The sequence below is a fragment of the Triticum urartu genome, chromosome 5 (genome assembly GCF_003073215.2).
Source record: "Triticum urartu cultivar G1812 chromosome 5, Tu2.1, whole genome shotgun sequence".
Classification (NCBI taxonomy): Eukaryota; Viridiplantae; Streptophyta; class Magnoliopsida; order Poales; family Poaceae; genus Triticum; species Triticum urartu.
The window spans coordinates 577,848,106-577,920,194 of record NC_053026.1 but is presented as its reverse complement, the minus strand read 5'-3'; the positions used below and the strand labels follow the sequence as shown (position 1 = coordinate 577,920,194).

The 72,089-nt window shown below is 45.1% G+C and overlaps 3 protein-coding genes across 3 annotated transcripts; 2 read left to right on the top strand and 1 right to left on the bottom strand.

The window, feature by feature from the left end:
• Nucleotides 1–38,146: 38,146 nt before the first annotated feature.
• Nucleotides 38,147–45,950, top strand: LOC125510896 (probable aldehyde oxidase 2). The gene is made up of 8 exons (XM_048676184.1): nt 38,147–38,410; nt 40,891–42,561; nt 42,699–42,961; nt 43,093–43,302; nt 43,457–43,675; nt 43,893–44,954; nt 45,039–45,137; nt 45,229–45,950. Exons 1-8 carry the CDS (start codon nt 38,248–38,250, stop codon nt 45,646–45,648), a joined length of 4,107 nt encoding a protein of 1,368 aa, XP_048532141.1. The 5' UTR covers nt 38,147–38,247; the 3' UTR covers nt 45,649–45,950.
• Nucleotides 45,951–47,837: 1,887 nt separating this feature from the next.
• LOC125507432 (cell number regulator 2-like) lies at nt 47,838–48,682 on the bottom strand. The gene is made up of 3 exons (XM_048672010.1): nt 48,583–48,682; nt 48,263–48,475; nt 47,838–48,141 (listed from the first exon to the last, which is right to left on the bottom strand). Exons 1-3 carry the CDS (start codon nt 48,680–48,682, stop codon nt 48,071–48,073), a joined length of 384 nt encoding a protein of 127 aa, XP_048527967.1. The 3' UTR covers nt 47,838–48,070.
• Nucleotides 48,683–53,544: 4,862 nt separating this feature from the next.
• LOC125506092 (L10-interacting MYB domain-containing protein-like) lies at nt 53,545–55,343 on the top strand. Its single transcript, XM_048670966.1, has 3 exons — nt 53,545–53,801; nt 54,140–54,455; nt 54,542–55,343. Exons 2-3 carry the CDS (start codon nt 54,153–54,155, stop codon nt 55,100–55,102), a joined length of 864 nt encoding a protein of 287 aa, XP_048526923.1. The 5' UTR covers nt 53,545–53,801; nt 54,140–54,152; the 3' UTR covers nt 55,103–55,343.
• The last annotated feature ends 16,746 nt before the right edge of the window (nt 55,344–72,089 follow it).

The window sequence follows — 72,089 nt, the reverse complement described above, 5'->3', positions numbered from 1 at the left end:
GATGATGTTGGATATCCTTGCTATCTACCAACGGGAACTATTTCCAAATACTTCTTGTCTTATGACAATTGGTACTCACTTATGTGCGGTGGAAATTATTGATCATCTTTACATTGGCCTTTACTTTTATTTGCCTTATCTCTTGCCTAGGATTGTGTCATCTCCCATTGTATTCCATACCACTTCTGGATATTGTTATTTCCTTGAGCTTGTCTAGTGTTTGTATAGATATAGTGAAAGTGGTGATCCCATCTTGTGCATTTTGTGTTCAAATGCAAATTCTCTCTAATGCACAATGCTTGGGGGAGCTATCCTATTTTTCTTAGAACGCTAACCTTGTGATCCTTATCAAGTGTGTGTTGGTGGAATGCAAATCGTTTCTTTTTGGTACTTTGTGCCATCATGAAACTTTGTAGAGCACTTGGTTTGTTTGGAAACATTCTCTTGTTTGGGAGTTTAACATCTTTCTTTTTGCGTGTATCAATGGATATCTCATTCCTAGATGTATCTTTTATGGATATCCTCCAAGTGATGATTTATTCATTTGGTATCTTTTCTTCACTTGCTATTTCTTTGTCATTTGGTATCGGTTCTTGAAAATCTTGAGCATGCATATTAACTTCATGTAGTTTCCTTGGCATGCTTTCTTTCTTTGACCCTATATATAGGGGAAACTCCACCAAGTCTCAAATTGGATGAGATGTGCATGAAATTCATTTTCATATCTATATGCACATATTTATGTGGAGTTTGTCCTATGTATTGTTGGTTCTCTAACTCCTTGGTCCCAATGAGTTTGGGTACCATTTTGTTTGTGTTTTTGGTCTAGGAACAATTGGAGATGCATTGGATGCTCGGCTCACTCACAAGGAAGGTGGTGTCACCATGTGCTTATTGGAGTCAAGCGAGGATGATCAATGAACTACTATCTACCTTTAATTGGTATCTACTACTTCCTTCCATTGGTACCTCGGTAACAAGTATCATTATCTACTCCATGCACACATTTCTTGCATCAACCTTGTGTAGGTTGCATCATGGCATGTAATTCATTCTTTCTTGTGATACTTGTTTCCTTTCTCAAAGCATCCCAACGATGATCTCTTGTTGCTAGTTGTGATGTCTTTGATGGATGTGTGGTTGGACTTCATTTATATACAATAAGACCATATCTAGTCATGTGCTATGCTTTCAAGCAAATATCTTATTGGTATACTTATGACTTCCTTGTGGATATCTTGTTCTCTACTTTGTGTAATTATTTCATGTGTACATCCTTCTTTGTGGATTGATATTCATCTACCTAGAATCTTATACACTTGAGAGAAGTTGCATTTCTAGTTGATATCCCTTTCTTTCACGTCCACCGTTTCTTTCTCTTGTTATTTCTTTGGTGGCTCCGTGAAAGTGTGTGCCTTGAGTGCGGGTCATATCTCGTTGCATCTTGATGCACTCTTGTGGGGTGAAGATCTTTTTCCTCATGCTTGTCTTGACGAGGCTCTGGTATCCCTCGTCTTGATGAGGCTTTCACTTTCTATCTTCACCATGTATTCTCACAAGCTTGGTTGTAATTTTGCTTTTTAGTAAGCTTGTGTATCCATTTTTGCTTCGTGTGTGGGGGAAGGACATGTCATGCACCTTGTATCTCCACTATTCAAGACTATGTTGATGCTTAATGCTCACCCTTACATTAGTCTTCTCAAGTGCTTTTCCATGACTCACACACATCATTTTGGTCGAGCCTACTCTTAAGTTGCCTCTTTTATATGTTGCTCAACCATTTGTTTGTTGCAAGTGCTAGGCTTTGTTTCCTACATGCTCACTTGCACTTGTTGTGAGTTTCTATTGATTTTCGGGGAGTGATGATCCTATTTTGTGCACTTGGTATCCTAATGCAAATATTCTAAGGAGTGCACAAATCATGGGGAGCTTCACTAATGTCTTTAGAACACTCCGTTGCTCTCTTGCACTTGTCGTGAGGTTCTATTGATCTTGGGGGAGTGACGATCCTATTTTGTGCTCGTTGTATCCAATTACAAAACTAAATTGTACACAAATCATGGGGAGCTTCTCTAGTTTCTCTAGAACACTCCTTTGCTCATATCATAATATCTTTTATTCATGTGGTACATAGGATCATTGGTCTAGTTGGTTCAATTGGTATCTTTTGATAGCTTGCTTCAATTGGTATCTTTTGGTTGCTTGATTACTTGTTTCTCTCTTTGTTATGTTTTTGTGGCATATCATTCTTTTGCAATCTTTGGGCCTCAATATAGTTTGTCTTCCTCCAAGTATTTACCGTTGGATATGTGCATTGCATTCCACTCTCTTGTTGAGAAATACACAATTTATGGAGGAACACAATTTATTTGCCTTCTAAGATTTTCTCCCATCTTGGCAATCGATGCCAATAGGGGAGAAGTTTCAGAGAGTTTTGTGGAGATGTTTTCAGAGTTTTTTTCTTGCTTTAGTTTTGTTCCAAGCTTTTGCATCTCATACTCATGCATTGCTTTGGTTTTGTTCCTAAGTATCTGCATCTCATACTCATGCATCATTGGTTGTTGCATTGCATGGTGATGCATAATTCCTTATATAAACTCTCTTGAAAGTGATTATCATCAATTACCAAAATGGGGGAGATTGAAAGGACATGCGGTGCCCCCATATGTGGTTTTGGTAATTGATGACATTCTCTATGGACTAATGGTTGCATTGAGTTATATTTGAAGGATTTGTCCATAGGCACTTCTTGAAGTCCATGTGTTGGTTTCAAGGAGTTTATGTGTTGACCAAGGTGCTATTAAGGAATTATCCAAAGATTGGTCATGTGAGAGTTGATCTTATTTCAAGCATGTCTTGAAGAAGAAGATTGTGTGACCATTCATGCTTACCTTCAAGGCATCATCCAAATGAAGAGAGTTGGAAAGGTTCAAGGTTGATCAAGACTAAGTCAAGAGTGAATCAAGTTGATCAAATCACAAAGCGTAGAAGATGCACCGAGAGGGATCAAGTGATCCCATGGTATGGTAAGCATTGACCATTGCGCTTTGTGTACTAACCCATAGTCTTCGTGAGAGTTCTTTGTGGGGTTAGGTTCCGGTGTGCACGTTCAAGTGATGCATCACGAAGAGATCAAGTTCTTGAAGATCTCCGTCCATTGTGGTGACAATGGACTTGTGAAGATGTGCCAAAAAGTGTCTCACCCATAATGGAGTATGGGGGAGCAATCTAATAGTCTTCATCGAGCCAACGCAATCAAGAAAGGTGGTCCTACTTGAGAAAGTCAAGATCGTCTACATCTAGCTCAAGTGGGCTTTGTGCAAGGCAAAGGTTTGGACTTGATAGGTTCTCTATTTTACCGGTCTCATGGTGGTAGTTTGGAGACCGGGTTATAGGATCGTTTGACGTACTATCAAGGGGGGCTCTCAAGTGAGTAGCTTGATCGTATCGTTCGTAGAGAGCTCAAACCATTGCATGCTTGCATCATCTTTCTTGGTTCTTGTTTGGTTTTCTCCTTGTGGGATTTGGAGCTTATGGTCATCTTCTTGACAAGCTCGATTTCATCGAAAATGGAGTTCACATGCTTTTTCTATTGCGTTTTCGGTTTTGGAGGTTTTACCAGTCTTATTCGAGGAAGGGTTCTCACCATTTTCTTATGGGCCTTTTCTAATTTTCTTCTTATTGTTTTTTCTATCAAGATTGTGTTAGCCCTTGTCTCTAGCTTTCCAACAAACTTGGTTTCGTTGAATTCGGAGTCCGTTTGCAGAAGTTGTGTCAGTTTTGGTGTCCTTATAAAAGGTGCAGCGGTACTACCGCTCGTGGGAGCGGTACTACCGCTTGGAGGGGATGTAATTTTTGACTATCGCTCTTGGGAGCGGTACTACCGCGACAACTTCCATGGCTACTTCCGCTCCGGACCAAAAACTCGTCACAAGTCCAGCGGTGGTACGCTCGGATGTATTTTTTTAGTACCGCTCGCAGGCAGTAGTACCGCTACCTGATACGTCTTCAACGTATCTATAATTTTTTTTATTGTTCCATGCTATTATATTATCTGTTTTGGATGTTAATGGGCTTATTTATACACTTTTATATTATTTTTGGGACTAACCTACTAACCCAAGGCCCAGTGCAAATTGCTGTTTTTTTTGCCTATTTCAGTGTTTCACAGAAAAGGAATATCAAACGGAATGCAAACGGGATGAAACCTTCGGGAGAGTTATTTTTGGAACAAACGTGATCCAGGGGATTTGGAGTAGACGTCAAGAAAGAAACGAGGTGGCCACGAGGCAGGGAGGCGCGCCTGCCCCCTGGGCGGGCCCCCCATCCTCATGGGCCCCTCGCAGCTCCACCGACCCACTTCTTCCTCCTATATATATCCATATACCTCAAAAACATCCAAGGGCACCACGGAACCCTATTTCCACCACCGCAACCTTCTGTACCCAAGAGATCCCATCTTGGGGCCTTTTCCGGAGCTCCGCCGGAGGGGGAATCGATCACGGAGGGCTTCTAGATCAACACCATGGCCTCTCCAATGATGTGTGAGTAGTTTACCATAGACCTTTGGATCCATAGTTATTAGCTAGATGGCTTGTTCTCTCTCTTTGGATCTCAATACAATGTTCTCCTTGATCTTCTTGGAGATCTATTTGATGTAACTCTTTTTGCAGTGTGTTTGTCGAGATCCGATGAATTGTGGGTTTATGATCAAGTTTTCTATGAACAATATTTGATTCTTCTCTGAAATCTTTTATGTATGATTGGTTATCTTTGCAAGTCTCTTCGAATTATCAGTTTGGTTTGGCCTATTAGATTGATCTTTCTTGCAATGGGAGAAGTGCTTAGCTTTGGGTTCAATCTTGCGGTGTCCTTTCCCAGTGACAGCAGGGGCAGCAAGGCACGTATTGTATTGTTGCCATCGATGATAAAAAGATGGGGTTTATATCATATTGCTTGAGTTTATCCATCTACATCATGTCATCTTGCCTAATGCGTTACTCTGTTCTTATGAACTTAATACTCTAGATGCATACTGGATAGCGGTCGCGGTGTGGAGTAGTATTAGTAGATGCAGAATTGTTTCGGTCTACTTGTCGCGGACGTGATGCCTATATACATGATCATGCCTAGATATTCTCATAATTATGCACTTTTCTATCAATTGCTCGACAGTAATTTGTTCACCCACTGTAATACTTATGCTATCTTGAGAGAAGCCACTAGTGAAACCTATGGCCCCCGGGTCTATCTTTTATCATATAAGTTTCCCATCTATTTTATTTTGCAATCTTTACTTTCAATCTATATCATAAAAATACCAAAAATATTTATCTTATTATTATTATCTCTATGAGATCTCACTCTCGTAAGTGACCATGAAGGGATTGACAACCCCTTTATCGCATTGGTTGCGAGGTTCTTATTTGTTTGTGTAGGTACGAGGGACTTGCGTGTAGTCTCCTACTGGATTGATACCTTGGTTCTCAAAAACTAAGGGAAATATTTACGCTACTTTGCTGCATCACCCTTTCCTCTTCAAGGGAAAACCAACGCAGTGCTCAAGAGGTAGCACTATCCTTTGAGGTAGTACCTCTACCCCTAGCGGTAGTACCATGAGGACGAGCGGTAGTACTGCTCTGTGCATGCTGTGAGCATAACGGTTGGTTTTTCCCATCTATAAAAGGGGGTCTTCTTCCCCAATGAACTATATCCTTTGAGCTCGTGTTCTTCCTCCGTTGTTGACCTTCTTCGAGCTTGCTAACTCTCAATCCCTCCATGGATTCTTGCTAGTTTTTGAGGGAAAAGAGAGAGGAGATCTAGATCCACTTTTCCACCAGTCACTTTCTCCTCTATGTGAGGGGAACTCCTTGGATCTAGATCTTGGAGTTCTTGGTGTTCTCCTTCTTGTTCTTCCTCTCATTTTTCTTCCTAGCATTATTTGCTTCGGTCGGATTTGAGAGAGAAGGACTTGGGCACTCCGTGTGCCCTTGCCATTGCATTTGGTTCATCGGTTTGAGTTCTCCACATGATACGTGGAAGTTACAAGTTGAGAAGCTTATTACTTTTGGGTGCTTGGTACCCTTGAGCTTGTTCCTCTTGGGTGCTTGGGCGCCCTAGACGGTTGGTGGTGTTCGGAGCTCAATCATTGTGGTGTAAAGCTTCGGGCAAGCGTCGGGGTCTTCAATTAGGTTGTGGAGATCGCCTCGAGAAATTTGACGGGTACCGGTGACCGCCCCCAAGGGTTGCCAAAGTGTACGGGTTCGGTCACCACCCCCAAGGGTCGCCATTTGTACGGGTTCGATGACCGCCGTCAAGGGTCCCTTAGTGAAAACACGACATCTTGCATTGTGTGAGGGCGTGAGGAGATTACGGTGGCCCTAGTGGCTTCTTGGGGGAGCATTGTGTCTCCACACCGCTCCAAACGGAGATTAGCATCCGCAAGGGTGTGAACTTCGGGATACATCGTCGTCTCCGCGTGCCTCGGTTATCTCTTACCCGAGATCTTTACTTATGCATTTTACTTTGTGATAGTCATATTGTTCCTTGTCATATATCTTGCTTCACATAGTTGTTTATCTTGCTTAGCATAAGTTGCTGGTGCACATAGATGAGTCTAGTCGTTTTAGGTTTTGTGCTTGACAAATTAATCACTAGGTTTATTCCGCATTTATTCAAGCCTAAACCATGATTATTTTAAAGCGCCTATTCACTTCCCCCTCCCCTCTAGACGACATCCTTGATCCTTCATCAGTGCAGTCGCCATTGCAATCCGAGCCCCCACATCGGTCAGCACCCACGTCGGTCAACAATGGTGAGGCGCCGCCACGCAAGGCTGCGAGCGAAAGAGAGGGTCGCGAGCGTCCAATGTTTTTAGGATTCTCCACTTTTGCATTGGACGAGATCCCAGTACATGCCCAATAAGCTAGTAGGTCCAATTAAATCCCAGATGCCAAAAAAACCACCAGAGTAGTGGCTCGAGAAGGTTAGCACTCGTCACAAAGCCTGTATGCATGATGTAAGTGCGATTAAGAGCAATCGGACGGTCAAGAAAGACTAAAAGTGATGATCCGACGAATATAAATGCTAATAGCCTGAGAGGCCTTGAAAAATGTTTATTTATAATGTATCTAAATGAGCACAATTAGACGAAATCACTAATCGAGGAGTACTTTTTCTAAAGGTCACTCCCACCTCCTCAGTTGAGACAAGTGATGCACTACAAATGCGTCACTTCTCGCAAACTGGGAGTTTTTCCTTTTTTTTCATAGATCTATCTATTCGAAATGTTTTAATCTTAAACTATGCGTACAATCTCAAAGCGGTTTCATCGTCGGATTCCTCGCGTCGAGATCTTCAAAACTACATCCTATGTTGATAGGTTTTGACGAACTTGTTTTTACAAAAAAAAATGAACGAAAAAACCAAAATCAACAACACATTTTTTTCGAAGAGGCACGGCAGTGCCTCTCAAGGAAGCAGATTTGTGTCTCCCGTGAAGCAAAATCGTACCTCTCGTGGAATGAAAAAAAATGTTACTTTTTCGTTTCCGAGAGGTCCGGCCGTGCCTCCTACGGACGCAAAATCGCCCCTCTCGTGGAAACAAAACCGTGCCTCTCATGGAATTTTTTTTCTGTTTTTGAGAGACACGGCCGTGCCTCTCGCGAAAGCAAATTCATGCCTCGCGGAAGGAAAAAACGTGTTTTTTCTGTTTCCGAGAGGCATGGCCGCGCCTCTTATGAAAGCAAAACCATGCCTCTCGCAAAAGCAAATCCGTGCCTCTCGCGAAAGAAAAAAAACGCATTTCTTTTTCCTTTTCTGGTCGTGCCTCTCGCGAAAATGAAATCATATCTCTCATGGAAGAAAAAAGAAAAGAAAAGGCATTTTTCACGAAAAAATAAAAAAAATCCAAAAGCTATGAAAGACCGGTGAAAAACCGAAAAGCCAATAAAACAATCAAAATATCAAAAATGTGTGCGGAAAAACTAAAAAAACAAAGGAAGCGCCGAGAGCGCGTCAAGTGACGTGCTCTTAGCCCACCCCAGATGACCCTTGAGGAGGCTGCGAACGAGCATTTCTCAATTAGTTGAGGAGAGAAAAATAGCGAGCAAAGGCGAACACGCTCTGTGCTGAGCCAACTCGGAGGGTGTTTGTTTCTAGGGACTTATTGGTTTAAGGACTTAAAAAGTCCCTATAAGTCTCATCTAAACCAAACAGGAGAGACTTATAGAAACTTAAAGTGGGTATTTAGCATTTATGAAATAAGACTCTTAAAGAGAGTCTTATAGGGATTTATAGTTGTAATATGATCTTATAGGGACTTATAAGTCTCAGGAACCAAACAGGTAGAGACTTCTTAGGGACTTGAGACTTATAAGTTGGGGCTAAAAAAAGTCCTATAACTTATGAACCAAACAGGACCTCAATCTCAGGTAACGAGCTCGATTTGGGTTTCCCTTAATAGAAATCGGAGGGGGCAAGCCCCTCTTTGATAAACAAAAAACAAATCTAACGACCACCGTGGGAGCTAAACGTGGCCGCCCATGTTCCGGGTCACACTCATAAAAAGGAAAGGGTAATTTTCACTTAGAAAAATAAAAAATAAGTAAGATAGAAAAAAATGGTCCTCAGAAATTTTTGAAAAATATTTACTGTATTAAATTTGAAAATGTGAACTGTTTGTTGAAAACATTGTCGTGTATTTAAAAAATGGTTGTTTAGTATGTTTGTCAATTATTTAAAATATGTTCGTTGCATAAAAAAAATATCCACCATGTATTAGAAAATTGTCGACGCGTATTTTGAAAATGTTGATCACATGTTTAAAATGATCTCTAAAAAATGTTCATTATATATTGTAAAATATATTAGTCACATATATATGATTTAAAAAGTTCAGGAACATAAATATATAATGTGCAGGGAAAACTAAAACACAAAAAATAAAAAAAGGGCAGAAACCATGAAGAAGAAGAAGAAACTAATAAACCAAAGATAAAACAGGAAAGCAAAAAATGTAAAAAAATAGAAACAAAAAGTAGAACAGCAAAATTAAAAAATAGATACCCTACAGTTTTTTGCATGGTAATATGTGTTTTATTTATACGATAAGGGTCATAGCAAGCCACCGACATACCGACCTGCAAAACTGAACAAATAGCAGAATGCTAGGCTTTGCACAATGGAAAAACATCCAGGAAGTAAAATTACAAACAACACCGAAGAAACCTTTGAGCTTGACCAACGCCCGTCACCTGCCTCTCGCACTATCACAACAACCACCAAAGGAAGAAAATGGATCGCCTCTAGACCGAGCTCGACAAGGCTCCATTGCTGATATGCAGCTTTGTGAGCCTTTAAGATGGCTCGTCAAAGGAGAAACCGTTACCATTGAACGAATCAGACAGGAGCAACAGTCCGGACACACCATCGAACTCCAGATCATGCATCCCACATGGCTAAGACGTCGGAGGAGAAAACTATATCTTCCATCCACGTACCACGAACCCAGCACACGACCTGCCATTTTTCAGATGCCATCGATGCAGACCACAATCCAAATCCTCTCCAGGACTACCAGTTGCAGCTCAAGAGCACTGGTTAGGTGCATCAATACCCCACCAGCGGCTATATCTCAATTAATCCTCAGTTTTTGTCACTTCTTGGTTTTTTTTTACTATTTTTACATTTTTTTTCAAATATATGTTGACAAATTTTAGTACACGTTGTATATATTTTTCTGTACACGCCGAACATTGTTTTCATACATGTTGAATATTTCTTTAATAAATGATGGGTATCTTTTTTCAAATATATGCTTGAATATATAGTTCTTGTTAAAATTTTCAAAATACAGGTTGACATTTTTTCAATTGTACAAAGCATTTTACAAAATAACGCAAGCTCTTTTACAGTGTATAACAAACTTAAGTCACTAAAGTAATTTTGAAACACGTGATTTTTTTCAAAAATGGCACAAATATTTTCTAATGTTTTGAAACAAATGTGAAACTACACAAAGATATTTTGTAGTGTGCAAATATTTTTATAAAAATGTCGTGTATAATTTTTGAAATGAGTGAACTTTTTTTTAAATGTCACGAACATTTTTTGACTGGTACAAAGCATTTTTACAATTTACACGGATAGGTTTTTTACGTTGTATAAAAAATATTTTAAATGTCACGAGATGCTCCAATAATTAGCTCCCGTAATTTCAAAATTGTTCTTGTATCTTATAGAAAAATGTTCATGCTATTTAGAACAATGTTCACACATTTATAAAAAATTGTCCACCAAAAACATTTAACATGTGTTTTTTAAGGAAAAGATTTAACATGTGTTTAAAAGTTGTTCATGCCACTCAGAAAATGTGCATCCATTTAGATGAATTTTCGCACATTTTTAAAAACTTGTTCATGGTATTTCTGAAAAATGCTCAGTCTGGTGTTTAAAAAATTTTCATGCCATTTCGAACAATGTTGACACATTTGAAAAAATGTTCATGAATGTTTTTGAAAAATGTTGAGCATGGGTTTTAAAAAGTTTGTACCATTCATCGGATTATCTATTGAGGAACTCATACACAACTTTAGAATCATCTTATTGAACATTTATGGGTGTTTCATATGGGTACTTAGAACAGGTGTCCATATAAATTTACTCTAAAATTTAACTATTATATATCGCGCCTTAATGTTTGGATTGTAATATATTTTTATGATTATTGTTGCACTTGAAATAATTATTGTTGCACCAAGTTATTTATCTTTGATTATTTTCAGTATTTGCACTACAAAAAAAGGATGAGGGGCATAGGGGGTAAGGGTGTGTGTGCGTGTGTTTATATGGTTGAGTGTATGTGTGTTTGTTTGAGCGTCTATGTCTGTACTGTGTTCATAAAGAAAGATGAGGGTAGAGATTGGGTGATCACTATTGGACGGTCGATGCGGGGTCGGTTACCGTGGACAAGTCCGGACGTGTCACAGAGATTTGCAGATGAAAATTTGGTGACACAAGATTGAAGATGTCTAGCCACGCAACCTTGCCCTCCTTGACAGCTCGCATGTTCCGGCGGTGCCCGATGCCTCCTTTTGGCGTCGTACATGGATCCCCTTCCTACATACGTAGTTCCAGCCTATGCCTGACTTCCTGTTCTTCGATTCGTGCTCTGACGGCTTGGGATTGTTCGAATTTTGGCCAAGGTGAAATCCCTGCATCCTATACTGGCAGCGACGACACCTGCGGTTGCCGTCCACTTCTTGGAGGCACTCATGGTCATTATTCCTGCCCTCTTCGAACATCAGGGGAAACTCTAAGTCCGATTTTTCGAATCAGACGATGACAGCGCCTTGGTGTCGTTCTCCTTTGTGAAGGTATTGTTTTGTTTGCTCGCGGTGTGCTCGTTGCTGGATTTGGAGATGTCGATCTTCTAGTTGCTGGTTGGACTGCTTCTCTGGTCGACGAGTTTAGCTGTATTTTTTACGTTTGGGTCAAGCATCTTATGTCTCTTTGCTTCAAACCTCGAGTTCATGTCTCATGTGTCTGTGCCATGTGTTGTACCCTTATACTCATTCTAATTTCTTTTACCAATATATATAGGTTGCAGTTGTTGTGCGCAAACATAGAGTCGCATAGGCAGCCTCCATATTTTTCTTTCCTTTTTCCTGTTTTCTTTTATTGCATCAACTTAAAAATCCACTCTCAAATTTGAGAGATTGAACGCTAATTTGACTCTTAGGTAGTCGAAGGAGGTTGTATGAAGAACAGAAACGGATCGCTACTTTGCTGGGCCGCTCTCTTTTCGCGGTATCGATCTTGCTCCTTGCCTCCATTTTGTACTCCATCTCAGCTCGGCAGCCGGAGCCTCGGTCGGGGAGGGGGATCGAGGTCGATCGGGCTCCGGGGATAGCGCCTGCGCCTCGTCCGCGCGCCTGCCTCGTGGACCAACACCATGTTGGCACGTACACTAGTAGCTCGCGCGCCGTGGATCTGGTCACGGCACGAGCCGACGAGCCCGCCGGAAATCCGCCGCCCGCCTTCAGCGACCTTTCAGGCTCATCGGCATGGCCACTTGAATGCGCTTGCGTCGTTTGAATAAAGATAAACGCCCATGTCGTCTCATGTCATGGCCACCGCTTCCAGGCCAGGGCCGCATTTCGTCGTACATCACGATCGGAGAGAACTCTAGCTAGTCTCCACTCTCACTGTCACTGAATGGTCGAGAGACTTGAGCCCGTCACGCATGACGCCAGAGCCCAGTAGATTGATAGATACGATCTTCTCGGCGCCGAACGGAACCAGAAACGAACGTGTCACGTTGACCCCGGAGTGCCGGTCGTCGGTTGATACCGATCCATCGGGCAAGCTCTTCGCACTGTGCAACATCACTTGAGTTGAAGTTTCAGCGGCGGTACCTTGGTACACACACACACACATCTGGTGTGTCACTGTGTACCAAACAAACTCTCACGTAGTAGGAGTAGTACGTACGTGTGGTCGATCTGCACTGGTTTTGTTTTCGCCGCGCTGCGTCTAACAGCTCGACACATCACCCCGGTCCAAGTTTTCAACGATGCATGGTACCGTGTGCCCCACCCATGGCGTGCTCGGGATATTCGCGTCTCGTGTTTGGCTCCGCGCGCCGGGCGAGATCATGTGGCAGCGCTGCCGGTGTCGCATCGCACCACGCGAATGGTCTGCGCGGTGCTACGTGCTCGCTTGCCACGAACCCAAACGCAGCGGCCTCAACTCTCGTGCGTGCGTGCTGTTCGCAAACAAAAAGAACAGAAAAAAGGAAAAAAAATTCGCTCGTGTGTGCTCCATGCCCCCTCCTGGAGCACGCACGCACGAGGATATTTTCGGGACGTCCGCAGACGTTGATCATATCTCAAATCAGGGCCGGCTAAAAGCAGCTACAGTCGGACTTGACAAATCGGGGCGTTTGCGGACATTGATCGAACACTTCTTAAAAAATGTAATCCATATCCAGAAGCTTAATTATTATATCTCAAATCCATATAAACTCATGCAACTAAGTTAACACACGCGCATCCTCGGGCTACTTCATCACACCACACTAAACATGCCATCAACAAACCAACCTATGGTTGGATGGTTAGAGAAAGTGTGGTATTCCCAGCCCACTAGGGTTCAAGTCCGGGTGCTCGCTTTTATTCCTGAATTATTTCAGGATTTTCGGCAATACGCATTCAGTGAAAAGAGACGTTCCCGTCAATGACGAGGTGTACCGGGTGCTCGCTTTTATTCCTGAATTATTTCAGGATTTTCGGCAATACGCATTCAGTGAAAAGAGACGTTCCCGTCAATGACGACGCATCATCGGGCTACTTCATCACACCACACTAAACATGCCATCAGCAAACCAACCTATGGTTGGATGGTTAGAGAAAGTGTGGTATTCCCAGCCCACTAGGGTTCAAGTCCGGGTGCTCGCTTTTATTCCTGAATTATTTCAGGATTTTCGGCAATACGCATTCAGTGAAAAGAGACGTTCCCGTCAATGGCGAGGTGTACCGGGTGCTCGCTTTTATTCCTGAATTATTTCAGGATTTTCGGCAATACGCATTCAGTGAAAAGAGACGTTCCCGTCAATGACGACGCGTCCTCGGGCTACTTCATCACACCACACTAAACATGCCATCAGCAAACCAACCTATGGTTGGATGGTTAGAGAAAGTGTGGTATTCCCAGCCCACTAGGGTTCAAGTCCGGGTGCTCGCTTTTATTCCTGAATTATTTCAGGATTTTCGGCAATACGCATTCAGTGAAAAGAGACGTTCCCGTCAATGACGAGGTGTATATGAGGCTTGCTTTTGTACTATGTTCAAAAAAACATGCCATCGGACTACCAAAATTTGGCATGTTTGGCTATGGCGGAGTTCATCCACGACTGCCCTTGCCCTTCTCGGCGCCCTTGTTGTTCTTCTCGCGGAAGTACCGATCGAAGACGCAGTACGGATCGAGCCGGATCTGCTTGTCGCCGGAGCTTTCCTCGCCGTCGTTGTCCGCCTTCGATGGCATGATCATGGATATTCTCGTCTCGTGTTTGGCTCCGCGCATCGGGCGAGATCATGTGGCAGCGCTGCCCGCGTCGCATCGTGCCACCTCTTGAGCACTGCATTGGTGTTCCCTTGAAGAGGAAAGGGTGATGTAACAAAATAGCGTAAGTATTTCCCTTAGTTTTGAGAACCAAGGTATCAATCCAGTAGGAGGCCACACGCAAGTCCCTCGTACCTACACAAACAAATAAGAACCTCGCAACCAACGCGATAAAGGGTTGTCAATCCCTTCACGGTCACTTACGAGAGTGAGATCTGATAAAGATGATATTTTTAGTATTTTTATGATATAGATTGAAAGTAAAGATTGCAAAGTAAGATAGATTGGAAACTTATATGATGGAAAATAGACCCGGGGGCCATAGGTTTCACTAGTGGCTTCTCTCAAGATAGTATAAGTATTATGGTGGGTGAACAAATTACTGTCGAACAATTGATAGAAAAGCAACTAATTATGAGAATATCTAGGCATGATCATGTATATAGGCATCACGTCCGTGACAAGTAGACCGACTCCTGCCCGCATCTAGTACTATTACTCCACACATCGACCGCTATCCAGCATGCATCTAAAGTATTAAGTTCATAAGAACATAGTAACGCATTAGGTAAGATGACATGATGTAGAGGGATAAACTCAAGCAATATGATATAAACCCCGTCTTTTTATCCTCGATGGCAACAATACAATACGTGTCATTTCCCTTTCTGTCACTAGGATCGAGCACCGCAAGATTGAACCCAAAGAAAATCACTTCTCCCATTGCAAAAAGATCAATCTAGTAGGCAAAACCAAACTGATAATTCGAAAAGACTTGCAAAGATAACCAATCATGCATAAAAGATTTCAGAGAAGAATCAAATATTGTTCATAAATAGACTTGATCATAAACCCACAATTCATCGGATCTCGACAAACACACCGCAAAAAGAGTTACATCGAATAGATCTCCAAGAAGATCGAGGAGAACTTTGTATTGAGATCCAAAGAGAGAGAAGAAACCATCTAGCTAATAACTATGGACCCGAAGGTCTGAAGTAAACTACTCACACATCATCGGAGGAGCCATGGAGTTGATGTAGAGGCCCTCCGTGATCGATGCCCTCTCCGGCGGAGCTCCGAAAAGGCCTCAAGAAGGGATCTCTTGGGTACAGAAGGTTGCAGCGGTGTAAATAGGGTTTCGTGGTGCTCCTGGATGTTTTCGGGGTATGTGAACATATATAGGAGGAAGAAGTAGGTCGGTTGAGCCACGAGGGGGAGGACGCGCCCAGGAGGGTAGGCGCGCCCCCTGCCTCGTGGACACCTTGTTCATTTCTTGACGTCCACTCCAAGTACTCTAGATCACGTTTGTTCCAAAAATCACGCTCCCGAAGGTTTCATTCCGTTTGGGCTCTATTTGATATTCCTTTTCTACGAAACACTGAAATATGCAACAAAAAAACCAGCAATTTGTACTGGGCCTTGGGTTAATAGGTTAGTCCCAAAAATAATATAAAAGTGTAAAATAAAGCCCATTAACATCCAAAACAGATAACATAATAGCATTGAACAATCAAAAATTATAGATACGTTGGAGACGTATCACATCGCACCACGCGAATGGTCTGCGCGGTGCTACGTGCTTGCTTGCCACGAACCCAAACGCAGCGGCCTCAACTCTCTTGCGTGCGTGCTGTTCGCAAACAAAAGGAACAGAAAAGCCGGCGACACGTTGGTACGTAGGTTCACCTCGCAGCTGATGTAGCTAGCGGCGCCGGCTAAGAACAACTACAGTTGGACTTGGCAAATCAGCGCGTCCGCGGGCATTGATCGGATACTCCTCAAAAAATGTAATCCACATCCGGATACCTTAATTACCATATCTCAAATCCATACAAACTCATGCAACTAAGTTAACGCACACGCATCCTCGGGCTACTCCATCACACCACACTAAACATGCCATCGGCAAACCAACCTGTGATTGGATGGTTAAAGGGACTGTGGTATCCCCAACCCACCAGGATTCAAATACTGGTGCTCGCTTTTATTCCTGGATTATTTCAAGATTTTCGGCGATGCGCATTCAGTGGAAGGAGATGTTCCCGTCGACGACGAGGTGCCTACGGTGACTTTGTAAATTTCAAGATGATATGCCGGCTCAGTCTTTCGAAGGTGCTCATAGGAGTAGGGTGTGCATGTGTGCGTTCATAGAGGTGAGTATATGCGCGTGTATATGAGTGTTTGCATGTGTACTATGTTAAAAAACATGCCATCAGACTACCAAAATTTGGCATGTTTGGCATCCACGACTGCCCTTGCCCTTCTCGACGCCCTTGCCATCCTTCCCACAGAAGTACCGATCGAAGACGCAGTACGGATCGAGACGGATCTGCTCGTCGCCGGAGTTGTCCTCGCCGTCGCTGTCCTCCTTCGATGGCATGATCATGGATATCCGCGTCTCATGTTTCGCTCCGCGCGCCGAGCAAGATCATGTGGCAGCGCTGCCCGCATCGCACCGCACCATGCGAATGGTCTGTGCGGTGCTACTTGCTCGCTTGCCACGAACCCAAACGCAGCTGCCTCAACTCTCGTGCGTGTGAGCTGTTCACAAACAAAAAGAACAAAAAAGACGGCGACACGTTGGTAGGTAGGTTCACCTTGCCGCTTGTCGTGGAATTGTCACGGCAGATGTCCTAGTGAGAGGACTTAGTCGTGAGGCCAACACATCTATGTAGTAGCTTGAGAGGGGTTGATCAGAATCGAGAGACGCAACACAAGGCAAGGGTTTAGACAGCTTCGGGTCCTGGGAAACATCATCCGGTAACAACCCTAGATAATGTTTGTGGCTAGGTCTTATTATCATCACGAGGGAGTCACCATATAACCGGCTCTCCTAGTTGTGTCTAGTCTTAAGATTATTCAGCCTCTTCCTCCTCCCTCTTGGGGTGCCCGCCCCTCCTTATATAAGTTGAAGGGGCGGGTTACATGTAGAGTCCAACTCGGATCAGGACTTAAACTATTCTGACTTCTCATCACAGACTTTTCTCCATGGGCTTCTTAACGTCTTGGGCTTATTAACCCCAGGCGACTCTGTCTGTCGGGTTATGACTATGTGCCGGTTTACCACTATCTGCCGGCTTACCATCTGGCTTACGATCTGACTTCTAATCTGGTTTATAATCTGTCGCCCGGCTTACAATCTGCCGGTTTACAATCTAGCTTATAATCTGTCCGTAGGCTTACAATCTACCGGTTTACAATCTGGCTTATAATCTGCTGGATCACCAACGAGTCACCAAGCTTGGGTGGTTTGTCAATGAAACACCAAGTCCTAGCCGGGTCATACTTCAGGCTGGGTCATACTGCGGGGTATATCCCCGACATTAGCCCCCAATTTAATTTGGATTTATCCATGTTAAACTGATCCTGTAAAGCAAACCCAAGAACAATTTTGACAGATTGTGCTCCGGGTTAAGAACTCTTGTAAGCCAGCACCTGATCATCCTTAATTCCTTGTCATTTCCTTCTTCTAGAAAATCCGGGTCAATAAGCCAGCTTCATACTCAATTTGCTGATGTTGGTTTCTCACAGAAATATTGTGAAGAATAATTCATTTAACTCAGCTCCCAATGCTTAACAAAAATATTGAGCTTTGAAATACTCATCTGATCTTCAGTCGGCTTAAAGATGTAAAACTTGCCGGCTTATCCAAAATTGTCGGCTTGTAAATATCGATGGCACCGGGTCATAATTGTTGCTAATCATCAAGCTTGAAAATATCAATCCCTTATATGCATATCACTTGTAACCCCAAGTCTTAAGAAAGGAGCGTAGTAAAAGCTTAAGACTTGCCCTCGCGACACCGCTGATGCAGCTAGCGGCGCCGGCTAAGAGCAACTACAATCGGACTTGGCAAATCAGCGCGTCCGCGGGCACTGATCGTACACTTCTCAAAAAATGTAATCGACATCCGGACACCTTAATTACCATATCTCAAATCCATACAAACTCATGCAACTAAGGTAACGCACATGCATCCTCGGGCTACTCCATCACACCACACTAAACATGCCATCGGCAAACCAACCTGTGGTTGGATGGTTAGAGGGACTGGTATCCCCAGCCCACCAGGGTGTAACGCCCTCGATGCGGCTATATCTCCCACGTGTCAAAGCACGACTTAGAGGCATAACCGCATTGAAAGCAATGTCGCAAGTGAGGTAATCTTCACAACAACCCATGTAATAAATAAGGGACAAGAGTAACATAGTTGGCTTACACTCGCCACGTCACACAAGTAGCATAAATATCATTACATTCATCCAGTTACACTCAAGGTCCGACTACAGAACCAAAATAAAGATAAACCCCAAATGCAACAATGTCCCCGATCACCCCCAACTGGGCACCACTACTGATCATCTGGAAAGGAAATGTAGTATCGTCCTGAGTCCTCATCGAACTCCCACTTGAGCTCAGTCGAATCACCTAGAGCGGTATCATCGGTCCCTGCATCTGGTTTTGGAAGTAACCTGTGAGTCACGGGGACTCAGCAATCTCACACCCTCGTGATCAAGACTATTTAAGCTTATAGGAAGGGTAAAAGTATGAGGTGGAGCTGCAGCAAGCGACTAGCATATATGGTGGCTAACATACACAAAAGAGAGCGAGAAGAGAAGGCAAAGGCACGGTCGATGAACTATGATCAAGAAGTGATCCTAGAACAACCTACGATCAAGCATAACCCGAGACCGTGTTCTCTTCCCGGACTCTGCCGAAAAGAGACCATCACGGCCACACACTCTGTTGATTCATTTTAATTAAGCTTAAGTTTCAGGTTTTCTACAACCGGACATTAACAAATTCCCATTTGCCCATAACCGCGGGCACGACTTTCGAAAGATCATAACCCTGCAGGGGTGTCCCAACTTAGCCCATCACAAGCTCTCACGGCCAACGAAGGATATTCCTTCTCCCAAGACAATCCGATCAGACTCGGAATCCCGGTTACAAGACATCTCGACAATGGTAAAACTAAACCAGCGAAGCCACCCAGATGTGCCGACAAATCCCGATAGGAGCTGCACATATCTCATTCTTGGGGCACACCGGATGAGCAAGACGTCGGGTAGGCCAGCCCAGAGTTGCCCCTGGTAGCCCCGGACATCGCTCAGTTTGGACCAACACTTAGAGAAGCACTGGCCCGGGGGGGTTAAAATAAAGATGACCCTTGAGTCCGTGAAACCCAAGGGAAAAAGGCTAGGTGGCAAATGGTAAAACCAATGTTGGGCATTGCTGGAGGAGTTTTATTCAAGGCGAACTGTCAAGGGGTTCTCATTATAACCCAACCGTGTAAGGAACGCAAAATCAAGGAACATAACACCGGTATGACGGAAACTAGGGCGGCAAGAGTGGAACAAAACACCAGGCATAAGGCCGAGCCTTCCACCCTTTACCAAGTATATAGGTGCATTAAAATAGACAAGATAATATAATGATATCCCAACAATAAACATGTTCCAACAAGGAACAAACTCCAATCTTCACCTGCAACTAGCAACGCTATAAAAGGGGCTGAGCAAAGCGGTAACATAGCCAAACAACGGTTTGCTAGGACAAGGTGGGTTAGAGGTTTGAAATGGCAATATGGGAGGCATGATAAGCAAGTGGTAGGTATCGCAGCATAGGCATAGCAAAAGAGCGAGCATCTAGCAAGCAAAGATAGAAGTGATTTCGAGGGTATGGTCATCTTGCCTGCAAAGTTCTCCGAGTTGACGTTAGCTCGATCCTCGTAAGCGTACTCAACAGGCTCCTCGACCACGTACTCGTCTCCCGGTTCTACCCAAGCAAGAACAACAAGCAAAGGGAGACACAGTCAACCACGTGCAATGCACAAACAACATGATGCAAAACATGGCATGATATGCGGGATGCGATATGCGATGCATATGCATGTTTCAGAAAGGAAAGATTGAACCTGGCCTCAACTTGGAAAACCAAGAGTGCCACTGGAAAAAGGAGTTGATTTCGGTCGAAATCGATATAAAGATCGCCGAAATCGGATGCACGGTTTGCAAATGGCAAGCAAAACAAATATGGCACAGAGCTGCGATTAACAGCACGAGGCCATCTAAATGCATCAAGAACAACATGCTACAACACTCTAACATGACAACAAAATACATGGAAGGGATCCACTTATGATGCTTGACAAAAGATGAACACTGAGGTACGGCTAATTCACTCAATAGTAAGCTCAAACAAGCATGGCAAAAGTGCAAAAGATATCAGGTTACAGACTTAGTGAAAATAACAAGTCAGGAATTTAACATCAGGAAGCAATGTTTAGAGCAAGATAACAACAAGCTACAGGAACATATCATGGCAAAGCAAGGCATGGCATGAAGCTACTAAAAGCATACAACAAAATGCCCTTACTGACCATAAGCCAAAAGGGATCAGAAAATACAATGGCATCCATGTGAACATAGCAATTATCGTTAACAGATTCAGACTTAGTGAAAAACCGGAACATGACAAAACAGATATCAAGTAGGCATGTTTACAAGCTTGATGCACTCACCACAAGGCATTGCATGATAAACTAAGCATACACCCAGCAAGTAGACATGGCATGGAAGCTAAACATGGCAAGAACAACAACATAGCATGTACGGATCAACTACAACAAGTTCGGCAAAAATGCTTAACATGTAAACATTCTGCCAGGAACATTTTATAGAAAAAGTAGAGCTCGATTGACTCAAGCTAGGGTGCTCCATAATTGCAAACAAAGACATGAATGGATAGAGCACCACAATATCTACAAAACAACCTTACTGATCATGCTCAAAAGAGGCATGGATCACTTGGTAGCAACATGAATACATGGCATAAAAGTAATGACAGGGCAAAGACTTAGAATATTTCTAAGTCCTTGAAATCAGTAACAATAAGTAAGCTACTTTGCATGCTTGTGCTAGTCACCACAGAGATCACAAAAATACATGGCATACACCCCTGTAAAGATGGCATGGCATACTTCAAAACTCATGTAGAGCTTAAGATCATAGGAGGCACACATCAATCATGGCAAAAATGACAAAAGTGCATTTGCTGATATGAAACTGAAACTAACATTGCATAGCCCTCTTCCAACAGCATTTAGGGCATCAAGATGAGCTCAAATGAAAATGATGCAATGAGATGAAATGAAGTACTCGTCGAGACGAACATTTCGATATGCTACACGCACGAATCGGAGCCACGATTACCGAGATATGATGCGATGAAAAGTGCATAAAAACTAGGGTTAGGAGGGAAAAAGTCAACCGAGGTGGATCTGGATCGGATCGGCACTGTAGCAGCTCGCGAGATCGAGGTCCGCCGGGGTGAGCTCGCTGGAACAGGGACGCGGGACGTCGCCGGGGAGGGAGAGGCCGGCCGGGGCGTGGTCGCCGGAGTCGTGGAAGGAGGCGGCAGAGGAAGCGGTCGCCGGCCTCGGGCGGCGCGGGCTGAAGCGAGCCGCGGCGCGGGGGCGTCACCGGCGACGAGGTGACGCAGGGCGGCACCGGCGTACTTGGGCGGCGCGGCGAGGTGCTAGGCGGCGGGGCGCGCGGGTGGTGGCGGCGGGGCGACGTGGGCCGCGGGGGCCGGCCACGGGCTTCGGCGGGCCCGCGCGGTCGGCGGCGATGTGGCGCCCGCCCGGGACACGTGGCGCTTGCTGATAGGTCCGGCGGAGCAGGTGGACGTGTCCGGCCCAAATCAGACACGTCCGGCGGCGAGGGGAGCGGATTTTCTAGGGTTAGGGGTGGAGAGATCCGATATTTCGGGGGAGTGGCCTATATATAGAGGTAGAGGGAGCTAGGAGGCTCCAAATTGAGCACCGTTTGCGGAGGTAGAGTGATCGAACGGCCTAGGTGATGGAGGAGGTTTAGGTGGGTTTTGGGCCACTTTGGAGAGGTGTTGGGCTGCAACACAGACGATGCCTTTTTGGTCCCTCGGTTAACCGTTGGAGTATCAAACGAAATCCAAATGGTACGAAACTTGACAGGCAGTCTACCGGTAGTAAACCAAGGCCGCATGGCAAGTCTCGGTCCAATCCGAGAACGTTTAACACCCGCACACGAAAAGAGGTAGAAAGGGACACTGGAGGACATAGGAGCGCCGGAATGCAAAATGGACAACGGGGAAAATGCTCGGATGCATGAGACGAACACGTATGCAAATGCAATGCACATGATGGCATGATATGAGATGCATGACAAAGACAAAAGCACACGAAGACAAAAACCCGACAACGAGGAAATAACATAACTTAGTGTCGGAAATGGCAAGAGTTGGAATACAATTATGGCAAGTTACATACGGGGTGTTACACAGGGTTCAAGTCCTGGTGCTCGCTTTTATTCTTGGATTATTTCAGGATTTTCGGCGATGCGTGATAACCCACAAGTATATGGGATCGCAGCAGCTTTCGAGGGTAGAGTATTCAACCCAAATTTATCGATTCAACACAAGGGGAGCCAAAGAATATTCTCAAGTATTAGCAGCTGGGTTGTCAATTCAACCACACCTGGAAACTTAGTATCGGCAGCAAAGTGTTTAGTAGCAAAGTAATATGATAGTGGTGGTAGCAGCAACAAAAGTAAAGACAGCAAAAGTAATGTTTTTGGTATTTTGTAGTGATTGTAACAGTAGCAGCGGGAAAGTAAATAAGCGTAAACCAGTATATGGAAAACTCGTAGGCACCGGATCAGTGATGGATAATTATGCCGGATGCGATTCATCATGTAACAGTCATAACATAGGGCGACACAGAACTAGCTCCAATTCATCAATGTAATGTAGGCATGTATTCCGTATATAGTCATACGTGCTTATGGAAAAGAACTTGCATGACATCTTTTGTCCTACCCTCCCGTGGCAGTGGGGTCCTATTTGAAATTAAGGAATATTAAGGCCTCCTTTTAATCGAGAACCGGAACAAAGCATTAGCACATAGTGAATACATGAACTCCTCAAACTATGGTCATCACCGGGAGTGGTCCCGATTATTGTCACTTCGGGGTTGCCGAATCATAACACATAGTAGGTGACTATAGACTTGCAAGATAGGATCAAGAACTCACATATATTCATGAAAACATAATAGGTTCAGATCTGAAATCATGGCACTCGGGCCCTAGTGACAAGCATTAATCATAGCAAAGTCATCGCAACATCAATCTCAGAACATAAGGGATACTAGGGGTTAAACCCTAACAAAACTAACTCGATTATATGATAAATCTCATCCAACCCATCACCGTCCAGCAAGCCTATGATGGAATTACTCACACACGGCAGTGAGCATCATGAAATTGGTGATGGAGCATGGTTGATGATGACGACAGCGACGAATTCCCCTCTCCGGAGCCCCGAACGGACTCCAGATCAGCCCTCCCGAGAGGTTTTAGGGCTTGGCGGCGGCTCCGTATCGTAAAACGCGATGATTTCTTCTCTCCTATTTTTCTCTCTCCGAAAGCAAATATATAGAGTTGGAGTTGGCATCGGAGGGCATCCAGGTGGCCCACGAGGTAGGGGGGCGCGCCCAAGGGGGGGCGCCCCCCACCCTTGTGGACAGGGTGTGGGCCCCCTGGTCTTCATATTTGGCGAGGATTTTTTATTATTTTTTCTAAGATGTTCCGTGGAGTTTCAGGTCATTCCGAGAATAGTTGTTTTCTGCACATAAAACAACACCATGGCAATTCTGCTGAAAACAGCGTCAGTCCGGGTTAGTTCCATTCAAATAACACAAGTTAGAGTCCAAAACAAGGGCAAAAGTGTTTGGAAAAGTAGATACGACGGAGACGTATCAACTCCCCCAAGCTTAAACCCTTTCTTGTCCTCAAGCAATTCAGTTGACAAACTGAAAGAAAGAAAGAAAAACTTTTACAAACTCTGTTTGCTCTTGTTGTTGTAACTATGTCAAGCCAGCATTCAAGTTTTCAGCATAGATCATAACTAACCACATTTGCAATAATTCTCAGGTCTCATAATTACTCATATCAATAACATGATCAACCAGCAAGCCATAATAATAAATCTCGGATGACAACACTTTCTCAAAACAATCATAATATGATATAATAAGATGGTATCTCGCTAGCCCTTTCTGGGACCGCAAAACATAAATACAGAGCACCTTTAAAGATCAAGGACTGACTAGACATTGTAATTCAGGGTAAAAAAGATCCAATCATAGTCATACCCAATATAAATTAATAGTGATGAATGCAAATGACAGCTGTGCTCTCCAGCTAGTGCTTTTTAATAAGAGGGTGATGACTCAACATAAAAGTAAATGGATAGGCCCTTCACAGAGGGAAGCAGGGATTTGTAGAGGTGCCAGAGCTCGGTTTTGCAATAGAGATAAATTGTATTTTGAGCGGTATACTTTCATTGTCAACGTAACAACTAAGAGATGGCGATATCTTCCATGCTAAACACATTATAGGCGGTTCCCAAACAGAATGGTAAAGTTTATACTCCCCCTCCACCAACAAGCATCAATCCATGGCTTGCTCGAAACAACGAGTGCCTCCAACATACATCAGGTCCCAGGGGGAGTTTTCTTTGCAATTAATTTTGATTTAGTTTGCATAAAGCATGGGACTGGGCATCCCGGTGACCAGCCATTTTCTCGTGAGTCAGGAGCGGAGTCCACTCCTCTTGAGAATAACCCGTCTAACACAGAAGATGAGGACAGCCTTGGTTGATACATGAGCTATTCGAGCATACAAAACAGAATGTTTATTTGAAGGTTTAGAGTTTCGCACATACAAATTTACTTGGAACGGCAGGTAGATACCACATATAGGAAGGTATAGTGGACTCGTCTGGAATAACTTTGGGGTTTAAGGGATTGGATGCACAAGCAGTATTCCCGCTTAGTACAGGTGAAGGCTAGCAAAAGACTGGGAAGCGACCAACTAGAGAGCGACAACAGCCATGTACATGCATTAAAATTAATAAACATTGGATGCAAGCATGAGTAGGATATAACCCACCATGAACATAAATATCGTGAAGGCTATGTTGATTTGTTTCAACTACATGCATGAACATGTGCCAAGTCAAGTCACTTAAATCATTCAAGGGAGGATACCACCCCATCATACCACATCATAACCATCTCAATAGCATGTTGGGGCACAAGGTAAATCATTATAACTCATAGCTAATCAAGCATGGCACAAGCAACTATGATCTCTAATTGTCATTGCAAACATGTTTATTCATAATAAGCTGAATCAAGAACGAGGGACTCATCATATTTACAAAAACAAAAGAGGTCGAGTTCATACCAGCTTTTCTCATCTCAGTTAGTCCATCATATATCATCATAATTGCCTTTCACTTGCATGACCGAACGGTGTGAATAATAATAAGAGTGTACATGCATTGGACTAAGCTGGAATCTGCGAGCATTCAATAAACAGGAGAAGACAAGGCAATATGGGCTCTGGGTTAAATCAACAATAATGCATATAAGAGTCACTTCAACAATTTAATTATGGTCTTCTCCTACTGACTCCCAAAGAAAAGAAAAGAAATAAAACTATTTACACGGGAAAGCTCCCAACAAGCAAAAAGAAGAACGAGAAATATTTTTGGGTTTTCTTTTTAATTATTACTACTATAGCAGAAAAATAAACTACTACTAATTTCTTTTGATTTTATTAAGGTTTAACAAACACACAAGAAGAAAGCAGGAAAAATAAAATAAACTAGCATGGATATTACAGTGAAAGAGTATGAGCACCGACATCTAGTAATGAGTGTGTGTGAACATAAATGTAATGTTAGTGAGAAATACGTACTCCACCAAGCTTAGGCTTTTGGCCTAAGTTGGTCTATGGCCACGGCTGGCCTGGCTGATATTCCTAATAATAGTTGTTGGGGTCATACTGTGATGAGGAAGAAGAAGGCTCCGATTGCCACTGGCTGGCAATCATCTCCGGATCTCACTGATAGTTAGACTGCCGTGAAGGGTCAAATTGTGGTTCCGATTCTGACTCCTCGGCTGGTGCAGGGTTTCGGTAGGCGTGAATAGCCGTCAACGTAACAAGATATGTGCCTACAGTCAAATCAAACAAAGAAGGAGCAGGCAGGATAATAGTCTCGGGATGATGTTTGTTAAAGAACAATTGATATTTAAGCTCTCCTGCCCTATTCTTAACAATAAAATCATGTGCCACCATACTTTTATGATCTAGATAAACACGGGGTAGCACCTTTTCTTCCTTCTCAGCATGCCTAATAGGTATGTTAAAATGTACGGCTAGGTGTGTAGCATATATGCCTCCAAAGATGGGGCCTTTGGTACGGTTCATACTTAACCGTCTAGCAATAATACCGCCCATACTAAAAGTGTTATCACTGTATAAACCGTGGAGCAGAATAATTATATCAGGGATACTAAGGTTTCCACAGTTTCCGCGTCCAATTAAACAACGACTAGCAAATAATGCAAAGCCCTGTTCAAGAATTCATCCGATTAACCAGTTAACTTGCCGATTAATCCCTACTCATAGGGTCATGGAGTAGCCGATAAACTGATAAATTGTCTGATTAATTGATTAAATGGTCGATTAACTTGCTGATTAGCCTATTAATCCCCTACTCGCCAGCCAACCGAGCAGTTACCAGTTAATGATTTCCTCAACAATGATGCAAAGTAACGTAAAACAGGAAAATGTATGCTAGTGATTCGTGCATCAGAAACCTTCCTAGTTTCTCCTACAGTGATAGTATCAATAAACCCAACCACATCATCATGATGTGGTTCTTCTGTCTTGCCCTCAAAAGGGACTAAACAAATCCGACAGAAATCATAAAGTGACATCTCCTTATGCTCATCATATAAATGAAACTCCACCGTAGGTGGTGAGTTCCTAGAATGAAAATGAAAGTTTTGCACAAAAGTATTTGTGAGTAAGAGATACTGATCGCATTGGTCGTGGAGGAAAGCGGTGAGGCCTGCATTGTGAGCCAATTCATGAAAATCTTCATAGATACCGGCTGCTCTCAAGAAATCATCAGAAGGCCATTCACACGCCCGAATCACCGCGGTGCGCGGCAAATTATACTTAGGCTTCGGTGCCTTTTCCTTCGAGCTTTGGCTCGATGAGCCCCTCAAAAATCTCCTCATTATTTTTCTGAAATAATCTAAAATTCTTAGTAACTTCAAACAAAAGTGAACCAACTTCAATAAAACTGATAGCAACTACTCCTACAAGTGCCTAGAGCCTATATCAAACATTAGAACTACTTGGAACCATATAAATTTTACATGCAAGCTCAAGAACATGGTCACCTATGCAGCACAAATTTGCAAAGAATAAAGCACTAGAACAAAAAACTAATTGGACCAATGGAGGAGTCACATACCAAGGAACAATCTCCCCAAGCAGTTTTGCGAGAGGTGCTTTGAGCAAGGAGATCGAAAATCACAGCAAAAGTGGCTGGAACTCGTGCTTGAGTTGGTTTTTCGGGTTTGTGTGAGACAGAGGAAGAAGATGGGTGCTGGGATAAGTGGAGGAGGGCCACCTGTTGGGGAACGTAGTAATTTCAAAAAATTTCCTACGCACACGCAAGATCATGGTGATGCATAGCAACGAGAGGGGAGAGTGTGATCTACGTACCCTTGTAGATCGACAACGGAAGCATTTGGTTGATGTAGTCGTACGTCTCCACGGCCCGACCGATCAAGCACCGAAACTATGGCACCTCCGAGTTCTAGCACACGTTCAGCTCGATGACGATCCCCGGACTCCGATCCAGCAAAGTGTCGGGGAAGAGTTCCGTCAGCACGACGGCGTGGTGACGATCTTGATGTACTACTGTCGCAGGGCTTCGCCTAAGCACCGCTACAATATTATCGAGGACTATGGTGGAAGGGGGTGCCGCACACGGCTAAGAATCTGATCACGTGGATCAACTTGTGTCTCTTGGGGTGCCCCTGCCTCCGTATATAAAGGTTCAAGAGGGGGAGGCCGGCCGGCCACCATAGGGAGCGCCAGGAGGAGTCCTACTCCCTCCGGGAGTAGGACCTCTCCCCCAATCCTAGTTGGAATAGGATTCGCGAGGTGGGAACGGAGAGAGAGAGATGGAGGGGGGCGCCGGCCCCCTCTCTCCTTGTCCTATTCGGACTAGGGGGAGGGGCGCGCGGCCCAGCCCTGGCCGCCTCTCCTATTCTTCCACTAAGGCCCATTAAGGCCCATGTACCTCCCGGGGGGTTCCGGTAACCTCCCGGTACTCCGGTAAAATCCCGATTTCACCCGGAACACTTCCGATATCCAAATATAGGCTTCCAATATATCAATCTTTATGTCTCGACCATTTCGAGACTCCTTGTCATGTCCATGATCACATCCGAGACTCCGAACAACCTTCGGTACATCAAGATGCATAAACTCATAATATAACTGTCATCATAACCTTAAGCGTGCGGACCCTACGCGTTCGAGAACAATGTAGACATGACCGAGACACGTCTCCGGTCAATAACCAATAGCGGGACCTGGATGCCCATATTGGTTCCTACATATTCTACGAAGATCTTTTATCGGTCAGACCGCATAACAACATACGTTGTTCCCTTTGTCATCGCTATGTTACTTGCCCGAGATTCGATCGTCGGTATCCAATACCTAGTTCAATCTCGTTACCGGCAAGTCTCTTTACTCGTTCCATAATACATCATCCCGCAACTAACTCATTAGTTGCAATGCTTGCAAGGCTTAAGTGATGTGCATTACCGAGAGGGCCCAGAGATACCTCTCCGATGATCGGAGTGACAAATCCTAATCTCGAAATACGTCAACCCAACATGTACCTTTGGAGACACCTGTAGAGCACCTTTATAATCACCCAGTTACGTTGTGACGTTTGGTAGCACACAAAGTGTTCCTCCGGCACACGGGAGTTACATAATCTCATAGTCATAGGAACATGTATAAGTCATGAAGAAAGCAATAGCAACATACTAAACGATCGGGTGCTAAGCTAATGGAATGGGTCATGTCAATCAGATCATTCAACTAATGATGTGATCCCGTTAATCAAATGACAACTCTTTGTCCATGGTTAGGAAACATAACCATCTTTGATTAACGAGCTAGTCAAGTAGAGGCATACTAGTGACACTCTGTTTGTCTATGTATTCACACATGTATTATGTTTCCGGTTAATACAATTCTAGCATGAATAATAAACAATTATCATGATATAAGGAAATAAATAATAACTTTATTATTGCCTCTAGGGCATATTTCCTTCACCACCGTGGGCCCACGAGGCAGGGGCGTCCCTAGAGGGGGGGCGCCCACCACCCTCATGGCCAGGTGGCAGCTCCTCCCGCGGTAATTTTTGCACAGTAAATCCTCAAATATTCCCGAAAAAATCATATTAAATTGGCATGTAATTCTGAGGACTTTTATTTTCGAGATATTTTTATATTGCACGGATAAGTCAGGAAACAGACAGAAAAATACTAATTTTTACTTTATTTCTACTAATTAACAGAAAATATAGAGAGGGTACAGAAGGTTGTGCTTCTAGTTTCATCCATCTCATGCTCATCAAAAAGAATCCACTAACAAGGTTGATCAAGTCTTGTTAACAAACTCATTCCGATAATCATGAAACCGGAGAAAATTTCGAATAACACTAGGTTACCTCAACAGGGATATGCACATCCCCTATAATAAGTATATCATATTTCTTTTTGACAGTAGGAAGAGGAAATTCAAAACCTCCAATTATGATCGATGGAATTTTTCCAATGGAGTTGATACTATGAACTTGAGGTTGTTTCCTCGGAAAGTGTACCGTATGTTCATTACCATTAACATGAAAAGTGACATTGCCTTTGTTGCAATCAATAACAGCCCCTGCAGTATTAAGAAAAGGTCTTTCAAGAATAATAGACATACTATCATCCTCGGGAATATCAAGAATAACAAAGTCCGTTAAAATAGTAACGTTTGCAACCACAATAGGCACATCCTCATAGATACCGACATGTATAGCAGTTGATTTATCAGCCATTTGCAAAGATATTTCGGTAGGTGTCAGCTTATTCAAGTCAAGTCTACGATATAAAGAGAGAGGCATAACACTAACACCGGCTCCAAGATCACATAAAGCAGTTTTAATATAATTTCTTTTAATGGAGCAAGGTATAGTAGGTACTCCGGGATCTCCAAGTTTCTTTGGTATTCCACCCTTAAAAGTATAATTAGCAATCATGGTGGAAATCTCAGCTTCCGGTATATTTCTTTTATTAGTAATGATATCCTTCATATATTTAGCATAAGGATTTGTTTTGAGCACATCAGTTAATCGCATACGCAAAAAGATAGGCCTAATCATTTCAGCAAAGCGCTCAAAATCCTCATCATCCTTTTTCTTGGATGGTTTTGGAGGAAAAGGCATGGGTTTCTGAACCCAAGGTTCCCTTTCTTTACCATGTTTCCTAGCAACAAAGTCTCTTTTATCATAACGTTGATTCTTTGATTGTGGGTTATCAAGATCAACAACAGGTTCAATTTCTACATCATTATCATTACTAGGTTGAACATCATCATGAACATCATCATTAATATTTTCACTAGGTTCATGTTCATTACCAGATTGTGTTTCAGCATCGAACATAGATATATCATTTGGATTATCAGGTGGTTCAGCAATAAGTTCGCTAGAAGTTTGCACAGTTCTATCATTTTTCTTTTTCTTCTTTTTAGAAGAACTAGGAACATCAATATTATTTCTCTTAGAATCTTGCTCGATTCTCTTAGGGTGGCCTTCAGGATACAAAGGTTCCTGAGTCATTCTACCAGTTCTAGTAGCCACTCTAACAACATAATCATTTTTCTTACTATTCATTTCATCAAGCACTTCTTTTTGAGCCTTGAGTACTTGTTCTACTTGAGTGGTAACCATAGAAGCATGTTTGCTAACAAGCAGGGGTGGAGCCAGAAATTTTGTGAAGCCTGGGCAAGTTTAAGCCTAACTATAAATCTAAAAATTAATATAGGGAGTTTGGACCACTTTTTTATTCTTGATACTGGTCACTTTCCGATAAAGACTAATAGAACCGGTTTAAACAAAATATTATTTTTGCCTTCCCCCAAGTATTTAAACGAATTTTGAATTCATATTCATTTATCAGCTGAATATATAGTATTTAACCTCGAAAGCACTTCCAAAGTCTAGGGGCGATGTTGTTTTAGAAATGTATACGTGCTCTATTTGACACTACCCAAACGTGTAGAACAAAAATTCAGGGTCCAACAAAATATCCAGTAACCGATCGGTTTCCAAATTTTGGTTGACTAGTAAAAATCTCTTGATTCTAACACACAACAGCTAACCACAAATCTATTTTAACAGTGAAGAAGTAATATATGGCCTGAATGATGACAAATTGCGCACGCTTTAACCTCTAAATTTAATTAAACCCTAATAAGTCTATCAATCTTCAAAAGTTAGCAATCTCACCTAATCACAAAGAAGGGGATAAGAAGCCGCCGATCGAGGATGCAAGCCGTTCCTGGGATGGATCTGCTTCGGAGCACACCGCCGGCCACGCGCACAGCCCAGGCCAGCCTCCACTCGCCGCCGTTCCGTCTCCAATAGACCCCAGAGTACCACCATCTGCAACAACCGAGAAGGCCATGTCGCGGGGAGGTGGATCGATCAATTGATCGTGGTCCTCTTTTTTTTCTAGAAAAATATGGTGGTCTTTCCCGTGTGGAGTAAACAACAGCCGATAGACGGCTTGCTAGGCCAGTAGCCGAATAGGCCTATAATCCCACGTCAATCATGTCCACCTAACCCATTTACTGAAGGAAAAGAAAGCCCATTACCTGATAACCCTACCGCAACCAGCCCATCTGCCCGGGTAAAGCACGAGGCGTTGATGATTTTTCCCAGTATAACAAGGCCATCGTACGTAGCGCGTAGCGAGCGAGCCCGGGCAAGTGCCCAGGGTCGCCGGGCGCTGGCTCCGCCACTGCTAACAAGTTTAAGTTCACCTTTAATATTAGCCATATAATCACCCAAGCGTCTAATCATATAAGCATTTTCTTTTAATTGTCTACCAAAATAAGCATTGAAGTCGTCTTGCTTAAACATAAAGTTATCAAACTCATCCAAGCACTGACTAGCAATTTTAGTAGGAGGAACTTCAGCTTTATCATATCTATAGAGAGAATTTACCTTTACTACTTGTGTCGGGATATCGAAATCAGGAGGTTTTTCAGTAAATAAAGAATTGAGATCATATGTTTCTTCAACAGGCGGTATATTAAGACCATGTATTTCTTCAATAGGAGGTAAATTCTTAACATCTTCAGCTTTAATACCTTTTTATTTCATAGATTTCTTTGTTTCTTGCATATCTTTGGGGCTGAGGAATAGAACACCTCTCTTCTTCGGAGTTGGTTTAGGAATAGACTCGGTAATTGGAGCAGGAGCTGGCTTAGGAGGTGCCCAGTTATTTTCATTTGTCAACATATTATTCAATAGAATTTCAACTTCATCCGGTGTTCTTTCCCTGAAAAGAGAACCAGCACAACTATCCAGGTAATCTCTGGAAGCATCGGTTAGTCCATTATAAAAGATATCAAGTATTTCAGGTTTCTTAAGAGGATGATCAGGCAAAATATTAAGCAACTTGAGAAGCCTCCCCCAAGCTTGTGGGAGACTCTCTTCTTTAATTTGCATGAAGTTGTATATTTCCCTCAACGCAGCTTGTTTCTTATGAGCAGGGAAATATTTAGCAGAGAAGTAATAAATCATATCCTGGGGACTACGCACACAACCAGGATCAAGAGAATTAAACCATATCTTAGCATCACCCTTTAATGAGAACGGAAATATTTTCAGTATATAAAAGTAACGCGATCTCTCATCATTAGTGAACAGGGCAGCTATATCATTTAACTTAGTAAGATGTGCCACAACAGTTTCAGATTCATAGCCATAAAACGGATCAGATTCAACCAAAGTAATTACATCAGGATCAATAGAGAATTCATAATCCTTATCAGGAACACAAATAGGTGAAGTAGCAAAAGCAGGGTCGGGTTTCATTTTATCTCTAAGTGATTCTTTGTTCCATTTAACTAATAACCTCTTAAGCTCATACCTATCCCTACAAGCTAAAATAGCGGCAAAAGATTCCATATCAAAAAGATAGCCCTCAGGGATAAGAGACATATTTTCATCATCACTATCATCATCGTATTCTGATTCAATAATTTCTTTCTCTCTAGCCCTAGCAATTTGTTCATCAAGAAATTCACCAAGGGGCACAGTAGTATCGGGCATAGAAGCAGTTTCATCATAAGTATCATGCATAGCAGAAGTGGCATCATCAATAACATGCGACATATCAGAACGAATAGCAGAAGCAGGTGTAGGTGTCGCAAACTTACTCATAACAGAAGGTGAATCAAGTGCAGAGCTAGATGGCAGTTCCTTACCTCCCCTCGTAGGTGAGGGATAAATTGTTGTCTTAGCATCTTTCAAGTTCTTCATAGTGTCCAGCAGATATAAATCCCAAGTGACTCAAAGAATAGAGCTATGCTCCCCGGCAACGGCGCTAGAAATTAGTCTTGATAACCCACAAGTATATGGGATCGCAACAACTTTCGAGGGTAGAGTATGTTGGGGAACGTAGCAGAATTTAAAATTTTCTACGCATCACCAAGATCAATCTATGGAGTTATCTAGCAACGAGGGAAAGGGGAGTGCATCTACATACCCTTGTAGATCGCGTGCGGAAGCGTTCAAGAGAACGGGGTTGATGGAGTCGTACTCGTCGTGATCCAAATCACCGATGACCAAGTGCCGAACGGACAGCACCTCCGCGTTCAACACACGTACGGTTGGGAAGACGTCTCCTCATTCTTGATCCAGCAAGGGGGAAGGAGAGGTTGATAGAGATCCAGCAGCACGACGGCGTGGTGGTGGAAGCAACGGTGTTCTCGCAGGGCTTCGCCAAGCTCAGCGAGAGGGAGAGGTGTCACGTGAGGGAGAGGGAGGCGCCAGGGGCTAGGGTGTGGCTGCCCTCCCTCCCCCCACTATATATAGGGCCCCTGGGGGGCGCCGGTGGTGGCTTTGTAAATTTTAAGATGATATGTCAGCTCAGTCTTTCGGAGGTGCTCATAGGGGTGTGCGTGTGTGCATCCAAGGGGTGAGCGTATGCGCGTGTATATGAGTGCTTGCGTCTGTACCATGTTCAAAAAAATATGCCATCGGACTACCCAAATTTGGCATGTTTGGCTATGGTGGAGTTCATCCACGACTGCCCTTGCCCTTCTCGGCGCCCTTGCCGTCCTTCTCACGGAAGTACCGATCGAAGACGCACTACAGATCGAGCCGGATCTGCTCGTCGCCGGAGCTGTCCTCGTCGTCGCTGTCCTCCTTTGATGGCAGTCCGGCCATGGCACGGACCGCCCCGATGCTGCTCGCGGGCAAGGCCGCGCGTGTTCCTCCGCTGTCGTTTCTTCACAATGCGGACGCGGATGGCTTCCTCCTCTGCGGTCGCGCGCACCGCCTCTGTCGCCGCCCTTTCCACCGCGATACAGGCCTCGGCGGCCATTATCCTCTCATTCCCATGGTGGGCCACCCGTTCCTGGTGGGACTCATACTTTGCCCGACCGGTGATAGGGAAGGAGAGGTGTTCCGAGTGGAACCGCGAGGATCCAGGACTAGAGGACCAGAGCGTCTGGTGAGCCGACGCTATGGCGTCGCGGCGGACGGATCCGTCCGTCGGCCGGGCACTGTCCTCCCGGGAGCGGCGGAGTGCAAAGCGGACTGCCATTGCCTCCCCCAACCCACACGGGACAACACCCCAGTTGACAGATCCGGACTGTTCAGAGTCCGATCCGCTGCCTGCCATGGCGCAGAATGCCGCAAAACCGCCGGAGGTGAGCTCGGGTGGCGGAGGGGAGTGGAGTGAAGTGGCTAGGGTTTGCTCGAGCGAGAGGATGGGGACGAATATAAGTAGGGTCGGTGGGCCAACATGGGTTGGGTCCGATGTGGCGGGTGTGCCCGGGCGCCCCCATATCTGCCCCATATTTGGGTTGGATAAGGGGGGTGCCAGTTAGTCCGAACATTTGAGGGTCGTTTGAAAGGCTCGTCTGGGTCAATAAATCGTGACAGGGCAGTGACCGGGCGGCCCGCCCGGACGTGTGAGGCGAATTTGAGTGGTCCGGTTGTAGATGCTCTAATACATCGACACGGCGAGAGGAAAGGAGACCCAAGCTATAAGAGCATCTATAGCCGGAGGCCTCAACCCCGTCTGAAACGTCGGGGCGGGTGGACTGGTGACCGATCGAGTTATAAAAAATCGATCAATTGGGGTGCCTTAAACGTCTAGACTGTCTGACGCCGCTCATATCCAGCCCAAATGTAGGGCGGATATGAGACGACCCGGGCATGTCCGGGCTCGTTCGCCACGTCGGAGCTGACAAGCCCAGTCCACTATCGATCCCACAAAAAAACCCAACCCGGCTCCTCACTCGGAACCCTAGCTCACTCGCTCTCCTCTCTCGTTTCGTCTTATTCTCTTCCTTCTCCAATTCTGATCCAATCAGGCGCAATGTCGAGCTCTGCCAGCCACTCTGGCTTCGACGTCGACCTTGACGAGGAGCTGGCCCTCCGTGATGAGGACATCAATACCATTGTTACACCCATAGCCCCTACTGTTACATATACTGGACCAATTACTAGAGCTCGCACACGCCAATTAAATTACCAGGTACTTTCGTTTCTTGGTATGATTCTAATGTTCATGAGATTATGATGCTGCCTAAATTGGATACATTTGTTTTGCTTACAAATGAAGGGCCTAGCTTGGAGAAGGATGAACATTGGAGCAAGAACACGCCTGGAGTTGATGGCATACGCAAGGGGATCAAGAACGGAGTTACAAGTGATGATTTCAGGACTTTGAAGCCGCCATAAGGAGTGCATGAAGCCTTGGACGAAATATACAAGATGCCACTTCATAATATTCGTCCATAGGCTATTCTAGGTGTTGCGTCACCTTATTAATAGGTCAGGCCCATGTAATTTCGAAATACTTAAGTATAGGCTATTTTTAGAGTCCGTATGTGTGGGGAAACAAGAGTTAGGGTTGGTTCCGGACCCCACCCTCAAGGGCCACGAAATTCCCCCCTCTTCCTCCATATATACAGCCCTTAGGGCATCGTTTAGACTTTGGGTTTTGTTTAGATTAAAAGTTCGCCATAGCTGCAACTTCGCGTACTTCGTTTGTGTCCAACGACCAGACCAAGACGTCACAGAACCCCACCTTGATCAATAAAGCTTTCATCTTATATTCGCAATATCCCGATTGCAATCTCAGTTTCTTGCTTGTTCTTCGTTTGCTCGCAGGAAACAGACCCTCGTGGTCAGGTTGATCGTGCTCCGGCGTGGTCAATAACCCTCGGAAGTTGGTTTAGCGATTGCTAAGGCGCGACGTCTCGCACGTTCGTAGTCGGATCGTCAAGGTCGACTCCCACAGAAAACGATAGCCACCATCTCATCGAAACATCGGGACACCTTAGCCTCTATCACTCCGGATTGCCTTGAAGCGGTCCAATGTGGACACCGGGGGTAGCTCCGGATCTGCAGCGTCGTCGCCGCTCCCACGTCAGCGCAACGCTGACGCCGGCGGTGGCCCCTCCCGGCTTGTGCGCGGCTCCGACAGGGCAGCGCGGTCTACTCCGCCCCCGCATCTTCCTCTTCCCCCACCGGCCGATGCTCCGCCCAGGCAATGGTGGGTGCTAGTTTCTGCAGCGCTGGCCTGCACGTGCACTCTAGAATCGGAGGCGCGCACTGCCCGCCGCGGCAGGCGGCGGACAAGGGAGAGGCAGGCTGCGTTGCAGTCCATGCGCTGCCACCGCGGGATGCCGGTGGAGCCCGACGAGGACGAGCGGCTTCTCACTTGGGTCTGCCGCTGGTCGCTCATGACGGCGGAGACAGACGCTCGCCGCCTATGGTGAAAGAACACGAAGGCGCGCCAGCTTGCCATAGAGCAGTCGGAGCGCAAGGCGAATGAGGCAGCGACAGATGCGGCTCGGTTGGCTAAGATAAAGCGGCAACAAGACATGTCCATCTGGCGACTAAAGGGGCTCATTGTCCTCTCCGACGACTCCGACGAAGATGGCGACGACCACAGCTCCTCCGCCAATGACTCCGATGATCCACCGCCTGCAGCCGACGCCTACAGCTACGCTGGCGATCAAAAAGGCAAAGGCCCGGCGAGAAAGTGGCGAATCTCTGTCGTCTCCCTAGTTAACTTCTAGTTATTTACGTCTCTAGTTGTCGTTTGTGGATTATGCGAACTTTGAGTAGCTTTTGGAGATCCGTCTGTGATCTTTGGTGATCGGAATGTGCATATGTAGCCCCGTTTCATGGTCTATGCAATGACCTATGTAATTTATCTTTACATTGCATGAGTAATGGGATATAAGATATCAGATACAAGGAGTATGAATATGGAGGACATAAATTAAGAAGTGCCCGGTCAATGTCCACAGACACGTCCGAACGCATCCCCAGGTGTTTGAGGGACCGAATTTGCTAAGTCAGGCCGTAGATGCTCTAAAGCATAAACAAACAAGAGCAAAATGAAGCAAATCTTGCCTGCCACTCACGCCTTGGCATACTAAATATTATTATCACCTTTCCCATCCGTTTGATCGCTTGCGTGGAGGCTAGAGAGTGGAGTAGGAGTACTGCTAGTACAAGAGCGGAAAAGGTCGACGAGCAGCTAGCATCATAGCACATGCAATGTACCCATACAGCGTGCATCGGCCTCGATTGCTCCGTTGCACCGAGCGCACACGATCCATCGCCGATCTCAAATCCACCGCGCCCATTTCTCCCCGGCCTCCACGTGAACCGGAGTACGTGCGCGCTGAGCGCACGCCCACGCCATCTCCCGTCGCTTTGCCCCCGTCCAACGTCACTGCATAGCTAGCAACTAATCGTAGCCAAGATCCTCTAGCAAAGCCCCCGTATAAAGGATAGAGGTATGGCCACCGGCCTCGGCGCACTTGCTGAGTGGTGCACCTGGATCCAGGACGAAGCTGTGGGTCGTGGAAGAGAGAGAGAGAGATGGGGTCGCTGGGGAAGGATGCGGCCACGGCGGGGGAGCGGGTGGTGCTGGCGGTGAACGGCGTGCGGCGCGAGGCGGCCGGCGTGGACCCGTCGACGACGCTGCTGGAGTTCCTCCGCACGCGCACGCCCGTCCGGGGGCCCAAGCTCGGCTGCGGCGAAGGTGAGCACCACCAGCCGGCCCTCCACTCCATTAGCTAGCTCGGTTTAATCCTTGCAGTTTCGATCGTTTAGAATCTTATTCGGATGAACAGCCCAAAGCCCTCGAACCGACGAGTCGATGGGAGTTGATCTGCCATCGTTTTCAGTTTACCGACCGACCGGATTCCTGCTCCTGGATCGCTTGGTCGTCGTCGATCTCTACGCACGCGCTCCACACGCGCGCGCGTAGGCGTATGGAATCAAACCACGAAACACACAGGAATGGAGATAGAAAATAGGTGGCGGTAGGAGTTTCTGTACACGTGCACGTAGGCACCACGGCACATACATACATAGACATATCCACAGTACCCACTCTTGGGCCATCAACCACATCGGTGCTGCTTCTTCTCTTCATTTTCTGCTACTCCCTAATACCATACCTACGGTACGTAGCTACCAGCGCTACCGCTCGTTCATCACGAACCACAAAAAATGTCGATGGCTCATCGCTTTCTCCTCCTCGGCACATACCGACCCTAGCCAGGACCCATCATATCCGTGTGGAATACATTATGTTTCTTCTCTTCTTTTGGTGCTGGCTGGCCAGCTATCGTTATACACTTAGCTCATTCATCAACGCACCACAAGTCCACAACTATTCATGTCGGGGCACTTGTTCCTTGCACCTTCCAGCTAGCTGCTCTCAACACTTTGATGCACCTCCAATCAAAGAGGTTATTTCAAGTGTGTTGACGTATAAATGCATAGCCCATTTTTTTCCATCAGCTTGAGCTTTTTGACGAACTGACTGGTGCGTGCAGTTTTACAAAGTGCACTCACTAGCGATGCTAAGTGGGAGACTTTCTATCTTTCACTTTAAGTTCGGGATAACATAGAATTAAGAAAATGATAGGCCGAAGCATTTTTTTTTTTGAAACAAGTTAGGCCGAAGCATTGGTACTTTACACTTCAATCGGGCATGATGGAGTGAAAAGGCCGGATACGCTAGCTGCCGATCTGCTTTTCTCCCAGTGGAGCAGGCATGCATGCAGCGCGAACTAACCTATCCCAAATTATTGGACCTAATATATTCTCCGATGTGCAATTATTTATCTTTTGTTGTTAGGTGGTCAGGTCCCATATGCTGCAGCTAACCAAACCATCTTTAGAAAACTCTGGCACGCGTATCAGTTTGCTACATATACAGCGACAGTGTTTCAGACTTTCGGTGGCATGCTTTGGCCCATATCATTGTACCAGATGCGTGTCCTTCTTATATTGATATAATATACTTGGAGTATGACTTTAGGGAAACAGACCACTAATCAGACCATATAGGCAGGCTCCCCACACAAAATTTGACGAGAAACTCTCCCTCCGTCCCATAATATAAGAACATGTAGTAATCGTGATCCGTAACAAACCGCATAGAGTGAATTAGTACAGATTAGATATGCCATGAGTATGGAATTAAGAAATAGTCTTGTTCACCTTAAACCGGGAGCCGTCGATGGAAGTATCATTGACAACTTAGATCAAAAGTATTACACCAACTCATCATTATTTTGGTGGAATAGTAATGGTGCAGATGCAAAGTACAATGAGCTAACATACATAAATAAACAAAAACAATATAATCATCATTTTTTATATTAAATGGATACGTTCCCTTTTAAGAAAGCAAAAGAAACGACATTTTATTAAAGAAAAGTATCACATAAAAAACAATTTCTTTAAGTACTGAAAAAACAACTTCAAGTATGCATAATGAACTAGTAAGAGTGCTCCCTCTATAAACTAATATAGATCTTTTAGATCACTACTTTAGTGATCTAAAAGATCTTATATTAGTTTACGGTGGGAGTACTTAATTATGAGACAATGATTAACATAGTCAAGGGAGGTGACAATTGTTCACAACCATCGGATAGATACTTAACAAAATTGGATTAAAAGATTTGGACGACTCAAATTAAAAATGTCCCAAGTAACACATGCTTTTCAAATCGGTATAATACATACACAAATGTACAATATGTCAACTGCTAAATATGTGCATCTTTTGGTCGTGGCCTTGGCATTCTTTTGTTGTGGGTGGTAGCTCCACCACTTGCCTCCATGAATATTAAACCATAAAAGAATATCTTAAAATACCGTCAAAAACATTCTTATGTTATGGGACCGAGGGAGTACAAGATGTCAAGACATAATTCATTTCTTCTATCTTTGTGCAAACGTTTCATAGAGACATGATAGGTCACAATACTTTTGTCCTTCCCATGAAACTTCAGGCATCTAAAAGAACACAAACATATACATGTTTATTTTTTTTCTTATTTTTACATTCAGCAAATTGTTCGTTCTATTCAGGAGCAAATTATTCCACTCAGCAAATATATTTTTTATGTTTTTGAAGGAATTGTTCTTTCTCATTATATGATTCGTCTAGCCTGGTGTGTTTCTAATTAATTAACGACGGCGTCACGTTGCTGCGTGCAGGTGGGTGCGGCGCATGCGTGGTGCTCATCTCCAAGTACGACCCGGCCACCGACGAGGTCACCGAGTTCTCGGCGAGCTCCTGCTTGACGCTCGTCGGCAGCCTCAACCACTGCTCGGTAACCACCAGCGAGGGCATCGGCAACACCCGCGATGGCTACCACCCCGTCCAGAAGCGCCTCGCCGGCTTCCACGCCTCGCAGTGCGGCTTCTGCACCCCCGGCATGTGCATGTCCATCTTCTCCGCCCTCGTCAAGGCCGACAAGCCCGGCGCCGCCGGCGAGCCAGCCCCGCCGCCAGGGTTCTCCAAGCTCACGTCGTGCGAGGCGGAGCACGCAGTCTCCGGCAACCTCTGCCGCTGCACGGGCTACAGGCCCATCGTCGACGCCTGCAAGAGCTTCGCCGCCGACGTCGACCTCGAGGACCTCGGGCTCAACTCCTTCTGGAAGAAAAGCGCTGATCGTGCCGAGGTCGGCAAGCTGCCGGAATACTCCAGTGGCGCCGTCTGCACCTTCCCGGAGTTCCTAAAGTCCGAGATCAAGGCCTCCGTTGATCAGCAGACGAACAATGTGCCGGCGGCGATCGCCGGCGAGGACGGCTGGTACCATCCCAGGAGCATCCAGGAGCTCCATAGCCTCTTCGATTCCAACTGGTTCGACGGGAATTCAGTCAAGATCGTGGCGTCAAACACTGGCGCCGGAGTGTACAAGGATCAAGACCTGTACGAAAAGTACATCGACATCAAAGGGATCCCGGAGCTTTCCGTCATCGACAGGAGCAGCAAGGGGGTGGAGATCGGGGCGGCCGTGTCCATCTCCAAAGCCATCGAGGTCTTCTCCGATGGCACTCCGGTCTTCAGAAAGATCGCCGGTCACCTCAGCAAGGTGGCCTCGCCGTTCGTCCGCAACACGGCGACCGTCGGCGGGAACGTGATCATGGCGCAGCGGCTGCAATTCCCATCGGACATCGCCACCGTTCTTCTCGCAGCCGGCTCCACGGTCACCATCCAGACGGCTTCCAAAATGCTGTGCCTCACATTGGAGGAATTTCTGGAGCAGCCTCCCTGTGACGCCAAGACCATACTGCTCAGCATATTTGTCCCGGATTGGGGTTCAGACAATGTCATCTTCGAGACATCTCGTGCAGCACCGAGACCGTTCGGCAATGCTGTGTCCTATGTGAATTCTGCATTCCTTGCAAGGACTTCAGGGGATGCAGCATCAGGGGAGCTCATCGTCGACGAAATCTGCCTCGCGTTCGGCGCCTACGGTGTCGATCACGCGGCACGGGCTTGGAAGGTGGAGGAATTCTTGAAGGGAAAATCAATGAGTGCATCTGTGATACTTGAAGCGGTTCGGTTGCTGAAAGATGCTATCTCGCCGTCAGAAGGCACCACACACCCTGAGTACAGAGTCAGCTTGGCTGTCAGTTTCTTGTTCAGTTTCCTGTCTTCACTTGCTAACAACCTGAATGAACCGGCGAAGGCTATTACTACCAATGGTTTATCTACTAATGGAACCATGAATGGTAATGGCGCGTCGTCACTGGAAAAGGAAAGTAAGGTTGCCAGCGATGATTTGCCGATCCGCTCAAGGCAAGAACTGGTTTTCACTGAAGAATATAAACCTGTCGGCAAGCCGACCACGAAAGCCGGGGCCGAGCTACAAGCTTCTGGTATGTTTTGGTAGTTCTTTTTGTTCATTGTACATTAGTCCAATCAATGCTCAACCATCTGCTATGTTTCCTCTGCTATTGTACACTAGTTTCTATTCTGAAACATGCAGTTGACAACATTCTTGGTTCTTGTTCAGGGGAGGCTGTGTATGTTGATGACATCCCAGCACCCAAGGATTGCCTCTACGGAGCATTTATCTACAGCACACACCCTCATGCCCGTATCAAAGGTGTCAACTTCAAATCATCTCTGGCTTCAAAAAAGGTCATCACGGTTATCTCGGCAAAGGACATTCCTGCCGGTGGAAGGAATATTGGATCCAGCTTCCCGGGGCTAGGAGACGAAGCGCTCTTCGGTGATCCGGTTTCTGAATTTGCTGGTCAAAACGTTGGCGTTGTGGTACCTACTTCTGAACCACTTGAACTCAGTTTCAGAAAAAATGCACAACCAGTAGTACTATAATGTTTTACCCAAAATTTTCAGGGATGGAACTGACCATATTATTATCGTTTTGGTTTGCCATGGATCAGATTGCTGAAACACAGAAGTACGCCTATATGGCGGCGAAGCAAGCCGTCATCGAGTATAGCACCGAGAATCTCGAGCCGCCCATTCTGACAATAGAGGATGCCATCCAACATGACAGCTACTTCCATCCTCCCCCGTTTTTGGCTCCTAAGCCAGTTGGGGATTTCGAGCAAGGGATGTCTGAAGCTGATCACAAGATTTTATCAGGAGAGGTACATACTTCAGTTTAGTAATAGGATGTTGTCTATATTCATAGTTTCAGACAAGGATCATTACATCATAGTTTCAGACAAGGATCATTACATCATAGTTTCAGACAAGGATCATTACATGCTCACATCTAGCATCATTATCAATTTTCAACAGGTGAAACTTGAATCACAGTACTACTTCTACATGGAGACTCAGACCGCCTTGGCCGTCCCCGACGAAGATAACTGCATCACCGTCTATGCCTCAACTCAGATACCCGAGGTCACGCAGAATGTCGTCGCCGACTGCCTCGGCATTCCGTACCACAATGTTCGCATCGTCACAAGGAGAGTTGGCGGCGGCTTTGGCGGGAAGGCAATGAAAGGATGCCATGTAAGTGGAAGCCCCAACCATTCAAGCAGAGGTTTACAGTAACAAAAAGTTGTACTCCCTCCGTCCCAAAATTCTTGTCTTAGATTTGTCTAAATACAAATGTATCAAGTCACGCTTTAGTATTAGATACATCTGTATCTAGACAAATCTAAGACAAGAATATTGAGACGGAGGGAGTACAATCTTGTGACCATGGAGGAAATGTTTGTGTTATCAGGTGGCATGCGCGTGTGCAGTTGCAGCGTTCAAGCTGCGGCGCCCAGTCCGGATGTACCTCGACCGCAAGACGGACATGATCATGGCAGGAGGGCGGCACCCGATGAAGGTGAAGTACAACGTGGGGTTCAAGTCGGACGGCACGCTCACGGCGCTGCACCTCGACCTCGGCATCAACGCCGGGATATCGCCGGATGTGAGCCCGGCGCTCCCGTCGGCCATCGTCGGTGCTCTGAAGAAGTACAACTGGGGCGCCCTGGCCTTGGACGTCAAGGTGTGCAAGACCAACGTCTCGTCCAAGTCAGCCATGCGCGGCCCCGGGGACGTGCAGGGCTGCTTCATCGCGGAGGCCATCATCGAGCACGTCGCGTCGGCGCTCGCGGCCGACACCAACGCCGTCCGGAGGAAGAACCTCCACGGCTTCGAGAGCCTCACGAAGTTCTACGGCGACGCCGCCGGCGAGGCCTCGACGTACAGCCTCGTTGAAATATTCGACAAGCTGGCTTCGTCGCCGGAGTATCGGAGCAGGGCGGCCGCGGTGGAGCGGTTCAACGGCGGGAGCAGGTGGAAGAAGCGGGGCATCTCCTGCGTGCCGATCACGTACGAGGTGAGGCTCCGGCCTACGCCCGGGAAGGTGTCCATCATGAACGATGGGTCCATCGCCGTCGAGGTCGGTGGCGTGGAGATCGGGCAGGGGTTATATACCAAGGTGAAGCAGATGACCGCGTACGGGCTGGCTGAGCTCTGCTCCGACGCCGACGAGCTCATCGACAAGGTGCGTGTCATCCAGGCCGACACGCTGAGCATGATCCAGGGCGGATTCACCGGCGGGAGCACCACGTCCGAGACCAGCTGCGAGGCTGTCCGGCTGTCGTGCGCCACGCTCGTCGAGCGGCTCAAGCCCATCAAGGAGAGCCTCGAGTCCAAGTCCGGCAAGCCTGTGCCATGGAAGGCCTTGATTACCCAGGCGACCATGGCGAGCGTGAACCTGTCGGCGCAGGCGTACTGGACGCCTGACCCAGCCTTCGTGAAGTACATCAACTACGGTGCCGCCGTCAGCGAGGTACCATGATCCATGGTCCAAAGATCGCCAAATCATAACAACAAGGGATATTCATTTCTGATTGAGAAATTGCCCGAATTGCAGGTTGAAGTCGACGTGCTTACTGGGGGGACGACGATCCTGAGGAGCGACCTGGTGTACGACTGCGGGCAGAGCCTGAACCCGGCGGTGGACCTCGGCCAGGTGAGCTCGCCGCCGATCGGCACAGCTACATGATTGCTTGGTGTCGCCGAAGATCGTTGGAATCTGAATTCAGTTTTGATTGTTGGATCAGGTGGAGGGCGCATTCGTGCAAGGGGTTGGGTTCTTCACCAACGAGGAGTACACGACGAACGCCGACGGGCTGGTGGTGAACGACGGCACGTGGACGTACAAGATCCCCACGGTGGACACCATCCCGAAGCAGCTCAACGTGGAGCTGCTTACCAGCGCGCGCGACAAGAAGCGGGTGCTCTCCTCCAAGGCGTCCGGCGAGCCGCCGCTGCTGATGGCGGCGTCGGTGCACTGCGCGATGCGGGAGGCTATCAGGGCGGCCAGGCAGGACTTCTCGGCCAGCTCGCCGCTGACGTTCCAAATGGACGTGCCGGCCACCATGGCCGACGTCAAGGAGCTCTGCGGCCTCGACGTCGTCGAGAGGCACCTCGAGAGCCTCTCCTCTGCCGCCGCCGGTCCCAACGCCTCCGTCAAGGCGTGATGGTACTTGCATGAAATATATGTAGAAACGTGACACGTGTGTGCTGTAAATGACACGAGCGAAGGTTTGGGACGCTGCTTGTGTGCGGGTGTGCATAGACGAGAAGGGAGCATACAACTAGCTACGTGGATCGATTTGAAGCGTTGGATTTCGTCTAACGGCACGCATGCACGTGCTTGGATTCTGCTTGAGTGATGAGGATAAAAAGACTTCAGTTCCTGTTACAAATCTGGGTGATGATATGAAGTCAAGGACCGTTGGAAAACTGTATAAATAAATTTGAGGTACAGTGTTAAGGGCCAGTTTTTGTGGCAACTTTTTTTAAGCGGCTTAAAAAATAAGCTGCCTTCCCAAGCAAAAAAATATCATTGCTAAATTTATTGTGACTTCTAAATTACTAGTTTAGAAACCCCAATCAAATAAGAGAGGCTGCTTATGACAAAAGCTAGAGAGAAGGCGGTTTATCTTTTAAGCTGTCAAAAGAACCGGCCCTTAAAATTTTGTAAATCTAAGATAGACAGTTAGAATAGTTGAGTTAACGATTAGTGGCTTTACGAAGCAAACTGGACAGTTTGCAAAAATGACACAAAGGTATCGGAGGTTCTGCAACTTTTGTGTGTGGACGCGTGGAGGGGATGTTAAAGACAATATCTACAAGTGGAACGACCATAATGTCTAATGTGTTGAAGATCGAATACAAAGGCGAAATAAAAAGCTTTAGCAAAGTTTCATGGTTGAAATTGTTTGGTGGAATCCATGCTCACGGCGTGGAGCTTGGTATCTCAAGGAAGAGTACCTTGTCTATGGTGTGTTAGTTTAAGATCCTGTATTTATAGCAAATCCATATTTTATGGCTGGCGTAGTTTAAAAATTTTAACCGGCAATCGAACCGATGAGCCTCTTGGTTTAGGATTTTACTAGTCGGCCATCGGTTCATCGGTTCATTTGCGATAAAAAACAGGAATGTTTCAGGTAATTTCTAAAAAGTATGACCGCACATCAAGAGAATACATACAATATTTTTATCGGATGTCCCCGAAGGTTAGGTGTTTGATTCCTTGTAAACCAATAATGAATCATAAATTGTTAGTTTAGCTTAGTTGGTTGTTAGGTCTTTAGCATGCCTTGTTTGAAGGTTAGGTGTTTGATTCCTTGTTGATGCACATTCTTTTTTTGAATATTTTTTCGGTCTTCCTTAGAAAACAGGGCAAGGCTTTGCTCACGGTTTTTGGGTCAGACAAATGGTCCGGTTCAGTTTCTAAAACTATAGTATGGACAAAGTTACCAATGAATTTATAGGTATTTCCTCTCAAGAGCCTAGAGAACTTCACCCGAAAAAAAAGAGCCTAGAGAACTTAAAGCACAATTTCAACATTCCGAGGTGTGATGGAGGGAGAGGGGTATATGAACTATGACGTTCCCACATCCTGTATATACGAGGGATTGGGTTGAGGTCTGAACTACTCACTCTAATCCAAAATAAGTATCGTGGTTTTGAACTAAGGTTAGTTCAAAATTGCCACACTTGTTATGGATTGGAGGGAGCACCTTTTTTGCATTTTATTTGTTGCCCTCTTTGCTTTTGATGGAACTGACTGCAACTTTGACGAGTGAACACAATCCGTCTTCAAACTCCTTTATTTCATTCGATCAAATGAAGTTGAACGTAGCAATGCCTTGGCCATCTCGTGTAGCATTTCCCCTATTTTTATTTTTGATAAAAATCACTTTTATTGACTCAAAATATACCGTTGAGTTATATCCCTTCCCCGTCCCATTGAGAAAGAGAATTAACGAATCCTAAGGCAAAGGAAGGAGAAACTCAAGGCCACTCTTCCTCCGGGTTTTCTTTCCGTACTATTATGGATAGTTAAATAAAGAGAAAAATTAGATTCAATTGTCAACTGGTCCTATCAAAAGTAGGATTGACTACAGATTCGAGCCATCGCACATGGTTCTATAAAATATGTACAATTTTCCGGATCTAAATTGAGCAGGTTTCCATGAAGAAGATCGCACATGAGGAATCTAACCATTTGAGCTACTACGCTTATTAGTTTGTAGCTTACCGTATCCTTCTAGTTGATCATATATATACACGCCCACACTTCATACGCTTAAGATTACATAAAATTCAAAGCATAATTATAGGGCGATGATGGACTCTGCTTCCACAGACAGACCCGACCGATACATCTTTTATTCAAATGTCCACATAAACATCACAGATGGTGGAGGTGGACGGATGGGAAACGACGATTTACAACAACAGAAAGGCACACTACACATCGATCACAAACACAAACCGACTCGCGACAAGACATAAGTAGACGCCGTACACTGGTGGCATTCTTCATCTTGAGCTGGAAGCTGACATTGACGACCATGGAATGGATTCATCGTCGGTGGCCGCATGGATGCTCTAGCGAGTCATCCCCGCGTGCGTCTGCGGCGCCATGGTCTTCCCCATCTTCTCCATGTTGGCCTGCCATCCTGCACCAACGGACAACAACATCAACGCCGGTAAGACGCCTCCACGCGCAGCCGGCCATTGATGCGTCCTAACTAGTGATGGAGGTTCGCCGAGGATTAATTGGTAGTAGAGCGTACGTACCGAGGGCCATGTCGAAGCCGCGGGACTTGAGCTCGCGGTACTCCTGGCAGAGCGCGCAGGCCTCGCAGAACCAGTGGACGCAGCAGTCGCCGCAGGGCGTCTCCTTGAGCCGGTACTGCTCCCGCAGCCTGGAGCGGTAGCCGCAGGAGTAGAGGCAGCCCATCCCCGTCATCGACGCCAGCGCGGCGTACACCGTCCCGCTCGCACAGCAAGCTGGGCAGAGCTCGTCCGTTCGTGCCGTCGTTAGTTCTTGGTTCACCGGACAATAGATAGATAGATCATTCGATCGTCGTCTAGACAAGAAAAATTAATTAACTCACATGTGGCGCCCATGTCGACGATCTCGGCGATCCTCCCGAAGACGACGCACGGGCAGAAGAACGTCAGGCAGCCTGCAGCACACACGTCCGGCCCGGTCATCACAAGTTCACTCACAACCAGGGTCCAGGGCATGCATGCATTGCATGCTTCTATCTGGGGAATTAATGAGCTTACAGCCGCCGACGTCGTCGAAGCAGCCGCAGAGGCCGCTGGACCAGGAAGCGTTGTTGAGGCTGGCCATGGGGATGCTGCTGCGACGGAGACTTGGGGTTGCAGGAGTAGGACTATCAGAGAGAAGCTCGCCGGACTTGTGTGTGTGCATGAGCGGCCGTAGTGTGCGTATTTAACGTCGACGGAGCCGGGTTCCTTCCGCCCGACTTCACCCGGCCGCCATGTGGGCCTCGCGACAGTTAAACGTCGGTTGTCACCGGACGAGACTTGCCTGCTTTTCTCGTGTGTGCCCATCCGCCCGCATACGTGGCTTGATTTGATTAAAATAAAATAAAACCCGGCCCACCTTCTTAAAATCAGGGGGATGATTAGATTAGAAAAAGAAAAAAAAACAGTTGTAGGATAAAGTGGGAGCACAGATGAAAGCATGGGGAGGGAGCAGGCAAGCCGGATTCGTTGTTACCAGCGCAGCGCTAGCATGTCCAAGTCCAAGGTTGTTTATGCGTGCGCTTTGCCATCTCGTGCCGTCATGCATTGATGAAAACCAAGCAGAAGCCGTCCCTTTCAGATTTTTTTTACGGAAATAGAAAAGGAAACTACAAAATGAAAGTGGAAATTGGCTGTGTGCGTCCCATGATGAGGAAGCCAGGGTACTCTCTTTTTTCTAATCTAAATAGTAAAATCATGAAAGTGGAAACAGAAAAAATCTTGTAAAAACTGGATAACTATTTCTTTGTTTTGTTCAGCTCGCCATTCACTATTTCTGATGGAACACGGGTACACTTTTGGAAACTTTTGGAAGCACAAATCACGAGAAAACATATCAATGGCACCCCGCAAAAAAAAACATATCAATGGTGTGGCTAAGAGCTTCACTAATCTAGTCACACGGCAGCCTTGACCGCTATATTATCTAATCGATCACACGGCAACCTACCTTGACCACAATTTTATATTAAACCTAAACGACTCGTAATGGCTCGAACACAGCCAAACAGCAGGCAGACACCAACCTGATTACAACTCGGATACAAGATCATTTCCAACAGCCCGAGAGCGAGAGAGAGAGTCCCGTGCCTACTGACGGCCGTCGTCAGGTAACTCGACAGTTAAGTACAGGCTGGTGGTCGTAGTGATAATATCATAACTAGTATCATGTATGCCAACTAAGAAATTTTGATGAAATGTCGTAGCATTAAATGAAGAAAGAGAAGGTGGAGTATCATATCATGATACTCCCTCCGTTTTTATTTACTCTGCATATTAGAGTTGACTGAAGTCAAACTTCATAAAGTTTGACCAAGTTTGTAGAAAACAATATAGACATTTATCATAATAAATCTATACGATGTGAAAGTACATTCAACAATAAATCTAATATTGTTGATTTGTTATTGTATATCTTAATATTTTTGTTTAAAAACTTGGTCAAAGTTTGTAAAGCTTGACTTTGACTAAAGCTAATATGCGAACTAAATAAAAACGGAGAGAGTACTGTATCATAATTAATGTTATGTTATTTTATGTCATGTATAATAATAAATAAAGTATCATATGATATTAATATATAATACTATGTATTATGAAGGTAGTATCATACACTAATATCATATGCATGATACATATGCATTGCCGATCGATCTCATCGATGGCTAGCCGAGCCTCGCTGTTGCGTGGACGGACGCCCTTGGTCGTACGTTATTGGCTGTGTATATGTAAGCTTGCCTCCGGCCGGCGGAGCACCTAGCTTTCTCCACTACATGCAGCAGAGTCCAGCGACGAGAGGCTGAAGGCAAACGCACTACGTGTCAACATCAACATCTCTGGCATGTGTGGTCAGCTATCTCAAGTTGAGTTGATGAGCATTTGTTGATGAAATTCTCTTATCCTGCCATGCAAGGGTGGCGCGGATTCGCGTTTTTTGTTTGTTTGACAAATGATACTTTATTTATGCATCTGTGAGGACTAACTATCATATACTTCGTCTATTTTTAAATATTTGTCTTTCTAGATATTTCAACAAGTAACTCATACGGTGCAAAATAAGTGAATCTACACTCTAAAATATATCTATACATTCGTATGTGGTAGTCCATTTGAAATCTCTAAAAAAACAAATATTTGAAAACGGAAGGAGTAGAGTATAATAAATGAGATCACCTCAACCTGAGGTGACTTGGCCAACGTTCGGTTTGGCACCTTTTCTTTTGAGGCAAGTTTATTTTTAGGCTAAAACACGTTTACTCTTTATTGCTCAATAATGTTTAGAGGAATACAATTGATAGCATGTTGCATAAGCCACAAATGGCGGAGACAAGTTTGGTTTGGCACTTCTGTTTGACTATATGGTGGCCCGGGCCATAAACCAGCACTGGGCTAGGCACTGGTTGTTCTTCGATCCAGCTGGAGGGCGGCGCCGTAGCATTATTTTATTTCAGTATCGGTCTTCAACGGCCTTTGTGTCCGATTTCAATGGTTATCTTTCGGGTTTCGGTGGACTGTCTTTTTATTGGTTTTCTTTTTCTTTACTTTTTATTTTATTTTGTAACACACGACTATTTTTCCACACATATTATACATTCTTTGTGTGCATCAGGAATTTTTTTCTCATAAGCGCAAAACATTTTTGAAATGCATGAAAACATTTTTTTTCAAATATTGTTTTGATGTTTACATTTTTCATACACATTGTGCATTTTATTATGCATCCAAAACATCTTTATAAATTCTTAACATTTTCCAAATAAGTAATTAACCTTTTTATAAATACATGTTTTTATTTTTTTTGAATATGTGTTAATTTTTTGAAATACATAATCATTTTTGGATGGCTATGAAATATGTTTTTAACTACGCGAACATTTTTTGTACATTGTATAAATATTCTTTAAAATTGTCATGAATACATTTTTAAATGCGTCATTTTTATAAATGTAAAGTGCTTTTGAGAATTGTACGAAATATTTTTTATTTACATGGAAGAAATATATTATATTTTTTCTAATATCACATGCAATATTTTGAAACACATGAACATTTTGTAATGCTATGAAAGTTTTCAAAATTATGGTAACACTTTTTTCTACGCTGTGTAAACCAATTATTTTACATTGTGTTCACATTTTACAAATTCATGTTTACTTAAAAAAATAAGTTTTGGAATACATTTTTAACATGAACATAAGAAAAAAACAACAAATGAAAAAAAGAGCAGAAAACGAAATTATCTGGAGGAAGCTACTTGGCCCAGCCAATTAGTAGCGAGTAGCGATGCTGAGGCGAGACCAGCTTCTGTCTCCACAAAGCAAGACAAGCATATCAGCCAGCGCGCCACAGCTAACTAGCCAGGCCGACTGTTGGAGCGCGACCGAAAAAGCATATCGTTTAGAATTTTCTGATTGAGTTTTTTTCTTTTTTTTATTTTTCTAGTATTCTACTAAAATACTCTATAGATTTTTAAAAATGTTGATTTTTTAAGAAAAATGTGAATTCCAAACTTTTTTACAATTTTTTTTTTCGAAAAACGTTCTTAGATTACAAAAGTAGTCATAGATATGTTTGCGAATTCAATTTTCTTGCCTATTTTAAAATATACCCATGAATTTTAAATGGTTTGAAATTCAAAAAATGATCTTGAATTTAAAAATTATTCATATTTTTTCTAAAATGTTCAGGAATTTCAGAAAATATTTGTGAAAATCAAAAACTGTTCACAATTGTCAAATTGGTTCTGAATATAAAAAGAATTCATCAATCCGAAAAGTGGTCACCGAAATGTTTGTGATTTCGAAAAGAAACTCCAATTGGACAATGTTCACGAATACAAAGTTTCTTTACATTCAGAAATTGGCTGAGAAAATGTTTGTGGATTATATTGTTTCGTAGATCTAAAAGATGTTCATGAATTTTATTTGTTTTGTAAATAAAAAATGTTCATAAACTCTAAAAATGTTCGCAATTTTTGAAATGATTCAGAAATTTCAAATATATTATGTTAAATCCAAAAGTCACAAATATTATTCATGAATACGAACAAAATTCATGAAAAAAATCAAAAATTTCAAAAAATATTCGTGAATTGGACAATTTTCATGAATTCAACAAAATTTGCGGCTTTGATTTTTTCACAATTTTTAAAAATTATTGCAAATTAAAAATATACAAGAATCCAAAAAAACATGAATTCAAAAAATCTATCTGATGTCAGAAAATTCACAGATTTAGTAAATATTTGTGAATTCCCAACAAGGTTGTGAGTTTGTATAATGCACTAATTTCAACTATGTTCGTGAATTTTGAAAATGTAGGCCGCATTGAAATGGAAATCGAAAAAAAAAAGAAAATGAAAAAGAAGAAATTAGTAAGAAAAATCGTTAGAAAGGAACACAGAAAAAATAAATGAAAAACCAGAAAGAAAATAAAACCCAGTAAGGAAACTAGATAAAAAGAATAAAAAAGAAAAAGAAAAGAAAAGAAAAAGGAAATATAAGGAAAAGAAAAAAAACACAGAAGAAAAAAAAACGATCTTGAAAGGTTCTTGAATGAGATACTCACTGCCACTATACTTGGGCCAGCCTCAATTTCCATGCGTAGTAACCATAGGGTTTACCCGTTTTCACACTAAGGCCCCGTTCGGATCGTCTCCCGCGGCCAGCTTCAGCGTCTCCGCATGTGGAGACGCCCCGAACGCTCTCGCTCCTCGAAGCCAGCTCCGTGGAGACAGCGCCAACGCAGTGCAAATTGGTGGAGCAGCAGAATCCCAGCTCCAGAAAAACAGAAGACGGAGTTGAGACAAATTACGGGCGAATGCCATTCCGAAGTGGGGAGCGCGTACCGGTTCGATCTGGTCAACGTCGCCCCTCCTGATCGAGTGACTGCTCTGTCCCCCCACTCGCGCGTTCCTCCTCTATGTTGCTGCCAACCTAGTAGCAGCCCACCCTGCCGCCACCCCGCCGTTGGCCGGCTGGCCGCCGCGCCGTCGCCAGTCTCCGCCGCTGATCCCTCGCATCTCGGCCGACGCCGTGGACCGACGCCCTCCTAGCTCAAGGTGAGCTGCCCCTCCCCCTACCTCTCTCTCTCTCTCTACAGATCTGATGTATGAATGTGACTGAAAAATTGAAAAAATGAGTTACATTTGGACATCTTTGTGGTAATAATGTGAAGTGAACATCAAGGAATATGGCATAATATGGTTGTTGGTCATTGTTTATGTGCTGTCCTAGTAGACATGGTAGCATATTTTAGGTGACATGCTCTGTTCTTATCTGTTTGATAATGCTAATGTAATCTGGACATGAAAAATGAAAATATTTTGACATGTGTTTGTGTGCTGACCTGCTTGTTGGTTATGGATGTTGACACCTGAATTTGCTAGTCTATTTATAGAGAAGTGTTAAGTATGGCTGCCGAATGGACTGATGAGAACACCCGGATCATCGTCGAGTTGTTTGTCAAACAATTGCGGGCTGGAAATATGCCAAACACTCATTTGACACCCAATGCATATGACGATGTGGGAAAGGAGTTCCTGATGAGAACTGGACTTGAGTACACGCATAAGCAAGTGAGAAACAAATGGGACAAGTTAAAACGTGAGTACAACCTATTCAAGCAGCTCAAGCACCGCGAGACGGGTGGGGGGTGGGACTTTGAGAAAAACACGGTGAAACAAGATAATGAGTGGTGGAAGAAGGCAAAAGTTGTAAGTTCTCATGCTTATGTTTCTCATTAAAAAGAATCTAAACTTGTCATCCTTTGTTTACTAATGTTATATCTTTTGTACAATAGGACCTCCCAGGTTGTGGCAAGTTCAAGAAGCATGGACTTCGTAATGAAGAAGGCTTGCGCCTATTGTTTGAGGATATCAGTGTCGATGGTAGTGACCATTGGAACCCCGCATATGGCATGCCTCCCCCCTCTAGTGCAGCATTAAAAGACGCCTTGAATGTCGATGAAATCACTGATCTGGATTTGGAGGATGATACCGAGGAGCAAGCATCTCCGAAAATAGCTAGTGGATCTAAAGTGAGGCTTGGGATCACGATTCCGGAGAAGAACAAGAGACCGAAGACCGCACAAGTGATGCAGGAGGAGATTAGAAAGATTAGTTCCATTGCCCATGCTTCACACACATCGTTTCAGTCTTTCCTACAGAAAGATGAGACCACCTCTGTTGCCTCTACGATGGATTTAGTTCGTGCTTGCAGCGCAATAGAAGGCACAGATGAGCACTTCATTGCTACTGAGCTCTTTATAAAGAGGGAGCAAAGGGAGATGTTCCTGCACATGATAGCTGACTCTCAAAAGGGTTGGTTGCGTAGGAGGTTTGACCTCAAGTATGGGAACTAGTTTGTTCCATCTTATCTATCGATAATATTTGCTTATGTTCTATGCTATCGAACAATATTTATGCCTATGTGTTGGCGAACCTAGTATTATGTTGTGCTATCGGAACAATATTCATGCCTATGTGTTGGCGAACCTAGTATTATTTGTGCTATCGGAAAAATATTCATGCCTATGTATTGGTGAACCTATTATTTTGTTGTGCATTGGGAAAATATTTATGCCTATGTTGGTGAACCTACTATTTTGTTGTGCCTTGGGAAAATATTTATGCATATGTTGATGAATCCATTATTATGTTGATGCTAACTATTGTTTGCTATGGCATTGATTGTCTATGTGCAGATGTCATCAGATAGTGATAGTGATGATGACAATAGTTATGAAACAATGAGGAATTTGGTTATGCATCAACAACATAATATGGACATGCTTTGTTCTGGTGCGGCGGTCATATTTGGCAAGTATTGTGAAAGTTGGGTGATGAAGACCGAGCCTAGGAAATCTATTTTGAGTGGATTTGGATGGATTCAAGAGACTATTGCTACACAGGGAGAGACCTACACAATGTTGAGAATGACGGCAAGTGTGTTCTTTGATCTTCATGACTTGTTGGTACGTAATTATGGTCTAAAAGAGACAAGCTTTGTTAGCACTTACGAGTCTCTTGCTATGTTCTTGTGGACATTGGGAGGTTGTGAGTCAAATAGAAGAACTCAAAACCGCTTCAAACATTCAGCGGATACAATCCATCGTAAATTCCATGAGGTTCTACAATGTGTGGTCAACATGGCATCTCACTACCTTAAGCCACAAGACCCAAACTTCCACAATGTGCATGATATCATTAAGATAGATAGAAGGGCTTATCCGCATCTCAAAGACTGCATTGGTGCAATTGATGGGACTCATATAAGAGCTTCTATTCCTGAAGGGCCTCCGAAAGTGAGGTACATTGGAAGAACGGGTGTGACAACTCAGAATGTGATGGCGGTATGTGACTTTGATATGCACTTTACTTATGCTTCAATTGGCCAACCTGGTTCTATGCATGATACAAATGTGCTATACCATGCAATTGGGAAGGACAAGCCCTCCTTCCCCCATCCTCCAAAGGGTAAGCATTTCTTTTGATTACAAGCTTACACAAAATGTGATCTATCCTCCAACTAACTTGTTTGTGCGTTGTTCCTTTTAGACAAGTATTACCTTGTAGATGCCGGTTATCCTAATAGAGTTGGATATCTAGCACCATACAAAGGAGAACGGTATCATGTCCCTGACTTTCAAAGAGGTGCACCTCCAAATACTCCCAAGGAGAAGTTCAACAAGATTCACTCCTCCAAACGAAATTGCATAGAGAGAACCTTTGGAGTGTGGAAGATGAAATGGCAAATTCTCCTCAAGATGCCAAACTACTCATTTCAAACACAGATGAAGATAGTTGCAGCTACTATGAAATTGCACAACTATGTTCGCCTCCATGACAAAGATGATATCCACTTTGTTCGATGTGAAAGGGATCCGGATTATGTTCCAACAATTCCGGATAGATATAAGAAGTATGTTATTCCTTCGAGTGCATCAGATGCTTCAACTTCGGAGGCAAGTACTCCTGACATGGATAGGTTTAGGAATGAACTAGCTACCGCCATTGCTCTTGGTTGGTGAAGTCATGCTCAAGTTGTATAAATGTTTGTCCCCGCTTTGATTTGATGCAAATTTGAGAAAGCTTTTGTCATTTCAAACCTTGTGGCTCTTTATCTAAACTGGATGAAGTTCCAAAATCTACATGTTCATTACATTATTTGCCCTTGTACTACCCAAAACTGCTCTCTGTATAGGAAATAATGCTCTTTGTACTGTTAAAATCGGCAGAAACCTACACAGGAAAAAAATAGAAGCAACTTTTTTTAGTTGTAATCTGGCCTGTAGTGCTCTTTTCAGCCCAGCCTGCCTTCCCCACAAAATCGGGCCATCAAACAACTGCCCCGAACAGGCTTCAGGCTCCCTTCCCGGGCTGCCAGCCCATGCAGCAGAACTTGGAGCGTGTGAGCAGCCGAACGCTCCTGGCTCCCGTGGGAAGCTGGCTAGCGCTGGCTCCCATGAGAAGCTGGCTGCGCGGGAGCCAGGCGAGCTCCCAAACGGGGCCTAAGTAGGGACCTATGCAGGGAATAGGAACAACTAAAATTCGTCGGGGCACTTAGGTGCTGAAGCTCGCATGCATGCGGCCACACATTTGCTTCAAGATTGGTGAAGTTGTTTTGATTTAAGCCTCTTGATTACTGTAGAGGGGTCCATGCATGTAGGATTTTGGCAGAGTTGCCAGCTCCACCCACCCCACCTCTCATGTGTTTTTATTTCATCTCCAAATTTGAATGCTTTATATATTTTGAACCAAAACTTCAAATTAAGTTCCATTTGCATATTAGTGTTTGTTGCGACGAGAAATTTTGGACAAGACAATCTTGATACATTTTGACAACTTTATTTTTTACCGAGATTCAAATATTCAACTTGACAGTCATTGCCAAGTTTTACCAAGTTTTGTTTGCTTCTAGGAGTTTAGAGATTTGGGTTTTATGTTTAGCACTTAGGATTCTGGTTTAGGGTTTTGTGACGCCCCCGATTCAATCGTACACTAATCATACACGCAAACGTGTACGATCAAGATCAGGGACTCACGGGAAGATATCACAACACAACTCTACAAATAAAATAAGTCATACAAGTATCATATTACAAGCCAGGGGCCTCGAGGGCTCGAATACAAGAGCTCGATCATAGACGAGTTAGCAGAAGCAACAATATCTGAGTACAGACAAGAGTTAAACAAGTTTGCCTTAAGAAGGCTAGCACAAAATGGGATACAGATCGAAAGAGGCGCAGGCCTCCTGCCTGGGATCCTCCTAACTACTCCTGGTCGCCGTCAGCGGGCTGCACGTAGTAGTAGGCACCTCCCGAGTAGTAGTGGTCATCGTCGACGGTGGCGTCTGGCTCCTGGGCTCCAACGTCTGGTCGCTGCAATCGGGTATAGAAAGGGGGAAAAGAGGGAGAAAGCAACCGTGAGTACTCATCCAAAGTACTCGCAAGCAAGGAGCTACATTACATATGAATGCATTGGTATCAACTGGAATAAGGCTATCATATGTGGACTGAACCGCAGAATGCCGGAATAAGAGGGGGATAGCTAGTCCTTTCGAAGACTACGCTTCTGGTAACCTCCATCTTGCAGCAGGAGAAGAGAGTAGATGGTAAGTTCACCAAGTAACATCGCATAGCATAATCCTAACCGATGATCCTCCCCTCGTCGCCCTGTGAGAGAGCGATCACCGGTTGTATCTGGCACTTGGAAGGGTGTGTTTTATTAAATATCCGGTTCTAGTTGTCATAAGGTCAAGGTACAACTCCAAGTCGTCTTGTTACCGAAGATCACGGCTATTCGAATAGATTAACTTCCCTGCAGGGGTGCACCACATAACCCAACACGCTCGATCCCATTTGGCCGGACACACTTTCCTTGGTCATGCCCGGCCTCGGAAGATCAACACGTCGCAGCCCCACCTACACCAATAGAGAGGTCAGCACGCCGGTCTAAACCTAAGCGCCCAGGGATCTGGGCCCATCGCCCTTAGCACACCTGCACGTTGCGTGGGCGGCCGGAAGCAGACCTAGCCTAGCAGGCGTTCCAGTCCAATCCGGCGTGCAGTTGCTGATGTCACGAAGGCTTCGGCTGATACCACAACGCCGAGTGCCCATAACTGTCCCCGCGTAGATGGTTAGTGCGTATAGGCCAGTAGCCAGACTCAGATCAAATATCAAGATCTCGTTAAACGTGTTATTTTGAAATAACCGCGAACGCCGACCAGGGCCTGGCCCACCTCTCTCCTAGATGGTCTCAACCTGCCCTGTCGCTTCGCCACAAAGATCCACTCAGAGGGCCGTCAGGACAAACGTCCTTTCGGACCCAATCCGTGGATCACTCGTGGGTACTCCTACGAGCCGACCCGTCTTTAGTCACCTCAAGTATCATATATAAAGTATATAGTATATACCCGTGATCATCTCCCGAGTGATCACGGCCCGATAGTATAGCATGGCAGACGGACAAGAATGAAGGGCCACTGATGATAAACTAGCATGCTATACTAAGCATTAGGATTGCAGGTAAAGGTAACAACAGTAGTAGCAAGGACAGGCTATGCATCAGGATAGGATTAATGGAAAGTAGTAACATGCTACACTACTCTAATGCAAGCAGTATAGAGAAGAGTAGGCGATATCTGGTGATCAAGGGGGGCTTGCCTGGTTGCTCTAGCAAGAGAGAGGGGTCGTCAACACTGTAGTCGTACTGGGTAGCAGTGGCGTCGGTCTCGATGTCTAGCGAGAGAAGAGGGGAAGAAACAATAAATATAATGCAAACAAATGCATGATGATGCATGACATGAGAAAGCGTGATGCTAGGTGTGCCCTAACGCGGTACGAGGTGGTACCGGTGAAGGGGGGGGACATCCGGGAAATTATCCCCGGTGTTTCGCGTTTTCGGGCAGAGGAGCCGGAGGGGGAAATTGTGTGTTCGCTATGCTAGGGATGTGTGGCGGACGAAAGGGCTGCGTACCCGGATTCGTCTCGTCGTTCTGAGCAACTTTCATGTTGAAAATAATTTAATCCGAGTTACGGATTAAAAGATATGATTTTTTAAAGATTTTATTAATTTCTAGAATTTAATTAATTATTTAATTTAATTCGAAATCTGGATTTATGACATCGGCATGATGTCATGCTGACGTCAGCAGTCAACGGGGGTTTGACTGGTCAACCTGACCAGTGGGTCCCACTGGTCAGAGACACATGTTAATTATCCAAATTTAATTAATCTAATTAGAATTAATTATGGGTGGGCCCCACTATCATACTGATTAATTAGCTAATTAACTAACCAGGTTAATTAGATAACTAATGTTTAATTAGCTTAATTATTTGATTAGTTTAATTAATCAAAATTAATTAAGTTAATTATTCTTTAATTAATTGATTATCTTTATTTTTTTAAATACGTTCTGGGGGCTTGAGGCCCCACTTGTCATAGGGCCAGCGGGCCAACAGGGTTAAAGGGCGCGGGGTGTGGGCGTGGGCGCCCGTTGAGGCCGGAGCCCGTCTGGGCGCAGCGAGGCGCCAGCAGCGGCGAGCGGCGGCCCAAGGTGGCGGTGCGGCGGGTCGACAAGCGCAGGGCGCTGCGGACGTGGGCGTCCGTGCCCGAGGAGGGGCGAACCCGGGCGCGCGGGGGGGGGGAGGCCATGGCCTCAACAAGGCATCAGAGGCACCGACGCGGCGCGGCCTAGGGCCTGGCGCGCGGCCAGGGGGCGCGGCCGGCCGCGGGAGCTGTGGCAGGTGAGCGGGGCGCGTGGGCGAGGTGCGGGCGTGGCCACCGGGCAGTGAGTGTGAACGGCGGCGACGGCGCGGGATGCGAGCGGCGGGGCACGCGCAGGTGTGGTGGGTGCGAGCGCGGGCCGGATTTGGTAACGGGGAGAGAAGAGGGGCGGACGAGGCTCACGACAGGGTTGTAGGGAGACGGCAGTGAGCTCGGGGAGGGTCGAGGTGGTCCGACGACGGCGGGGACGAGGGAGACGACAGCGACGGGGACGAGGGAGTCCGGCGATGCCGCGGTCGCGGACGAGGCCCAGAGCGACGATGTCGAGGTGGCGGTGCGCTGGTTCGGGGCCGGGGAGGCGACGGGTGTCGGCGACGGCGCGTCGAGGCCGTGAGCCACAGCGGCAGCGGGGCGGCGCTGGGAACAGGCGCCGGTGTCGGGGAGCGCGGGGTCGGGAGGGGCGAGCGCCAGGGGTCGGGACGTGGCCCGATCCAGATGGGAGAAGGGGATCGAGCGGAGTGGGGGTCGAGAGGAGTGGGGGGAGCGAGTGGGGCGACGGGTGGTTACGGCTAGGGTTTCGGGGGGTTAAGGAGAGGGAGAGGGAGTGGGCCGGCCTGTTGGGCCGGTGGAGGCCAGCTGGGCCACTTGGCCCAGCAGGGGGGGGGCTTTTCTCTTTTGTTTGTTTTTCTTTTTCTTGTCTGATTTGTATTTTCTTTTCTTTTATTTCCTTTTCTGTTTTATTTAGTTTAAAGCACTTAGGCACTTTGTAAAATTATGTTTTCTTCACTATAATTACCATAGCAATATTAGACACACACCGACCATTTTAATTTTAATATTTGAAATTTTTTATTTTTTGCTTAATTTTGAATTTGAATTCGAACCGTTTTCGAACTAACACGAGATTAGCAACAGTAATCGAGGTGACGTGGCATCATTAGCAGAGGTTCACTGTAACCTAATTATCCGGGCATCACAGGTTTATGACATAGGACTTAGTGTTTAAGTTTTACTTTCCAGACATGCTAAATTATCATTTGTTCTTATCAAGTTTCAGCAGTTGTAACTTGCAGTGCCGGAGCCAGGATTTGAGCATTGGAGCGGGCAAAGCGGACAATGGCAACATATGTCACAAGAGATGTGGGCTAACACGTGAATACACAATAAGGTTTTCTATAAGTTTTAGCTTATTTGGGATTTTTACACGTGTCACAATATTTCGATTGGGAGTTTGCAAAGCAATCGATCAAGATGTCTCCACAAGTAGATTGCATTTTCAATAGTGGAGTGATGCTTGATTATTTTATTTTTGTTTTTTAATAAAAAGCTCTTTATTCTTGAAGCCTAAGAAACTTCAAAATATTAGACTTCCCACCAATATTTCAGATTTAGTCTTCTGCGATTCTATGTTAGTGGTTAGTGAGTGAATACACACACAACCTAGACAGAAAGTTCCTAACAAATACTTTGATCTATATCTATCTAATACTAGGTAGTTGTAATTGATACGTCTCCAACGTATCTATAGTTTTGTATTATTCTATGTTGTTACAGTATCAATCTTGGATGTTTTATATGCAATTTTATATCATTATAGTATCAATCCAATGCCAGTTTTATGTTTTTTTGCTTGTTTTTGGCTTTTCAAAAAGTGAATATTAAACAAAATCTGAATGAAAACAATTGGATTAATTTTTTCCGGATAAGAAGGGGACCTAGAAGCTTCGGGGGGAGACCGGACGAGATACGAGAGAGCCATAAGCTCGCAAGGCGTGCCCCTGGGGGGGCTGAGCTTGTGGGCCCCATGCAGCTCCGTTTGACCTAATTCCAGGCCTATAAATTCCCAAATATTCCCAAACCAATAGAGAGCCACCCAAAACACTTTTTCTGCCGCAGCAAGCTTTTGTTCTTTCGTGATCCCATCTGGAGGCCTTTTCCGATACTCTGCCGGAGAAGGAATCGATCACGGAGGGCTTCTATATCAACCTTGCTGCCCTACCGATGATGCGTGAGTAATTTACCACAGACCTACGGGTCCATAGCTACTAGTTAGATGGCTTCTTCTCCTCAATGTTCTTGGAGTTCTATCCGATGTAATCTTTTTTTATGGTGTGTTTGTTGGGATCCAATGAATTGTGGGTTTATGGTCTGAATATTCATGAGAGAGAGAGAAAGAGAGGGAGGGATGGAGGGGGTGGGAGGGAGGGAGAGAGAGAGACGGACCTCCCAAGCAGCTCAGTAGATGGCACACATATTCTAGTGATTTCACACAAATCATGACCATCTGTACTTCAGTGGATATGTCTACTAAACTACTCCTTACCTGCAACCCACTAACACACATAAGCATTATTGTCCAAGTCTAGCTAGTTTACACACATTTAAAGAAAATATCAAGAGGGATTCTACCAACGTATAAGCTAGAAGTAGAATACGTGTGTGTAAGAACATATATCCACTTGAGCAGTAACACAAACAAAAGACATGCCCTGGATAGTAGCCAGTGTCAAGGTAGAGCCTGTATTTAGGTGATTCCTAAATCTGAAATCAAGAAAAAGACAGAATAAGAGATAAGGATTGCCATGCACTGCATGTGGGCTTCTTCCCTGGTTCAGCACGACATGAAGAACACAAGAAGTTGCATCCATGTTCCTTAATTGTTAATGCTACAATCTACAAAAGTACAGGAAACAAAGGAACAATTCACCTAAAAATTGTGAATGAAAATTTTGGGAGGCAGGGCAACTGGACTAACCTTCAAATGAGTTCTTCTAGCAGTGGTGATGGTGGCCAAAACACTAGTAGAAAACAGGGCTTTGGTCCAGGCCGGGCCAGCCCATTAGTCCCGGTTCAGTCCAGAACCGAGACCAATCTGGGCATTGGTCCCGGTTCGTGAGCCTAGGGGGGCAGCCGGGCCACGTGGGCCATTGGTCCCGGTTCATCTAGACCTTTTGGTCCCGGTTGGTGGGATGAACCGGGACCAATGGTCTGAGCTCCTGGCCCACCACCATTGGTCCCGGTTGGTGGCTTGAACCGGGACCAAAGGCTCCCCTTTAGTCCCGTTTCATGTCACCAACCGGGACCAATGAGGTGCCTATATATACCCCTCGCTCGCGAGCAGAGCACCCCAGTGCTCTGTTTTTCTCTGGCCGAGGGGGAGAGGGCTTGGTGGTGCTCTAGCTCACCTCCTATGCACACAAGGTGTTCGATGGAATGCCCGAGCCACACTACTTAAGCTTTCTCCTCTTCAAGCTCGACCTCCAAGCTCCATTTTCCATAATATTTGTCTAGGTTTAGCGGTCCGTCACGCCCCGTCCCCGTCTTCACCGCCGTCGATCACCCGCGTCGAGCTCATCGCCGGCACCACCGTGGTGAGCCTCTTGCTCTTATCTTCTTTCTGAAAGGAAAAATATTCTTACTTGTATGTTTACATAGATACTTGTATTATTTTCTTACTTTTATTATTGCATCTTATATAGTGCGATGGTTTTGGTATCCGCCCCTGTCGGCCCTCGTCCTGTCTATGATTCGGATGTGGTATATATATTATCTTTATAACTATTGGTTCATTTATTGTTTATGAAAATTATGCCGACCAACGTGACATAGATTTTATTTATGTAGGATGTATGTGAATCGGAAATGCCAGCCGACCCTATTGTCGAGAGGTTAAATTTAGTTGAAGAAGAAAACAATTTGTTGAAGGAAAAAATAAAAAAAATTGAGGAGGAGAAGATGATATTGGAGTTGCATGTTGCGGATGTCGTCGATGATCACAAGATCAAGATGGATGCAATGCGCTTGAAGATTAGAAAGATTAGAAAATATGCCATTCATACCGAGGCTTGGTATCATTATGTCGTTGGATCAATTGTTACCTTGGTTGTGATTATAATCGCATTTGTTTTCGCATTGAAATGTTTACATAGTTTTAATGTATGGTTTAATTAATTAGATGCTATGGAGAGCTATATGTTGTTAGATGAGAACAATGTATGCACTTTGGATTTAATGTGATGATGAACTTCTATTAATTTGGACACTTAATTATATATAATGCACGCAGATGAACCGGCAATGGATGTACGGTGACAGACACACCCGCGAGTACATTAAGGGCGTGCGTGAGTTTCTCGATGCGGCTGAGGCAAACAAGCAGAATGGTTTTATGTGTTGTCCATGCACTGAATGTGGGAATACGAGGTCTTACTCTAACCGGAAAATCCTTCACTCCCACCTGCTTTACAAGGGTTTCATGCCACACTATAATGTTTGGACGAGGCACGGAGAAATAGGGGTTATGATGGAAGACGGCGAAGAAGAAGAGTACGATGACAACTATGTGCCCACTGAATACGGTGATGCTGCAACGGGGGGAGCTGGTGAAGATCAAGAGGAACCAGACGATGTGCCCAATGATGCTGCAACGGGTCAAGCTGTTGAAGATCAAGAGGAACCAGACGATGTGCCCGATGACGATGATCTCCGCCGGGACATTGTCGATGCAAGGACGCAATGTGAAAGTCAAAAGTAGAAGCTGAAGTTCGATCGCATGTTAGAGGATCACAAAAAAGGGTTATACCCCAATTGCGAAGATGGCAACACAAAGCTCGGTACCGTACTGGAATTGCTGTAGTGGAAGGCAGAGAATGCTGTGGCTGAAAAAGGATTTGAGAAGCTACTGAAAATATTGAAGAAGTTTCCAAAGGATAACGAATTGCCCGACAGTACATACGCAGCAAAGAAGGTCGTATGCCCTCTAGGATTGGAGGTGGAGAAGATACATGCATGCCCTAATGACTGCATCCTCTACCGTGGTGCATACAAGGATCTGAACGCATGCCCGGTATGCGGTGCATTGCGGTATAAGATCAGACGAGATGACACTGGTGATGTTGACGGCAAGCCCCCCAGGAAGAGGGTTCCTGCGAAGGTGATGTGTTATGCTCCTATAATACCACGGTTGAAACGTCTGTTCAGAAACGAAGAGCATGCCAAGTTGATGCGATGGCACAGTGAGAACCGAAAGAAAGATGGGAAGTTGAGAGCACCCGCTGACGGGTCGCAGTGGAGAAAAATCGAGAGAAAGTACTGGGATGAGTTTGCAAAGGACCCAAGGAATGTATGGTTTGCTTTAAGCGCGGATGGCATTAATCCTTTCGGGAAGCAGAGCAGCAATCACAGCACCTGGCCCGTGACTCTATGTATGTATAACCTTCCTCCTTGGATGTGCATGAAGCGGAAGTTCATTATGATGCCAGTTCTCATCCAAGGCCCTAAGCAACCCGACAACGAAATTGATGTGTACCTAAGGCCATTAGTTGAAGAACTTTTACAACTGTGGAATGGAAACGGTGTACGTACGTGGGATGAGCACAGACAGGAGGAATTTAACCATAAGGCGTTGCTGTTCGTGACCATCAACGATTGGCCCGCTCTCAGTAACCTTTCAGGACAGACAAACAAAGGATACCACGCATGCACGCACTGTTTAGATGACACTGAGAGTATATACCTGGACAAATGTAGGAAGAATGTGTACCTGGGCCATCGTCGATTTCTTCCGACCAACCATCAGTGTCGAAAGAAAGGCAAGCATTTCAAAGGCGGGGCAGATCACCGGAAGAAGCCCGCCATGCGCACCGGTGATCACGTGCTTGCTATGGTCAATGATTTACACTACGCAATCTTTGGAAAGGGCCCCGGTGGACTAGCTATTCCGAATGACGCTGAGGGACACGCACCCATGTGGAAGAAGAAATCTATATTTTGGGACCTACCCTACTGGAAAGACCTAGAGGTCCGCTCCTCAATCGACGTGATGCACGTGACGAAGAACCTTTGCGTGAACCTGCTAGGCTTCTTGGGCGTGTATGGGAAGACAAAAGATACACCTGAGGCACGGGAGGACCTGCAATGTTTGCACGAAAAAGACGGCATGCCTCCGAAGCAGTATAAAGGTCCTGCGAGCTACGCTCTTACGAAAGAAGAGAAAGAAATCTTCTTTGAATGCCTGCTCAGTATGAAGGTCACGACTGGCTTCTCGTCGAATATAAAGGGAATAATAAATATGCCAGAGAAAAAGTTTCAGAACCTAAAGTCTCATGACTTCCACATGATTATGACGCAACTGCTTCCGGTTGCATTGAGGGGGCTTCTATCGGAAAACGTCCGATTAGCCATTGTGAAGCTATGTGCATTCCTCAATGCAATCTCTCAGAAGGTGATCGATCCAGAAACCGTACCAAGGCTAAGAAGTGATGTGGCGCAATGTCTTGTCAGTTTCGAGCTGGTGTTCCCACCATCCTTCTTCAATATCATGACGCACGTCCTAGTTCATCTAGTCGACGAGATTGTCATCCTGGGGCCCGTATTTCTACACAATATGTTCCCCTTTGAGAGGTTCATGGGAGTCCTAAAGAAATATGTCTGTAACCGCGCTAGGCCAAAAGGAAGCATCTCCATGGGCCATCAAACAGAGGATGTTATCGGGTTTTGTGTTGACTTCATTCCTGGCCTTAAGAAGATAGGTCTCCCTAAATCGCGGTATGAGGGGAGACTGACTGGAAAAGGCACTCTTGAAAGAGACTCAATAATATGCAGGGACGGATATTCTTGGTCTCAAGCAAACTACAACAGTTCTACAGAACTCTACCTTGGTGACCCCGTATGTCGATGAACACAAGAATAGTCTGCGCTCCAAACACCCGGAGCAGTGCGACGACTGGATTACGTGTGAACACATCAGGACTTTCAGCAGTTGGTTGGAAACACGTCTCAGAGGTGACAACATTGTTTGTGATGAGTTGTACTTGTTGTCCAGGGGACCATCTTTGACTGTATTGACTTACAAAGGATACGAGATAAATGGGAATACATTTTACACGATCGCCCAAGATCAAAAGAGCACCAACCAAAACAGCGGTGTCTGCTTTGATGCAGCAACCGAGAGCGGAAAGGACACATATTATGGTTACATAGTGGACATATGGGAACTTGACTACGGACCTGGTTTTAAGGTCCCTTTGTTTAAGTGCAAATGGGTCAATCTGTTAGGCGGGGGGGGGTACAGGTAGACCCATAGTATGGAATGACAACAGTGGATCTGAAAAATCTTGGGTACACTGACGAACCATCCGTCCTAGCCAATGATGTGGCACAGGTTATCTATGTGAAGGACATGTCTACTAAACCGAGAAAAAGAAAAGATAAGGAAGCGAATACATCATACGATGAGCCAAAGCGCCACATAGTTCTTTCAGGAAAAAGGGACATCCTGGGAGTGGACGGCAAGACAGACATGTCTGAAGATTATGAAAAGTTTCATGAAATTCCTCCCTTCAATGTCAAGGCTGACCCAAGCATCCTGATAAACAATGAAGATTATCCATGGTTACGGCGCAATAAGCAAATGACACAAGCGAAGAAAAAGTGAAGACTTTCTCCCGCAACTATTATGATGATACCATGCCAACTTTGTAACACACAAACATGCTACCATTGTCCGTTTTGTACATGCACATGCTATGTGGGTGAAATTATGATACCATCCCAACTTTTAACTTTTTCAGAGTTCGTTTGAAATGCTTTCATGTCTTATGGTTCGGCCCTCGTAATACCATGACCATTAGTCCCTGGCCCATGCCAACTTTCAACTTTCAACTTTCTAAAACTAATGGCACTAACAGAAAGTTTATAATTTTGCTCCTCGCCCCTGGCTCATGACCATTAGTCCCGGTTTGTGTCACAAACCGGGACTAAAGGGTTGGTCCTCGTTGCGGGCAGAGTTTAGTCCCACCTCGCCAACCGAAGTTTAGTCCCGGTCCTCGTTGCGGACAATAAGTATTTTGTTGTAAGTAGAAACAAAATAAAATAAATAAAGCAACAGAAAGTTTATAATTTTGCTGACCAAAAAGCAAAAAAGAATTAAAAAATAAAGCAAAAAAGAAAAGAAAATAAATAATACAGAAAACAAAACAAAAAACTAAAAAAATAAAAATAGCAACAATAAGTATTTTGTTGTAAGTAGAAACAAAATAAAATAAATAAAGCAACAAAGAAAACAAAAAAACAAAAAAAGTGCCACCTACTGGGCACCCACGGCCTAAATACGACTAGAAACCCTGCCATGGGCCAGGATTCAGGCCCGCGGGAGGCCCAGTAGGCCCACAGGCACACATTGCACGTTAGGCCCGAAAGCCTGCTTTAGAGAGGAGCTCGAGAGGGAAGGCGCACCACACCTTATAAACAGGTGCGGCTCCCTCTCAACTAGCGAGGTGGGACTAAACATTTGGACGCGGGGCAGCACAAGGCCTTTGGTCCCGGTTGGTGGCACCAACCGGGACTAAAGGGGGGCATTGGTCATAGTCCCGGTTGGTGCCACCAACCGGGACCAAAGGCCGCCGCTTCCCGCCCTTTGGGCTGCTGAAAAGAGGCCTTTGGTCCCGGTTGCTGGCACCAACCGGGACTAAAGAGGGAATTAGTCCCGGTTTACGCCACCAACCGGGACTAAAGCTTGGACTATATAACAAACAGTTGTGAAAATTTTCAGTTTGCATCGCTAGTTCCTCCCTCCCCCGCTGACGACGCCGTCAGGCTGCTCCACCTTGCCGTCTACGCCGCCGCCGCCAACGTCGTCGCCTCCACGAGCCCGCGCCGTCCTCATCGCCGGCATCCCCGAGCCCGCCGTCCTCGTCGTCCCCATCGCTGCGTGCCTCCCCGAGCCCACCCCTCCTCGTCCCTGTCGCCGGCCGCGTGCCGTCCCCGTCACCGCGTGCCGCCCCCGAGCCCGCCGTCCTCGTCGCCGGACTCCTGCCATCGCCGCCCCCCTCGAAGTGAGCCCCCCCTTTCCCATGGTCCCGATCGAGTGCGGCCCTTGCTCTCTGCCCCTGCTCCATAGTCGCTGTCGGCCCCGACGCATTGAAGAGCAGAAGGAGAGGAGAAGGAGAGGAGAGGAGAAGGAGTGGAGCAGCAGCAAAATTTTCTGAAATTTCTGATTTTTTTTACAGATATGAACAGTGCATATAGAGGGTGTTTGATCAAATGCTAGATGGCTTTGGGCATTTTTAGGATTTATGATATTTTTTGTGGTGAGGTACTGATGCAAGACAAAGGTGATGGCAAAATTTCAGAATTTTTTGATTGGTTTAGAATAGGTTTTCAGCAAGGAATTTGAATCTGGTTCAAATTTCATTTGAATGAAATTTAAAAAATTTAAACTATGGATCAGAAGGTTTTTGGTGAAATGGAGTATGGGTACTGTCATGAAGTTGGAGTAATTTTTGTGGTTGTAAAAGAGTTAGGAAAATTTAGAATGTGCTAAATATGTCAAAAATGTTTTTTTGTTCATACAAAGTTTTTTGTTCATAGAAAGCTTTTTGTTCATAGACAGGAAGTTTTTATATATGACTATGGATATATGAGCAATGATGATCCATGGATGTATGCATTGATATATATGAGAAACGATGTTTCATAGAATATTTACTAAGTATATATGTATTTTTGTTCATAGCATTTTTTCCATTTATATATGTATGTGGCTATAGATGGATATATATGAGAGGTTTCCTAGTGTCAAAGTATTGAAGAAATCCATGGCTTCATCATTAGCCGGAAGTAACCATGGCATGACGAAGTCCTCCAAAATTATTTTGGAATGGTGTCCCGGATAGGATAATTTGCCTTTTTGTATGAATTTCAGCAAAGGCCTTCCAAATAACGATATTTGGAAGGTTCTTGCTGAACTTTGTACCAAAAAGCGAATTATCCTATCTAGGACTCCGTTCCAAAATAACTTTGGAGAGCTTCGTACCATCATGCACCTGTTACTTTCGCCTAATGATGAAGACATGGTTTTGTTGAATCCTTTGACACTATAGGCAACCTCCCGACCCCTCGGCGATCCTCTCGAACATGAGAGGAAGAAGAGGATCGCCAAGGGGTCGAGGGTTCGAGGGGTCGAGGATCGCCGAGGGGTCAAGAGAGGTTTCCTAGTGTCAAAGTATTGAAGAAATCCATGGCTTCATCATTAGCCGGAAGTAACCAGGGCATGACGAAGTCCTCCAAAGTTATTTTGGAATGGTGTCCCAGATAGGATAATTTGCCTTTTTGTATGAATTTTAGCAAAGGCCTTCCAAATAACGATATTTGGAAGGTTCTTGCTGAACTTTGTACCAAAAAGCGAATTATCCTATCTAGGACTCCGTTCCAAAATAATTTTGGAGAGCTTCGTACCATCATGCACCTGTTACTTTCGCCTAATGATGAAGACATGGTTTTGTTGAATCCTTTGACACTATAGGCAACCTCCCGACCCCTCGGCGATCCTCTCGAACATGAGAGGAAGAAGAGGATCGCCAAGGGGTCGAGGGTTCGAGGGGTCGAGGATCGCCGAGGGGTCAAGAGAGGTTTCCTAGTGTCAAAGTATTGAAGAAATCCATGGCTTCATCATTAGCCGGAAGTAACCAGGGCATGACGAAGTCCTCCAAAGTTATTTTGGAATGGTGTCCCAGATAGGATAATTTGCCTTTTTGTATGAATTTTAGCAAAGGCCTTCCAAATAACGATATTTGGAAGGTTCTTGCTGAACTTTGTACCAAAAAGCGAATTATCCTATCTAGGACTCCGTTCCAAAATAATTTTGGAGAGCTTCGTACCATCATGCACCTGTTACTTTCGCCTAATGATGAAGACATGGTTTTGTTGAATCCTTTGACACTAGGCAACCTCCCGACCCCTCGGCGATCCTCTCGAACATGAGAGGAAGAAGAGGATCGCCGAGGGGTCGAGGGTTCGAGGGGTCGAGGATCGCCGAGGGGTCGAGAGAGGTTTCCTAATGTCAAAGTATTGAAGAAATCCATGGCTTCATCATTAGCCGGAAGTAACCAGGGCATGACGAAGTCCTCCAAAGTTATTTTAGAATGGTGTCCCAGATAGGATAATTTGCCTTTTTGTATGAATTTCAGCAAAGGCCTTCCAAATAACGATATTTGGATGGTTCTTGCTGAACTTTGAACCAAAAAGCGGGATGAACTCCTAGCACCAGCTTGCATGCGAGCAATTTAAGAGGAATTGGCGGCATTCTTTCTTGACCACGTGATCCCTGAAGACGGAGAATACTATGTGGACCCTGAGTCTGTATGATTATATTTGTAAGAGATAATTATTGTATATATGTAGCCGGTAGTATCGGATAGATATACGAGAACTTGTTATTCGACCAATCTCTCGGAGAAGGAGAGGTGGTCGATATCACTTCTCTCTGTATGCATATATGTTCATGACGATCTTCTGTTTCCTTCGTTTGCTTACTAGCTAGCTAGCGTGTCTAGTCCTCTCTATACGTATGTATAGTACATAACGTCGACCAAGCACGGACATAAGAGAAAGACACTTCTCTCTATTAATTATAGCTAGCTAACACAATATATGAAACACCTAAATTAACCCCCCAACCCCCCCCCCCTTCAAAAAAAAACTCCAACCACAGAAATGCTGACGCATGGATGCCTATTGGTCCCGGTTAGTGCCACCAACCGGGACCAAAGGGTCTCCTGCCTGGGCTTCACCCATAGGCCACGTGGAGGCCCATCTGTCCCGGTTCTGAATTGAACCGGG

Coding starts and splice junctions, on each gene's coding strand:
- LOC125510896 (XM_048676184.1), top strand. CDS start 38,248: ATGGGGTCGCTGGGGAAGGATGCGGCCACGGCGGGGGAGCGGGTGGTG. Junction 38,411..40,890: donor CAAGCTCGGCTGCGGCGAAG/GTGAGCACCACC, acceptor TGCTGCGTGCAG/GTGGGTGCGGCGCATGCGTG. Junction 42,962..43,092: donor GTCAAAACGTTGGCGTTGTG/GTACCTACTTCT, acceptor GCCATGGATCAG/ATTGCTGAAACACAGAAGTA.
- LOC125507432 (XM_048672010.1), bottom strand. CDS start 48,682: ATGACCGGGCCGGACGTGTGTGCTGCAGGCTGCCTGACGTTCTTCTGC. Junction 48,476..48,582: donor CGTCGACATGGGCGCCACAT/GTGAGTTAATTA, acceptor AGCTCTGCCCAG/CTTGCTGTGCGAGCGGGACG. Junction 48,142..48,262: donor CGGCTTCGACATGGCCCTCG/GTACGTACGCTC, acceptor CCGTTGGTGCAG/GATGGCAGGCCAACATGGAG.
- LOC125506092 (XM_048670966.1), top strand. CDS start 54,153: ATGGCTGCCGAATGGACTGATGAGAACACCCGGATCATCGTCGAGTTG. Junction 54,456..54,541: donor GGTGGAAGAAGGCAAAAGTT/GTAAGTTCTCAT, acceptor TTTGTACAATAG/GACCTCCCAGGTTGTGGCAA.